Source organism: Thalassophryne amazonica, chromosome 4, assembly GCF_902500255.1.
Source record: "Thalassophryne amazonica chromosome 4, fThaAma1.1, whole genome shotgun sequence".
Lineage (NCBI taxonomy): Eukaryota > Metazoa > Chordata > Actinopteri > Batrachoidiformes > Batrachoididae > Thalassophryne > Thalassophryne amazonica.
Window position 1 is genome coordinate 109,190,997 of NC_047106.1, and position 72,089 is coordinate 109,263,085.

The 72,089-nt window shown below is 44.2% G+C and overlaps 1 long non-coding RNA gene across 1 annotated transcript; it reads right to left on the minus strand.

The window, feature by feature from the left end:
• Positions 1-22,846: 22,846 nt before the first annotated feature.
• On the minus strand, positions 22,847-43,670 carry LOC117509249. Its single transcript, XR_004560332.1, has 3 exons — positions 43,509-43,670; positions 23,940-23,946; positions 22,847-22,858 (listed from the first exon to the last, which is right to left on the minus strand). It is a non-coding gene; the product is annotated as an uncharacterized LOC117509249 (long non-coding RNA).
• Positions 43,671-72,089: the final 28,419 nt, after the last annotated feature.

The window sequence follows — 72,089 nt, forward strand, 5'->3', positions numbered from 1 at the left end:
CAGCTGTCACCGAGGCTCCCGTGAGGCGGCGGCGCCCTCTGGTGCCTGGAGCCCGCACTCCAGGCAGGGCGCCCTCTGGTGGTGGTGGGCCAGCAGTACCTCCTCTTCAGCGGCCCACACAACAGGACCCCCCCCTCAACGGGCGCCTCCTGGCGCCCGACCGGGCTTGTCCGGGTGGCGACGGTAGAAGTCGGCCAGGAGGGCCGGGTCCAGGATAAAGCTCTTCTTCACCCAGGAGCGTTCTTCGGGACCGTACCCCTCCCAGTCCACCAGATATTGAAAGCCCCGGCCCATCCGTCGGACGTCCAACAACCGGCGCACTGTCCAAGCCGGCTCGCCATCGATGATCCGGGCAGGAGGTGGTGCCGGACCGGGTGTACAGAGGGGCGAAGTGTGATGGGGCTTGATTTTTGACACATGAAATACTGGATGGATCCGCAGTGAGGCTGGAAGCCGAAGCCTCACTGCGGCGGGATTGATGACCTTGAGAATTTTAAACGGACCTATGTACCTGTCTTGCAGTTTTGGGGAGGCCACTTGCAGTGGAATGTCCTTAGTGGACAACCACACTTCCTGCCCGGGGCGATACGTAGGGGCCGGGGTCCGCCGCCGGTCTGCATGGGTCTTCGCCCTCATCCGGGCCTTCAGCAAAGCAGAACGGGTGGCACGCCACACCCGACGGCACTTCCGCAGGTGGGCCTGGACCGAGGGCACACCGACCTCTCCCTCAACCACCGGGAATAATGGGGGCTGATACCCCAAACACACCTCAAAGGGGGAGAGGCCGGTGGCTGATGACACTTGACTGTTGTGGGCGTACTCGATCCAGGCCAAATGAGTACTCCAGGCCGCCGGATGCGCGGCTGTCACACAACGTAGCATTTGCTCCATTTCTTGATTGGCCCGCTCTGCTTGCCCGTTGGTCTGGGGGTGATACCCGGATGAGAGACTGACCGTGGCCCCCAGTTCCCGGCAAAAGCTCCTCCAGACATGCGAGGAGAACTGGGGACCGCGATCGGAGATGATGTCTGATGGTATTCCATGCAGGCGGACGACGTGGTGGACCAGGAGGTCCGCTGTCTCCTGGGCCGTTGGGAGCTTCGGGAGGGCCACGAAGTGGGCCGCCTTGGAGAATCGGTCCACTATCGTGAGGAAGACGGTGTTTCCCTGGGACGGCGGGAGGCCCGTGACAAAATCCAGGCCGATGTGGGACCAGGGGCGATGAGGCACGGGCAGTGGCTGTAGCAGTCCCGGAGCCTTGCGATGGTCGGCCTTGCCCCTGGCGCAGGTGGTACAGGCCTGGATATAGTCCCGGACGTCGGCCTCCAGGGACGCCCACCAGAAGCGCTGCCGGACGACTGCCACGGTTCTTCGCACCCCTGGATGACAGGAGAGCTTAGAGCCGTGACAGAAGTCCAGGACTGCAGCCCTTGCCTCTGGTGGGACGTAAAGTCTGTTCTTTGGTCCAGTCCCGGGGTCCGGGCTTCGTGCCAGGGCCTCCCGGACGGTTCTCTCTACGTCCCAGGTGAGGGTAGCCACGATAGTGGACTCCGGGATGATGGGTTCCGGTGGATCCGACAACTCCGTTTTGACCTCGTCTTCGTGTACCCGGGACAAGGCATCCGATTTCTGGTTCTTGTTCCCGGGCCGGTAGGTGATGCGGAAGTCAAAACGGCCGAAGAACAGTGACCAGCGGGCTTGCCTGGGATTCAGCCGCTTGGCGGTCCTGATATACTCCAGGTTCTGGTGGTCAGTGAAAACCGTGAATGGCACGGACGTTCCCTCCAACAGATGTCTCCACTCTTCAAGAGCCTCTTTCACCGCAAGGAGTTCTCGGTTGCCGACGTCATAGTTCCGTTCAGCCGGGGTCAACCTGCGGGCAAAATAGGCACACGGATGAAGGACCTTATCGGTCTTCCCACTCTGGGACAGCACAGCTCCTATCCCTGAGTCCGAGGCGTCCACTTCAACCACTAACTGGCGACTAGGATCGGGCTGCACCAGAACGGGTGCAGACGAGAAGCGCCGTTTCAACTCCTTGAACGCGGCATCGCAACGATCCGACCAGGTGAAGGGGACTTTTGGTGAGATCAGGGCTGTCAGGGGGCTAACAACCTGACTGTAGCCCTTAATGAACCTCCTGTAGAAATTCGCAAAGCCGAGGAACTGTTGCAGCTTCCTACGGCTTGTGGGTTGGGGCCAGTCTCTCACCGCCGCAACCTTGGCCGGATCAGGAGCGACGGAGTTGGGGGAGATGATGAACCCCAGCAAGGACAAAGAGGTGCGGTGAAACTCACACTTCTCGCCCTTAACAAACAGCCGGTTCTCCAATAACCGCTGCAGGACCTGACGTACATGTCGGACATGGGTCTCAGGATCCGGAGAAAAGATGAGTATGTCGTCTAGATATACGAAGACGAATCGGTGCAGGAAGTCCCGCAAGACGTCATTAACTAATGCTTGGAACGTCGCGGGAGCGTTTGTAAGACCGAAAGGTATGACCAGGTACTCAAAATGACCTAACGGGGTGTTAAATGCCGTCTTCCACTCGTCTCCCTTCCGGATCCGAACCAGGTGATACGCATTCCTAAGATCAAGCTTGGTGAATATCTTGGCTCCATGCAGGGGCGTGAACACCGAATCCAACAAGGGTAAGGGGTATTGGTTATGAACCGTGATTTCGTTCAGCCCCCTGTAATCAATGCATGGACGTAATCCGCCATCCTTTTTCCCCACAAAAAAGAAACCCGCACCCATCGGGGAGGTGGAATTCCGGATCAACCCGGCAGCCAAAGAGTCCCGGATGTAGGTCTCCATTGATTCGCGTTCAGGTCGTGAGAGGTTGTACAGCCTACTGGACGGGAACTCAACGCCTGGAACCAAATCAATGGCACAATCATACGGGCGGTGCGGGGGAAGGGTGAGCGCCAGATCCTTGCTAAACACCTCCGCAAGGTCATGGTACTGCACCGGTACCGTCCCTAGATTGGGCGGGGCTCTGACCTCCTCTCTGGCCTGGGAACCGGGAGGAACCGAGGAACCTAAACATACCCGATGGCAGGTCTCGCTCCACTGAACCACTACCCCGGACGGCCAATCGATCCGGGGATTGTGTTTCAACATCCAGGGAAAACCTAAAATCACACGGGAGGTGGCCGGAGTCACGAAAAACTCGATCTCCTCCCGGTGATTCCCCGACACCACCAGAGTTACTGGTGGTGTCTTGTGAGTGATTGGAGGGAGTAGGGAGCCATCTAGCGCCCGTACCTGCACAGGCGAGGTAAGCGCCACCAGAGGGAACCCTATCTCCCTGGCCCATTTGCTGTCTAGCAAATTCCCTTCTGAGCCCGTGTCCACCAGTGCTGGGGCCTTCAGGGTTAAATCCTCATAAAGGATTGTAACTGGGAGTCGTGTGGCGATGTGGGTGTGTCCCACGTGAACGTCTCGGCCCCCCCCTAGCCCAGTTTCTAGGGGCGGGCGTTGGTGTTTAACCGCTCGGGGCAGTCTCTTACCTGATGCTCAATCGAGCCACAAACAAAACACGCCCCGCGGGCCAGCCTCCTTTGTGTGACCGGTGCCCTAAATGTTGCCCTACTCGTGTCCATAGCTTCGTCAGCAGGGGGGGCTGTAACCGCACGGAGCGCAGGGGCCGTGGAGCGTGGGGAGGGCGGAACGCGGTCGGAACCGGAAGGGAGAGGGACGACGCGTGCCTGGCCACGCCCTTCATCTCGTTCCCGACGGCGCTCATTTAACCGATTGTCTAATCGTATGACAAGATCGATAAGCCCATCTAAATCCCGCGGTTCGTCCTTAGCCACCAGGTGCTCCTTGAGGACCAACGACAGTCCGTTTACGAAGGCGGCGCGGAGGGCAGTGCTATTCCAGCCGGACCTCGCAGCCGCGATGCGGAAGTCGACTGCATAGGCAGCTGCGCTCCGGCGCCCCTGTCTCATTGACAGCAGCACGGCTGAAGCGGTCTCTCCTCTATTAGGGTGATCGAACACCGTTCTGAGCTCCCTCACAAACCCATCATATGTCAGAAGGAGCCGTGAACTTTGCTCCCAGAGCGCTGTAGCCCAAGCGCGTGCCTCACCACGAAGCAGATTTATCACATAAGCTACTTTGCTAGCGTCGGTCGCGTACATGACGGGACGCTGTGCGAAGACGAGCGAACACTGCATAAGAAAATCCGCGCACGTCTCCACACAGCCTCCGTACGGCTCTGGGGGGCTTATGTATGCTTCAGGGGAAGGTGGGAGGGGTCGTTGGACAACCAGTGGAACGTCGCTGTCACGCACAGGGTCGACGGGAGGGAGAGCCGCAGCGGCGCCCGGAGGGCGCGCTTCCACCTGCGCGGCGAGAGCCTCCACCCTGCGGTTCAGGAGGACGTTCTGCTCGGTCATCAAGTCCAACCGAGTCGTGAAAGCGGTGAGGATCCGCTGCAACTCACCGATTACCCCTCCTGCGGACGCCTGTGCGCCTTGTTCTTCCATTGGCCGTTCAACAGCCGGTTGACGCCCCTCGGGATCCATGACGCTGGCCGAGATATCCTGTTGGGAAAGTGTAGGAACACGGACCCACAACAGGGGGCGCAAATGAACGGACAATGGAGTAAGTCAAAATAACAACGCTTTACTGTTGTGAATGTGCACAACGAATACAACCAATCACAGCAATGGACAACAATTCACAAAGTGTCGTGTGGGCAGGCTCGAAGATAGGAGACGCCTCTCCAAGGTAAGACCGGAAACCACACGGCTTCCTCCGCCACAGGACCCCGGGAATACTGGAGCCGCCAAGTCCCGAACTCCCAGGTGGCCACTGCCTCCGCGTGTCGGACCTGGTACTGCTGACGAGGAGCAAAGAACAGTTAGATGGGGGCGCGTATGCACCCAGGACTCCGAACAGCAGAAAAGGTACCTCCACCTCTCGTTGGAACAGTAATCCAAAAAACTAGCTCAATCCAAAAGATGCACTCTATTTGCTTTGATACGTTACCTCTCTGGTAGAAACGATATCTCGGCAATGAGGTGGAGATGCCGTCCTGCTGATATACCCCACTGATGATTGCCGTCAGCTGTCTCAGGTGATGGGTGACAGCTGTCACCGAGGCTGCTCCCGTGAGGCGGCGGCGCCCTCTGGTGCCTGGAGCCCGCACTCCAGGCAGGGCGCCCTCTGGTGGTGGTGGGCCAGCAGTACCTCCTCTTCAGCGGCCCACACAACATTTACTCAGTGTCATGGGCAAGTCAGAGCTGGCTCACACCTGCACACATGATTGGAACTTTGTGCTGCGGTCTTGGCCACTGATTACAGACAACGTGGACATAGACATCCACAAGATGACATTCTACACAGACAGTCAGATTGTTTTGGGCTACATCCACAACACAAGCAGAGGGTTTTATGTGTGTGTAGCTGTGAGAAAACGTACTAACCACTAAGTCACCTTGCTTCATCTATTTTATTATAAAACCTCTGAACATGTTCAAAGTCATACAATGTGGTCTGAGTCATATTTTATCATAAGGCACATGATAAGGTGTTATACACATGTAATATCCTGCACATACACTGGGGCACACGCACAGACAAGTACACAGACACAACACAATGGCATTTGACCATCGATTTCTATTTAATACACTAGATGGCTGTTGCCAGGCAGCCGCAACCTTGCTAAGCATTACTGCACGTCGTCAGGCATTACATTAAATAAAAATCGATGATGCGCTGATTTCAACTTGGGTTAAAGTGATCTGAAAATGCCATTTTGTGCAGCATTCAGGTGCAGCAACAAGCTGACAAAGGATTGTGGAGTGGGGTTTCATAAGTGAGTATTATATATAATATTAATAATGTGGGGATATTACTAAAATGACTGCAAAAAGATTAGAAAATTATTTTTGTGTCGATCTGTATTCTGTAAAGTAGCGACTTTAGTTTTATTACCTGAATGCTTTGTTGTGTGAAATATTGCACCATTCATTTAACGATTCAATAAGAAATCTCACTTTCACATCAGGTTTTTCATCCTGAGATATTCTGTAAGAGCAAATTCATGGAATGGCATTTTTTTCTCTCAGTTTGGTAGGTGACATGACAGTCGCTAACCATCTTTGACATTATATATTCTGATATAAGAATATACACGAGTGAGATTAACTAAGCCAGAACGCAGCAGTACAGTGTACAGGGACGAGATGTAGAGTCCTCTACAGGTGGTACACAGGAGTACACCCCTGCAGCATCAAGTGCTGTGTTTGACTGTGACACAAAACAAGTTAAAAAGAAAAAAATAAATAAATAAAAGATGACAGGTTGAATTTGCACCCCACTGAGGAAGAGGAGACTTGAGGGTGAAAAGGGGGCCATGTGTGCTCTAGACTCTGTTTCAAAATTTTTGAAAACATTTCAAAATGCTGACACACACACAGATTGGCTCCCGCTGGAGTGGTGCACACACAATCAGAGTTAACGCGCACTTAAATACCGACAAAACTGGCCGGTGTGGCTTTTTATTTATTTTATTTGAAATTTGCAGAGAAAAGCTGTATGAAAGCAGCGCCGCAGGTGGGTTAAGAGCAGTCTTTAATATTAAAATCTTTAATATGATGTGAGCATGTGAAGCTCTTACTTTCACCCCTGATTATTTCCCATCTTTAACTTAACTTCATAATGAAATTAATTTAGGATCAGACGAGTATCTCATGTGGTGGCGGACATAATGTATGTGTGTGTGTACAAATGTGGGACTGAGCTTGAATAAAATATAAATGTAACAGCACAGTAATAGAACAAAAAATGCAGATCGTGAAACTTTCTTAAAAATATTGATCATGCCCATTGATTTCTATTTATGCCTGGTTGTTGGACACTAACCAAGATGACGGCACTCTGGCAACAACCAGCGAACGAGTGGCTCGCCCCGGTCCTCCATTGAGTGATTCAATAGAAATCGATGTATTTGACTCAGACCTGCACACATGACACACTCCCACATCAACAAATACCACAGTTTGTAAGAGCGCTCTCTAGAATATGGGCATCATAAAGTCATAGGTCCTATAGGTCTATAACAAATTCAGGTGAGGTGGAGATAGTTGCTCCATCTCAAAAAGCAGACAAAACTCAAGCAAAACACAAGTATGTTCACACTGCAGCACCAGTAATTACTACCTGCAGCATTACTGCAATAACATTGCAGTCATGTTTATTAAATGCAAACCACTGTCACATGTCAAGGCATGTGTGAATATGATGGAGTTGAGGCTTACTTTTTGTCTGACAGCTGATCTGGTGCAGATCCACTTTTGGGATTTGGCACAAGTTTTAAACCAGATCCCCTTTCTGATGCAGCTCCAGTGCTACAAGGAGAAACATGCTTATGGTGCAATAACTATTTCCACACAACACATTTGGACCAGCAGTGTGCCTGATCACGCCACATTTTCACATGGCTGACAGATAAGCAAACTAATCATATTGTGTAAACAAATTCTATCTTGTGCACAAGCAGTAGCATTTCAAGCACTCACAGTGGAGTAAACTGTTGCAGTGTTAGATTTTTTTCTCTCAGTCACACTGGAACTACATGGACAACAGATGGGGCCAAACTGTTAGCCCATGGGTAAAGCAGGGTTTTGATGTCACTTAATAGTAAGTCCCTTCGACTGCTCCCTTGTTTGTACTCGGGGTCGCCACAGCAAATCCAAGGTGGATCTGCATGTTGAATTGGCACAGGTTTTACACCGGATGCCCTTCCTGACGCAGCTCCACATTACATGGAGAAATGTGGCAGGGGTGGGATTTGAACCCAGAGCCTTCTGAACTGAAACCAAGTGTATTAACCACTTGGCCACCACCCTGATTTGATGTTACTTAATACCCCTTACAATTCAATCTCTGCGTATCACGGCCTGCACAAAATTGTATGATACTCATCCTAGGGTGGCAGCAACACCCACCATGGGATTAAAAAAAGGAATAGTTTGGGCCCTCTTGTCATGCTTAGTTGTCACTTTAAGGGGGGACATATGTCATATGTGAGTGAATCCAATGGATGTTTTCATCATTACATTTTCGACCAAGCAGTCAACACAGTCAGAACTATTCCATGTATTAATCCTATTAGGTCAACCAGTAATGTGCAACTTGGAGCAACTTTAATTGTTGACCAATGAACAATCTGAACTTGATCTTTTACAACACGTTTACCCCAAACTCTATAAATGCAGTCATGCCCAAAAGTTTTCGCAATGACTCAAATTTTGTGTTTCTCAAACTTTGCTCCTTTATTTATTTTGTTCATGTTTTGTATGGTGTAAAGAACAAAAATTCTAAGCATTTGATAAGTTTTAAATATTTTTATTGGCTAATTAATGAAATTTCTGAAAAGAGTCAATATTTTCAGTGTTGACCTTCTTCTACAAGACGTGCAGTTTGTTCAGCCATGCTGGATATCAGCTTCTGCGCCAAATCCTGGCTGATGGCTGTCCATTCTTGCCTTATCAATATTCAAAGCTGATCACAGTTTGTGGTCTTTTACCTGTTTGCTCAGGTTTTTTGAGGATCAACCATATGTTCTCAATACGATTAAGATCTGGGGAGTTTCCTGACCATTCGATATGAAATTTCAATATGACAATCTCTGAGCCACTTTGCTATCACTTTTGCCTTGTGGCATGGTGTAAATGCACAGATCTTAATAAATTCTTCCTGAATTATTACGGAACATCAAGTGAGGTGGAATGCTTATAATGGCGGGGTGGGTGTGAAGCTCCCCAGAAACTGAAGGATTTTAGCCATGCTAATCCTCCCCAGAACCATTTTACTGAAAAAATCTTGAGGACCTAAAGGACATTGTGGGGAGCTTTGCTCATTAAATGTCGACGACATACAAGGTCTGTGAGAAAAGTATCCGACCTTTTTATTTTATGCAAAAAATATATGGATTTGATTCATATGTTTTTATGTCAGCCAAGCTTGAACCTTTGTGTGCATGCGTGAGTTTTTTCACGCCTGTCGGTTGCATCATTCGCCTGTGGGCAGGCTTTGAGTGAGCACTGGTCCACCCCTCTTGTCGTTTTTTCATTGCGAGGAAATGGCGGAATGATTTGGGCTTTGTTCCATCATGAGGGGGAGGTGATGGTCTAGTGGTTAAGGTGTTGGGCTTGAGTCCAGAAGATCATGGGTTCAAATCCTCGCCTGACTGGAAAATCACTAAGGGCCCTTGGGCAAGGCCTTTAATCCCCTATTGCTCCCGGTGTGTAGTGAGCACCTTGTATGGCAGCACCCTGACATCGGGGTGAATGTGAGGCATTATTGCAAAGCACTTTGAGCGTCTGATGCAGATGGAAAAGTGCTATATATATGCAGTCCATTCACCATTTACCATCAGAATTTTTTCAGAAACTGTTAGAGACAGGCAGCTGGAAACCATTCGGAAAATTCACATGGCTTTCGGTGAAAATTTTATGGGCTTCACGGAGATTAAGGCAGTGATTCTCAACCGGGGTGCCGCGGCACCCTAGGGTGCCGTGATTGATCGTCAGGGGTGCCGTGGGTATTTTTCATATTCGCGATTATTTTTCATATTCGCGATTACCGTGAATTATTTATTTTATCCACAAAGCATAAAACGACTCAGAATCTGACGTCATTGTGCTGCAGCCTCGCTCTCGTCTTAAGGCGGGACAATAACAAGGAGGCTGACGGCTGATTAAAACAGTGCCATCTTCTTCAAAAGCCGTCTAAAATGCGGAGCTGTTGGTGTGTGTGTGTGTGCCTGTGTGTGCGCATGCGGAGTTAACAGGCTGCAGACTGCGAGGGAGGGAGTGGGTGAGGGAGATTCCTGAATGCAGGCGCGACACGTTCAGTGCGCAGCGAGCGCGGAGCAGAGAGAGGATTTTAACCCGAGTGAACATTAACAAAACGGAAACGTGAAGCTGCCTTTACTTCTCTCTGAACTTTCTCTAAAGGTGTGATTCTGCTGTTACCGTCCTGTTCACACCATGTGCGCGTCGTATGCTGAATTTATCATGAGATGAAATAAACGGTCAAATATCTTTAAAAACATATTTAAAAAATGAGAATATATGAATGAACTGAGCCACAAAAAAAAAAAAAAAAAAAACAATGTTCAGATGCACAGATCACAAAAAGCAGGTGAGAACTCTGAACTTTAACGGCTGTTATTTTCCAAAGGTATTTATTTGTTCATTCTTGAGCTTAATGCAGTGTTTAAGCACAAAACGTGACTGATGAGGAGAAACAATTTCAGAAATGCAACAGAAACAACCACAAATCAGAAAAAGTTGGGACTGTATGTAAATGAAGATAAAAATAAAAATGTTGCACTATTCCCAGTTTCTCCACTCACAGAAGCCAAACATTCTTCCAGAGTTGTGTAATTATACTACAATAGTAGAATATAAAGAAGGGGAAAAAAAGAAAAAAAAATAGACAATATATTCGTCAATCGCAATTATTTGTCTGACAATTAATTGTCTCCAGAAATTCCTAATCGTGACAGCCCTACTTGAGATCAGAGCGCAAAATGCTTGAGGATTTTCGAAATGCGGTGTTTTCTGTATCGATTTTCTATTAATAATAATAATAATAATAATGATATTTGGGTTTTGTGCAAAACCAGAGGTAATAGTATTATAATATTATTTTGGTTGGTGGTGTGCTGCAGGATTTTGTAAATATAAAAAGGGTGCCGCGGCTCAAAAAAGGTTGAAAATCACTGGATTAAGGAGTGTTACTACCGCTTTAAGGACGGCCCACAATGGTGCACGGAGAAGTTGCCAGTGTTATGTTAGTACTAGTCTTTATTCATGGCAGTGTTTTGGGGGCACAATAGTGAGTGAGCTCGTTCAGATTCGGTGCTAGGTGCATATGCAGGCTTTTTTCTTCACACAATGGAGCCACTCATGGTCCACCTCATTATCCATTTGTAAATTCGTAGTGATGTAGGCAGAGTTAGCGCTGCCAACACTGTCATCACAGTGACAACCAAATATAGGCTTCATATCAACTCTTACAGGTCTGTGTAAGAACAAAAACTTATGGCTGACATCACACAGGTCACACATATACAGTCTATGTGTGGCACAAGTGTCCCTGTCATCAACATGCGTTTCTGTCCTAATTATTCTGACACAAGTAGAAAGAGCCATTACTGCAGCACAGTCACTGTGCATGCACCCTTGTATCGCTATGCAGTGCACATATTCGTTTTACCTTTTAAATTGCTGGAGTGGTAAAAGTCCAAAGTGGAGTTACGTACGTGAGCTCACTTGGCGGTTTTAGAAGGTGGGCTGGGACGCAACACGCCTCCCTGGGTTTTAGAATTTAGAATCAATAAATGAGAGCATAAACACATTACTTGCTTTGAAAAAAGCAAAGTAATTGAGAGCCACTGGTGGTGGCTCTCACTGTGGTATTGTATCACTTCCTGTTCTGGAGCACAGCGGTGTTTTGCTGTATCTGTTAGCTGTTTAATCTGCGCAGTTAGATTGATCTAGTTACCGAGATAACGATTTGTTATCACAGTGTAATCTTCACGTGCCTTATCTAAAGCACTCCCTCTGCTGAATCACCTCTAAATTATTTACACATTATTCACTTTGTGTGTTTTTAGGAATCGGCTAGCTTAGCGCAGCTACTAGCTCTTAGCCAGTTTAGCATGGCAGCTTCTCCTGTCTCTCCTGCACTTTTCTGCTCTGGGTGTGAAATGTTTAGTTATTCCTCAGCCTCCTTTAGCAATAATGGTACTTGTAATAAGTGTAGCTTATTCGTAGCTTTGGAGGCCAGGCTGGGCGAATTGGAGACTCGGCTCCGCACCGTGGAAAATTCTACAGCTAGCCAGGTCCCTGTAGTCGGTGCGGACCAAGGTAGCTTAGCCGCCGTTAGTTTCCCTCTGGCAGATCCCGAGCAGCCGGGAAAGCAGGCCGACTGGGTGACTGTGAGGAGGAAGCGTAGTTCTAAACAGAAGCTCCGTGTACACCGCCAACCCGTTCACATTTCTAACCATTTTTCCCCACTCGATGACACACCCGCCGAGGATCAAACTCTGGTTATTGGCGACTCTGTTTTGAGAAATGTGAAGTTAGCGACACCAGCAACCATAGTCAGTTGTCTTCCGGGGGCCAGAGCAGGCGACATTGAAGGAAATTTGAAACTAAGGCTAAGCGTAAATTTGGTAAGATTGTAATTCACGTTGGCAGTAATGACACCCGGTTACGCCAATCGGAGGTCACTAAAATTAACATTGAATCGGTGTGTAACTTTGCCAAAACAATATCGGACTCTGTAGTTTTCTCTGGGCCCCTCCCCAATCGGACCGGGAGTGACATGTTTAGCCGCATGTTCTCCTTGAATTGCTGGCTGTCTGAGTGGTGTCCAAAAAATGAAGTGGGCTTCATAGATAATTGGCAAAGCTTCTGGGGAAAACCTGGTCTTGTTAGGAGAGACGGAATCCATCCCACTTTGGATGGAGCAGCTCTCATTTCTAGAAATCTGGCCAATTTTCTTAAATCCTCCAAACCGTGACTATCCAGGGTTGACCCCCTGCCATCCCCTCATTACCCCATCCCCGTAGAGACGGTGCCTGCTCCCAGACCACCAATAACCAGCAAAAATCTTCTTTAAGCATAAAAATTCAATAAGAAAAAAATAATATAGCATCTTCAACTGCACCACAGACTAAAACAGTTAAATGTGGTCTATTAAACATTAGATCTCTCTCTTCTAAGTCCCTGTTAGTAAATGATATAATAATTGATCAACATATTGATTTATTCTGCCTTACAGAAACCTGGTTACAGCAGGATGAATATGTTAGTTTAAATGAGTCAACACCCCCGAGTCACACTAACTGCTAGAACGCTCATAGCACGGGCCGAGGCGGAGGATTAGCAGCAATCTTCCACTCCATCTTATTAATTAATCCAAAACCCAGACAGAAGTCCCAAAAACCAGTTTTATTTGTTATTATCTATCGTCCACCTGGTCGTTACTGTGAGTTTCTCTGTGAATTTTCAGACCTTTTGTCTGACTTAGTGCTTAGCTCAGATAAGATAATTATAGTGGACGATTTTAACATCCACACAGATGCTGAGAATGACAGCCTCAACACTGCATTTAATCTATTATTAGACTCAACTGGCTTTGCTCAAAATGTAAATGAGTCCACCCACCACTTTAATCATATCTTAGAATCTGTTCTGACTTATGGTATGGAAATTGAAGACTTAACAGTATTCCCTGAAAACTCCCTTCTGTCTGATCATTTCTTAATTACATTTACATTTACTCTGATGGACTACCCAGCAGTGGGGAATAAGTTTCATTACACTAGAAGTCTTTCAGAAAGCGCTGTAACTAGGTTTAAGGATATGATTCCTTCTTTATGTTCTCTAATGCCATATACCAACACAGTGCAGAGTAGCTACCTAAACTCTGTAAGTGAGATAGAGTATCTCGTCAATAGTTTTACATCCTCATTGAAGACAACTTTGGATGCTGTAGCTCCTCTGAAAAAGAGAGCTTTAAATCAGAAGTGCCTGACTCCGTGGTATAACTCACAAACTTGCAGCTTAAAGCAGATAACCCGTAAGTTGGAGAGGAAATGGCGTCTGACTAATTTAGAAGATCTTCACTTAGCCTGGAAAAAGAGTCTGTTGCTCTATAAAAAAGCCCTCCGTAAAGCTAGGACATCTTACTACTCATCACTAATTGAAGAAAATAAGAACAACCCCAGGTTTCTTTTCAGCACTGTAGCCAGGCTGACAAAGAGTCAGAGCTCTATTGAGCCGAGTATTCCTTTAACTTTAACTAGTAATGACTTCATGACTTTCTTTGCTAATAAAATTTTAACTATTAGAGAAAAAATTACTCATAACCATCCCAAAGACATTATCGTTATCTTTGGCTGCTTTCAGTGATGCCGGTATTTGGTTAGACTCTTTCTCTCCGATTGTTCTGTCTGAGTTATTTTCATTAGTTACTTCCTCCAAACCATCAACATGTCTATTTGACCCCATTTCTACCAGGCTGCTCAAGGAAGCCCTACCATTAATTAATGCTTCGATCTTAAATATGATCAATCTATCTTTATTAGTTGGCTATGTACCACAGGCTTTTAAGGTGGCAGTAATTAAACCATTACTTAAAAAGCCATCACTTGACCCAGCTATCTTAGCTAATTATAGGCCAATCTCCAACCTTCCTTTTCTCTCAAAAATTCTTGAAAGGGTAGTTGTAAAACAGCTAACTGATCATCTGCAGAGGAATGGTCTATTTGAAGAGTTTCAGTCAGGTTTTAGAATTCATCATAGTACAGAAACAGTATTAGTGAAGGTTACAAATGATCTTCTTATGGCCTCAGACAGTGGACTCATCTCTGTGCTTGTTCTGTTAGACCTCAGTGCTGCTTCTGATACTGTTGACCATAAAATTTTATTACAGAGATTAGAGCATGCCATAGGTATTAAAGGCACTGCGCTGCGGTGGTTTGAATCATATTTGTCTAATAGATTACAATTTGTTCATGTAAATGGGGAATCTTCTTCACAGACTAAGGTTAATTATGGAGTTCCACAAGGTTCTGTGCTAGGACCAATTTTATTCACTTTATACATGCTTCCCTTAGGCAGTATTATTAGACGGCATTGCTTAAATTTCATTGTTATGTAGATGATACCCAGCTTTATCTATCCATGAAGCCAGAGGACACACACCAATTAGCTAATTGCAGGATTGTCTTACAGACATAAAGACATGGATGACCTCTAATTTCCTGCTGTTAAACTCAGATAAAACTGAAGTTATTGTACTTGGCCCCACAAATCTTAGAAACATGGTGTCTAACCAGATCCTTACTCTGGATGGCATTACCCTGACCTTTAGTAATACTGTGAGAAATCTTGGAGTCATTTTTGATCAGGATATGTCATTCAAAGCGCATATAAACAAATATGTAGGACTGCTTTTTTGCATTTACGCAATATCTCTAAAATCAGAAAGGTCTTGTCTCAGAGTGATGCTGAAAACTAATTCCTGCATTTATTTCCTCTAGGCTGGACTATTGTAATTCATTATTATCAGGTTGTCCTAAAAGTTCCCTGAAAGCCTTCAGTTAATTCAAAATGCTGCAGCTAGAGTACTGACAGGGACTAGAAGGAGAGAGCCTAGTTCACCCATATTGGCCTCTCTTCATTGGCTTCCTGTTAATTCTAGAATAGAATTTAAAATTCTTCTTCTTACTTATAAGGTTTTGAATAATCAGGTCCCATCTTATCTTATGGACCTCATAGTACCATATCACCCCAATAGAGCGCTTCGCTCTCAGACTGCAGGCTTACTTGTAGTTCCTAGGGTTTGTAAGAGTAGAATGGGAGGCAGAGCCTTCAGCTTTCAGGCTCCTCTCCTGTGGAACCAGCTCCCAATTCAGATCAGGGAGACAGACACCCTCTCTACTTTTAAGATTAGGCTTAAAACTTTCCTTTTTGCTAAAGCTATAGTTAGGGCTGGATCAGGTGACCCTGAACCATCCCTTAGTTATGCTGCTATAGACTTAGACTGCTGGGGGGTTCCCATGATGCACTGAGTGTTTCTTTCTCTTTTTGCTCTGTATACACCACTCTGCATTTAATCATTAGTGATCGATCTCTGCTCCCCTCCACAGCATGTCTTTTTCCTGGTTCTTTCCCTCAGCCCCAACCAGTCCCAGCAGAAGACTGCCCCTCCCTGAGCCTGGTTCTGCTGGAGGTTTCTTCCTGTTAAAAGGGAGTTTTTCCTTCCCACTGTCGCCAAGTGCTTGCTCACAGCGGGTCGTTTTGACCGTTGGGGTTTTTACGTAATTATTGTATGGCCTTGCCTTACAATATAAAGCGCCTTGGGGCAACTGTTTGTTGTGATTTGGCGCTATATAAATAAAATTGATTTGATTTGATTTGAAAAAAGAAATCCTGCATAGAAAAAAGATGCATCAAGATGCATTGTTAATCATTTTATAGTAGGAATCACAGCCCTCTAATTGAATTGTAATGTGCCCACAGATTCTCACCTCCAGATATTTTACATGTAATTAGAGGGGCTCATGTTAATAAATATAAGTGTTGTGTTTATTATTAGTTTCTTGCTATGCTGTTACATAGGACAACTGTGTTCATTCTTACTGAAATAACAAATATTAGAGCTAAACCTTCAGTCATTAGATATCCCACATTAGACATGAACTTACAGTTTAAGCAGAAAGGTGTTTTCTGTTTTCTTTAGAGGGATCTGTGTGTGTGTGTGTGTGTGGGGGGGGGCAATGAAGGGGTTGTTTGCTCGGGGCATCATACAACCTAGAATCAAAATGAGGCAATAATCTGCGAAGCTTTGAAATGACCTATACGCAGTGAATGCAGCAGCTAGCAGCTCGTGCTGCTGTGGTGCTCTGATCGCTTCCTCCATCTTTTATTCCGATGCACAGAAATGATGCATGCAGTGAAGGCAGGCCGGACTGATTTTTAGGAGGGACTGTCGGTCCTGCGACACCGGACCAATTATCATTGGTAAGAGGCTGAGATGGGAAATCATCATACCAGAAATCAGCCAATCAGAGTGCACATAGTATTGTAGCTATATAATAAAATGTTTTATTATATGGCTGCAACACTAAGCGCGCTCTGATTGGCTGATTACCGGTCATATATTTTCCCATATCGGACCGGTTTCCATGACAATCAGTCCAAAACCCGTATTTTCTTTACAAACCAGAAGCTGAAAATGTGATTAGAAAAGCAGTCGGACATGAACGTACTCCATAAATATCATAAACAGCATCTGAAAAAAACACACAGACTGAAAGCTTTTACCAGCTAACAAGTGGACCATGTGTTAGCAAGTTCTTCATGGAGGTGACGCGGACAAGTCGGACTACGAGCCATCAGCAGCTTTCATATTCGGGCGATACTGTAAGTTTGCATGTTTATATATAATAGCCATATAATAAAGGAATCCACTAACCTCACTTGCTCGGTCTGTATGGGATATCAGACCTCTGTGTTTTTCGCAACACATAATAATCCTTTATTATTACATTTGGATTTACTAAAGGCTTTTGTATGTAAAAAGATGACACTGTCAAAATAACAAAAAAAAAAAGAAGAAAACAGTGTAAATTAGTAACAGAGTGTGAAGGGAGACCAGCAGGAGTCGCTGTGCATGTGGTAGTCAACAGGGCCTTGCTCCACTGGCAGCCAAAGGATACTTGGCCACTCAGGCCAGAGCCTGGATTAGCTGACTGCACAGAGCATCCGCCTCCCATGCTGGATATCGTGAGTTTGTGTCCCGAGAGGGTGAGCGAGTGAAAGGAGTCATAACAGAAAGCACAAAGCAAAGCAGAGAGAGTACTAGCTGTTACATTGGCACCCTATTTTTTGTATCTTACAATGTGCGACATATAATACAACCCCAATTCCAATGAAGTTGGATGTGTAAAATGTAAATAAACAGAATACAATGATTTGCCAATCCTGTTCAACTGATATCATTGAATACACCACAAAGACAAGATATTTAATGTTCAAACCGATAGACTTTATTGTTTTTGTCCAAATATTTGCTCATTTTGAAATGGATGCCTGCAATACATTTCAAAAAAGCTGGGACAGTGGTATGTTGCCACTGTGTACATCACCTTTCCTTCTAACAACACTCACTAAGCGTTTGGGACACTGAGGGACACTAATTGTTGAAGCTTTGTAGGTGAATTCTTTCCCATTCTGCTTGATGTACTACTTCAGTTGTTCAACGTCCGGGGTCTCCGTTGTCATATTTTGCGCTTCTAATGCGCCACACATTTTCACTGGGCAACAGGTCTGGATGCAGGCAGGCCAGTTCGTATCCGCACTCTTTTATTATGAAGCCACGCTGTTGTAACGTGCAGAATGTGGCTTGGCATTGTCTTGCTGAAATAAGCAGGGACAATCCTGAAAAAGACGCTTGGATGGCAGCATGTGTTGCTGCAAACCTGGATGCACCTTTCAGCATTGATGGTGCCTCACAGATGTGTAAGTTGCCCATTCCATGGGCACTAACACACCCCCATACCATCACAGATGCTGGCTTTTGAACTTAGCGCTGGTAACAATCTGGATTGGATCTGGTCTTTTGTCCAAGGACATGACGTCCATGATTTCCAAAAATAATTTGAAATGTGGACTCATCAGACCACAGCACACAAAATAGATTGAAGAGGATGGCTCGCGCATCTTTTCCGGATGCCCCCTGGACACCTCGCCGGAGAGGTGTTCTGGGCACGTCCCATTGGGAGGAGGCCCCGGGGAAGAACCAGGATAAGCTGGAGGGACTACGTCTCTCGGCTCCTCCCCCAGCTCCTCCGGGGGATCGGGAGGTCTGGGCAGCTTTGTTGAGCTGCTGCCCCTGTGACACAACTCCGGATGAAGCGGAAGAAAATGGATGGATGGATGTATTCTGTTTTACATTTTACACAACGTCCCAACCTCATTGGAATTGGGGTTGTAAGTGCCACACGACTGTGGAGTTGTAAAAAGCCACACACATGTGGTGCATGTGTCTCACACGTGTGCGCATGTGTCGCCCTCCCTGCTTGCCCAAACACATTTGGTATGCCAGGGGAGGGGGGCACACCTGCATAAAATGCTTATATGTATGTACAGATCTGATCACAGGCAGGTCTGACTGCACACCGCACGGGGAGGGGCCTGTCAGCTGATCACAGCACACATTACAAACACAGAAACCACCACCAGGACAGGTATATAAATAATTACGACAATACCTATATACGCAATTACATAACAAATAACGAAAATGAATGGGCACATAAAACAGAGTGACATGTTGGTCTAGGGCGCTGCCCGGACAGGGGGAGTGTCCGCTCACAGCCGCAGCTGTAAAGATCTCTGCTCCTGGACGTCCCAGCTGGAGGACACATTCCGTGTTTGGAAGGACATGAACTTACAATATTCGTCTGTGAGGTGTGTGTCTCTGCCTCCTGTCCTCACATGGAAATATGTAAAACATCATTCGCCTTTGCACCGGGCTGCAGTGATCAGACACAGTGCACCTCGTCCATGTCTTTGTTGGTTTCAGGCATTTTTCTGCACTGATTACAGGCCAGCGATGGTAGCGCAGTGGTAAAGCTTCCGTCTGGTAATCAGAGCTTACGGGTTTCAATCCTGTGAATGTTGTGTTCTGTATTGCATCCTCTTTTATGTATTATTTATAGTAACCCAGTGATATTCACTAATTACACAGCTGCTTTTTATTTTATTGTTCTCCACATCAGCAGTGTGATGTCATGCAGCTGCTCGCACTGTGTTCCTGCTCGAAAGACACCGTCGCATGCACAAACCATCGCACCGGGATTGTGCACGCCTGCCTGTTGGCAAGATGTTTTCGTGGTTTGCTTATACGAGCTGTTTCACCGTGAGTTGCCCTGAGTTGTACTTACTTGTACTATTTGGGAAGGTGCCCAAAATCTTGGATGTTATGATTGCGTCCGTGTATTGGACTTTCAAACCTGGGTGTTAACTTTCAGTGCTTGACGGACTACTATTTCAGCAGCTGATATGCTGCCACGAATTCAGTAAAAAAAAAAAACAAAACAAAAAAAAAAACCCGAAATCATTCATTGTAAACGTTGGGCATATTTAAAGAGTTTAAAGAGATTTACATTGTGCTTGTTTCATTGAGAACAAATGTCTCCATGCATAACATATGTTTGCAGTTTTCTCCACTCAGCACAAAGTACATTTTAGTGTAACTTGATCATTACTGTTATTGGTGTATTTCAAAGTCATGTTCACATGAAAGGGTGCATGAATTTCATGAAAAACTGGTATAAAAACATGTTTGTGAACAGTGTTATAGTTTTATTGCGCATTGAACAAAAAGAAAGCCACAACAAATTTCAAACTATTTAATTATGTACTGTCTCACAGTCTATCCGCAACACAAACAGAACAAAACAATCGCAGACACACATCTGTCTGTCTCATGATTTTGTATGGTTTGAGCCCAGCTGATATGATGTTCTCTGAGCTTGAAGGGCACAGGAAAAACAGTTCTGTGAGCCAACTGTCTGTACATTCCACCAGCAGAGCACAATCAATTATTTAGGAGTTTGTTTAAATAACCTCCGCGGACAATAATTAAATGTCTGAATAGCAGAATGTTCTTTTTCGTGGAATTGCCAGTGCACAAACATGCACAAACATGCTCAGTTATGTGGTAGAGTTTGTGCAAAACTGACCACAGGCACACTGCTGCAAGTGGTTGATGGAATTCACTTGTGCACATGGTAGTTAAGATATGCAAAACCTTTATTTACATACTACTGTATGTCATGTTCCCACCAGCTGGCTGTTATGTGCCCAGTTATTCTTATGCAGTTTGTATAAAGTACCCTCAAAGTGATGCGTGAGTGAAAGTACAAGTATATTACCACAAAATTACTTTGGTAAAAGTTAAAGTCCTCCTTTAAAAATATTACTTGTGTAAAAGTCTTAAAGTATCTGACATTTACTGTACTTAAGTATCAAAAGTAAATTTCTCATGTAAATGTACTTTAACTAAGCTATACAGATTCTTGCAAGCTAGAACAGCTTCGTAGCTCAGTGGAGATAAATGTTACGGGCACTCCAGATGAGTTTAGTGTTGGGCTGGCTAGCGTGTCCATTAGCATCAGCCCAGAAACGCCGGCTGTGGATGACTTTCGGACCGTGGTGAGGCAGAGGAAGTCACGTAGCGCTTGGTGCCTGGTTGCGGTACCCTGATCACACTCACCACTGTGAACTGTGAACCAATTTTCTCCCTTGGATATGCCTGTTGTTAGTTCTTTGAGCCCACGGATGACTTCCATTACTATCTCCAGGCTTTAGTGATAGGGGATTCCATCACTCACAAAGTTAGGTTACAGACACTGGCTGACGTTAAATGTATTCTGGGGCCATAGCTCTAACATTGCCTCTCATCTTAGGGGCTGACACCAGAAGAGTAGACAGACAAGGAACATGACAGTAGATACAGCCACATACTGTAGTTAGTCATGTCAGCACCAATGATGTCAGAATGAAGCACTCTGAGGTCACAAAAATGGACATAGAGGGGACTTGACCTTGTCAGAAAGATGTGTCGGCATCAATTAATAGTCTCTGGTTGCCTCCTCTCCATGGGTAATGATGAGGCATTGAATAGGCTGACATTGTTAAATAGGTGGCTGCCACAATTTTGTAGACAGCAAGACTTTATTTTTATTGATAACTGGATTTTGTTTTGGGGCCGCCAAGGCTTGCTGATGCCAGTGGCCTTCACCCTACTGGGGAAGCACCGCCATCATCTACCTACAACCCACTTGGTATGTCTCAAACCTAAACCTACTTCTGGGCATCTTATATTGCTACTCTGGAACCACCCCTAAATCCAAACAGTCCAACTGTCAACCCCACTGAGGTCCTTATTCTGGGTCTCATTAACATAAGATCATTGTCCTCAAAATCATTGCTGATTAATGATCTAATTATGGATCATCACTTAGATATCATTAGGGTTATGTGAAACATGGCTTAACCTATAGCTGTCCTCCCCCTTAAATGAGGCCTTCCCACCGGTGTACACATTTAATCACGTCCGTCCTGATGCGATGCAGGCAGGGGTGTTGCTGTTATGTATAAATCCAGGTTGAGTCTATCAGCTCTATCAGCTCTTAGGGGTCATAACCTATAATTCATTTGGAACATCTGATTCTCCTCTCTACCCACAGTGCTATGTACTGCCAAGGTCAGAAGAATAAAAATCAGCCGTATTACTTTGTCACTATATATTAGGCCCCCTGGTCCATACTCTGAATTCTTAGATGAATTTGGTGAGTTCATCTCTAACGTCAACTAGTGCAGATAACATTCTGATTATTGATGACTTCAACAATTCATATAAATAACCCTTCTGATCCCCTCTGCAAATCACACACACACACCCACACACACACACACACACACACACACACACACACACACACACACACACACACACACACACAACACACAACACACACACACACACACACCACACACACACACACACTCTTCTTCAAACCGTGTAGCGCAATTAAGGTTCGGGGGGTCTGGAGCCTATCCCAGCAGTCAGGATTCAAGTACATTAGTGGAAAATACCCTGGATTTGGTTCTCGCACGTGGTATGCTGTCACAATATTGACATCATGCCTCTTGCATCAATGGTCTCTGATCACTCGCTTATTAGGTTTACAGTTTCGCTGCCATGTTTAGAGGAACAACAACCTTATGTATCATTGCAGTGAGACATGAACTCCTCAAATATAACTGAACTCAAAGCTAGACTGGCCTGATATCTTAGCTTCATGTTTGAAAAAATGCCAGTCAGTAGACAGTCTTGTGGATAGTTTACTCTCAGCTCCTCAAAACTACAACCCCAATTCCAGTGAAGTTGGGACGTTGTGTAAAATGTAAATAAAAACAGAAATTGTTGTGTGGGCCGCTGAAGAGGAGGTACTGCTGGCCCACTACCAAAGGGCGGCCCTGTCTGAAGTGCGGGCTTCAGGCACGAGAGGGTGCTGCCGCCTCACAGGAAACAGCCGGGGTGACAGCTGTCACTCATCAACTTTGACAGCTGTCACCAATCACCAGGTCTTCAACCACGCACACAAAAGCCGGACGACATCTCCACCTCATCGCCGAGATATCGTCTACCTCTATGGTAAATTCTCAGCCGTTTTGACTGTGCCGTTACGCACGTGATTCCTTTTTTGAGTGTTTGCAGGAGTTGCTGTAGCTGCTGTCTGCTGGATGCAGCGTTTTGTGGTTCCGTGAAAGTGACGTTCTTCACCCTCACGCCAAAACGCTAAGTAGCTCTTTGGCTCTGCTTGCCTGTGTTCTGTGTTAAAGGTGGAGGTGTTGTTTCCCACCTGGAATAACGAATTGCTGACTGTTTACTGAGTGTATTGTCACACACTCATCACATCGGTTCTTCTGCCAGCAGTACCAGATCCGACAGTTGGAGATGGTGACCACCTGGGGACTCGGGACTTGGCGGCTCTGGTATCCTTCAGGTTCGGTGGCAGCGGTAATCGTGTGGGATCCGGTTCTTCTCGGGACAGACGTCTTCTATCCTCGAGCCTAACCACACATCACCTTGTACAGTTTGATTGTGATCCAAATTCTGCATTTGTCTGTATTCTCGTTGTGCGTTTTTCACAACAGTAAAGTGTTGTATTTTTGGCTCATCTATTGTCCGCTCATTTACGCCCCCTGTTGTGGGTCCGTGTCACTACACTTTCCCAACAGGATATCTCGGCCATCGTTACGGATCCCGAGGGCGTCAACCATCTGTTGAACGGCCAATGGGAAGAGCAAGGTGCACAGGCGTCTGCAGGAGGCGTGTTAGGTGAGTTGCAGCAAATCCTCACCGCCTTTACTGCTCGGTTGGATCTAATGACCGAGCAGAACGTCATCCTCAATCGCTGGATGGAGACTCTCACCGCGCAGGTGGAAGCGCGCGCTCGGGGCGCTGCTGCAGCTCCTCCTGCTGACCTGGTGCCAAATATAGACATTCCACTGGTCATTCAGCGAACCCCCCCACCATCCCCTGAAGCATACATAAGTCCCCCAGAGCCATACGGAGGTGTGTGGAGACATGCGCAGACTTTTTAATGCAGTGTTCACTCGTCTTTTCACAGCGTCCCGTGATGTACGCGTCCGAAGCCAGTAGGGGTTCTTATGTGATTAATCTGCTTCGAGGTGAGGCACGCGCCTGTGCTAATGCGCTCTGGAGCAGAATTCACGGCTCCTTACCTCTTATACTGGGTTTGTGAGGGAGTTCAGAACAGTATTTGATCACCCAAACAGAGGCGAGACTGCTTCAACAGCACTGCTGTCAATGAGAGAGGGGCGTCGGAGTGCAGCAGAGTATGCGGTTGACTTCCGCATTGCGGCTGCGAGGTCCGGCTGGAATACCGCTGCACTCCACGCCGCCTTCGTAAACGGACTGTCGTCAGTCCTGAAGGAGCATCTGGTGGCTAAGGATGAGCCGCGGGATTTAGATCGGCTTATTCATCTAGTTATACGATTAGACAGTCGGTTAGAGGAACTCCGTTGGGAGCGAGATGAAGGGCGTGGTCGGGTACGCGCCGTCCCTCTCCCTTCCGGATCCGAAAAGGTACCGCCCTCCCCACGCTCCACTGCCTCAGCGCTCCGTTTGGCGACAGCTCCCCCTGCTGACGATGCTATGGACACGAGCAGGGCTAAAGTCAGAGCCACTAACAGACAAAGGAGACTGGTCCGCGGAGAGTGCTTTATCTGCGGCTCAAACGAGCATCAGTAGAGAGACTGCCCCAAACGGTTAAACACCAACGCCCGCTCTTAGAAACTGGGCTAAGGGTGGGCCAAGAAATACACGTGGGACAAACCCGTCTTTCTGCACGACTCCCAGTTATGATCCTGAGTGGGGATCTAACCCTTCAGGCCCCCGCACTGGTGGACACGGGGTCAGAAGGGAATCTGCTGGACAGCAGATGGGCAAGGGAGGTAGGGCTCCCTCTGGTGGCGCTTCCTTCGCCATTGAAGGTGCGGGCACTAGATGGCACCCTTCTCCCTTTAATCACACACAAGACACTGCCAGTAACTTTAGGAGTGTCTGGGAATCATCGGGAGGAGATTGAGTTCTATGTGACTCCTTGGGCTTCCCTTGGATGATCAAACACAACCCCCGGATTGATTGGCCGTCTGGGGTTGTGGCTCAGTGGAGCGAAACCTGTCACCGGGAATGTCTAGGATCCTCAGTTCCGCCCGGTTTGACCGCTAACGAGGAGGTTAAAGTCCCCCCCAATCTTGCGGCGGTGCCTGAGGAGTACTACGATCCCGCTGACGTCTTCAGCAAAGATCTGGCACTCACTTTTCCCCCACACCGTCCTTACGATTGCGCCATTGATTTATCCCGGGCACTGAGTATCCGTCCAGCAGGCTGTACAACCTCTCACGTCCTGAGCGCGAATCAAAGGAGACCTACATCCGGGACTCATTAGCTGCCGGGTTGATCCGGAACTCCACCTCCCCGATGGGTGCAGGTTTCTTTTTTGTGGGCAAGAAAGATGGCGGTCTCCGTCCATGCATTGACTATAGGGGACTGAACGAGATCACGGTGCGCAACCTGTACCCTCTACCCCTGTTAGATTCGGTGTTCACGCCCCTGCATGGAGCCCAAATATTCACAAAACTCGATCTTAGGAATGCGTACCACCTGGTTCGGATCCGGAAGGGAGACGAGTGGAAGACGGCATTCAACACCCCATTAGGTCACTTTGAGTACCTGGTCATGCCGTTCCGCCTCACCAATGCCCCCGTGACGTTTCAGGCTTTGGTAAATGACATCTTGCGGGACTTCCTGCATGATTAATCTTCGTATACCTAGACGATATTCTCATTTTTTCCCCGGATCCTGAGACCCATGTCCAGCATGTACATCAGGTCCTGCAGCGGTTGTTGGAGAACCGGCTGTTTGTGAAGGGCGAGAAGTGTGAGTTCCACCGCACTTCTTTGTCCTTCCTGGGGTTCATAATCTCCTCCAACTCCGTCGCCCCTGATCCGGCCAAGGTCGCGGCGGTGAGAGACTGGCCCCAACTGACAAGCCGTGGGAAGCTGCAACAGTTCCTCGGCTTTGCAAATTTCTACAGGAGGTTCATAAAGGGCTACAGTCAGGTAGTTAGCCCCCTGACAGCTCTGACATCCTCCAAAGTACCATTTACTTGGTCGGATTGGTGCAAGGCCGCGTTTAGGGAGTTGAAACGCCGGTTTTCAACTGCACCAGTTCTCGTGCAGCCCAATCCTAGCCGCCAGTTTGTGGTTGAAGTGGATGCCTCGGACTCAGAGATAGGAGCCGTGCTGTCCCAGAGTGGGGAGTCCGATCAGATTCTCCATCCTTGTGCCTATTTCTCACGCAGGTTGACCCCAGCTGAGCGGAACTATGACGTGAACAATCGGCAACTCCTCGCGGTGAAGGAGGCTCTTGAGGAGTGGAGACATCTGTTAGAGGGAGCCACGGTACCATTTGCGGTTTTCACGGACCAACGGAACCTGGAGTATATCAGGACCGCCAAGCGACTGAACCCCAGGCAAGCCCGCTGGTCATTGTTCTTCGGGCGTTTTGACTTCCGGATCACCTACCGCCCCGGGACCAAGAACCAAAGATCGGATGCTCTGTCCCGGGTTCACGAAGTCGAAGTCAAAACCGAGCTGTCGGATCCGCCGGAATCCATTCTACCTGAGTCCACTATCGTGGCCACCCTCACCTGGGACGTGGAGAAGACCGTCCGGGAGGCCCTGGCACGGAAACCGGACCTAGGTAAAGGACCGAAGAACCGCCTGTACGTCCCACCAGAGGCCAGAGCTGCTGTCCTGGACTTCTGTCACGGTTCCACGGTTCCTGCACCACCCCTGCGCCAGGGGGAAAAGCTGACCACCAACGGGCACAGGGACTCCTCCAAACCGTTACCTGTATACCCCATCGCCCCTGGTCCCACATCGGCCTGGACTTCGTCACGGGCTCCCGCCGTCCCGGGACATGACTACCATCCTCACGATAGTGGACCCGATTCTCCAAGGCGGCCCACTTCGTGGCCCTCCCGAAGCTCCCTACGGCCCAGGAGACAGCAGACCTCTTGGTCCAATACGTCGTGCGTCTGCATGGGATACCAACAGACATTGTCTCAGATCGTGGTCCCCAGTTCTCCTCTCAAGTCTGGAGGAGTTTCTGCAGAGAACTGGGGGCCACCGTGAGCCTCTCATCCGGGTATCACCCGCAGACCAACGGACAGGCAGAACGGGCCAACCAAGAACTGGAGCAAGCCCTGCGCTGTGTGACGTCTACACACCCGATGGCCTGGAGTGAACATCTGGCCTGGATCGAGTATCAAATCAAATCAAATCAATTTTATTTATATAGTGAGCTGCGATTGCTTCCTGTTCATGTCATTCTGGTGGAAAGTGAAGTTTTCTCTTTAACGTCCTTATTATTGTCCTTTACAGCACTGTCTGCATTGTTTGTTCCAGAGTAATATATATAAGATGTCTGAACTTCGGCTTGTGTTTATTAAATTCCACAAAGGTTGAAGATAGCAAATCAAATCAAATCAAATCAATTTTATTTATATAGCGCCAAATCACAACAAACAGTTGCCCCAAGGCGCTTTATATTGTAAGGCAAAAGCCATACAATAATTACGGAAAAACCCCAACGGTCAAAACGACCCCCTGTGAGCAAGCACTTGGCAACAGTGGGAAGGAAAAACTCCCTTTTAACAGGAAGAAACCTCCAGCAGAACCAGGCTCAGGGAGGGGCAGTCTTCTGCTGGGACTGGTTGGGGCTGAGGGAGAGAATCAGGAAAAAGACATGCTGTGGAGGGGAGCAGAGATCAATCACTATGATTAAATGTAGAGTGGTGCAAACAGAGCAAAAAGAGAAAGAAACATTCAGTGCATCATGGGAACCCCCCAGCAGTCTAAGTCTATAGCAGCATAACTAAGGGATGGTTCAGGGTCACCTGATCCAGCCCTAACTATAAGCTTTAGTAAAAAGGAACGTTTTAAGCCTAGTCTTAAAAGTAGAGAGGGTGTCTGTCTCCCTGATCTGAATTGGGAGCTGGTTCCACAGGAGAGGAGCCTGAAAGCTGAAGGCTCTGCCTCCCATTCTACTCTTACAAACCCTAGGAACTACAAGTAAGCCTGCAGTCTGAGAGCGAAGCGCTCTATTGGGGTGATATGGTACTATGAGGTCCCGAAGTTAAGATGGGACCTGATTATTCAAACCTTATAAGTAAGAAGAAGAATTTTTAATTCTATTCTAGAATTAACAGGAAGCCATTGAAGAGAGGCCAATATGGGTGAGATACACTCTCTCCTTCTAGTCCCTGTCAGCACTCTAGCTGCAGCATTTTGAATTAACTGAAGGCTTTTCAGGGAACTTTTAGGACAACCTGATAATAATGAATTATTACCTGATAAATGCATGAATTAGTTTTTCAGCATCACTCTGAGACAAGACCTTTCTAATTTTAGAGATATTGCGCAAATGCAAAAAAAGCAGTCCTACATATTTGTTTAATATGCGCATTGAATGACATATCCTGATCAAAAATGACTCCAGGATTTCTCACAGTATTACTAGAGGTCAGGGTAATGCCATCCAGAGTAAGCATCTGGTTAGACACCATGTTTATAAGATTTGTGGGGCCAAGTACAATAACTTCAGTTTTATCTGAATTTAAAAGCAGGAAATTAGAGGTCATCCATGTCTTTATGTCTATAAGACAATCCTGCAGTTTAGCTAATTGGTGTGTGTCCTCTGGCTTCATGGATAGATAAAGCTGGGTATCATCTGCGTAACAATGAAAATTTAAGCAATGCCGTCTAATAATACTGCCTAAGGGAAACGTATAAAGTGAATAAAATTGGTCCTAGCACAGAACCTTGTGGAACTCCATAATTAACCTTAGTCTGTGAAGAAGATTCCCCATTTACATGAACAAATTGTAATCTATTAGATAAATATGATTCAAACCACCGCAGTGCAGTGCCTTTAATACCTATGGCATGCTCTAATCTCTGTAATAAAATTTTATGGTCAACAGTATGAAAAGCAGCACTGAGGTCTAACAGAACAAGCACAGAGATGAGTCCACTGTCTGAGGCCATAAGAAGATCATTTGTAACCTTCACTAACGCTGTTTCTGTACTATGATGAATTCTAAAACCTGACTGAAACTCTTCAAATAGACCATTCCTCTGCAGATGATCGGTTAGCTGTTTTACAACTACCCTTTCAAGAATTTTTGAGAGAAAAGGAAGGTTGGAGATTGGCCTATAATTAGCTAAGATAGCTAGGTCAAGTGATGGCTTTTTAAGTAATGGTTTAATTACTGCCACCCTAAAAGCCTGTGGTACATAGCCAACTAATAAAGATAGATTGATCATATTTAAGATTGAACCATTAAATAATGGTAGGGCTTCCTTGAGCAGCCTGGTAGGAATGGGGTCTAATAGACATGTTGATGGTTTGGATGAAGTAACTAATGAAAATAACTCAGACAGAACAATCTGAGAGAAAGAGTCTAACCAAATACCGGCATCACTGAAAGCAGCCAAAGATAACGATACATCTTTGGGATGGTTATGAGTAATTTTTCTCTAATATTTAAAATTTTATTAGCAAAGAAAGTCATGAAGTCATTACTAGTTAAAGTTAAAGGAATACTTGGCTCAATAGAGCTCTGACTCTTTGTCAGCCTGGCTACAGTGCTGAAAAGAAACCTGGGGTTGTTCTTATTTTCTTCAATTAGTGATGAGTAGTAAGATGTCCTAGCTTTACGGAGGGCTTTTTTATAGAGCAACAGACTCTTTTTCCAGGCTAAGTGAAGATCTTCTAAATTAGTGAGACGCCATTTCCTCTCCAACTTACGGGTTATCTGCTTTAAGCTGCGAGTTTGTCAGTTATACCACGGAGTCAGGCACTTCTGATTTAAAGCTCTCTTTTTCAGAGGAGCTACAGCATCCAAAGTTGTCTTCAATGAGGATGTAAAACTATTGACGAGATACTCTATCTCACTCAAAGAGTTAGGTAGCTACTCTGCACTGTGTTGGTATATGGCATTAGGGAACATAAAGAAGGAAACATATCCTTAAACCTAGTTACAGCACTTTCTGAAAGGCTTGTAGTGTAATGAAACTTATTCCCCACTGCTGGGTAGTCCATCAGAGTAAATGTAAATGTTATTAAGAAATGATCAGACAGAAGGGAGTTTTCAGGGAATACTGTTAAGTCTTCAATTTCCATACCATAAGTCAGAACAAGGTCTAAGATATGATTAAAGTGGTGGGTGGACTCATTTACATTTTGAGCAAAGCCAATTGAGTCTAGTAATAGATTAAATGCAGTGTTGAGGCTGTCATTCTCAGCATCTGTGTGGATGTTAAAATCGCCCACTATAATTATCTTATCTGAGCTAAGCACTAAGTCAGACAAAAGGTCTGAAAATTCACAGAGAAACTCACAGTAACGACCAGGTGGACGATAGATGATAACAAATAAAACTGGTTTTTGGGACTACCAATTTGGATGGACAAGACTAAGAGTCAAGCTTTCAAATGAATTAAAGCTCTGTCTGGGTTTTTAATTAATTAATAAGCTGGAATGGAAGATTGCTGCTAATCCTCCGCCTCGGCCCGTGCTACGAGCATTCTGGCAGTTAGTGTGACTCGGGCGTGTTGACTCATTTAAACTAACATATTCATCCTGCTGTAACCAGGTTTCTTTAAGGCAGAATAAATCAATATGTTGATCAATTATTATATCATTTACTAACAGGGACTTAGAAGAGAGAGACCTAATGTTTAATAGACCACATTTAACTGTTTTAGTCTGTGGTGCAGTTGAAGGTGCTATATTATTTTTTCTTTTTGAATTTTTATGCTTACACAGCAGACATAGCAGACACAGAATATTTAGTATATTTGGTTTCGCAGGTTTTCAGGATCTCATGCATGTAGTTCTAGAAGTTCATGCCTCATGTCGTGGGGCACCAGTGTAATGGCTCACATCGGGAGTGCCAATGTGGAAGTTGTGGATTGCCAGTGAGGAGCTCTGGAGCCAGGCCCCTGGTAGCCGGCAGCGTGCCGTTGAGCAAGACCTCTACATTACAGATTAAACATAGCAGACACGGATTAATTGGAATATTTGTTTTAGCAGGTTTTCAGGGTCTGGTGCATGCAGCCTCTTATTAATGTGATGAAAATAATAAAAATGTACATCTTAGTAGTATAATGTTCCTCTACAATTGTCATCTAGATTCAACTCTCTCACGCGCAAAGGATTATGGCATATCTCAATAGGGCAAATTCGCTAAAAGTGCTGAATCCACTTAGCAAACACAATTTGCAGTTTTCAAATTGCCTTTTTATACAAATGAAAAAATTACACATTTTTAAATACAGATTTATTTGTTAAACCCACCACACATTTCAGTAAGTTGTCTGTGTTATACCGACCAACCAACCACTTATGTCTGTCAGGAAACTAATTTACCCATAATGCACTGTGGCATGTGTGTCTAAATGCTAAAACCTTCAAAATTAGTACATTATTATATTATTATATTTTCATTTTATAAAATGACAGAAGTGCCATTAATATTGCAGCCTATGTGTACATTTGTGTACATTTACATTCTTATTTTTTTCTTTTGAAAACAAAATGTTAATTCATGTACATTGTCCCTGATTTAAAAAAATAAAAAAATAAATAAAAAACTTGTCTGGAATTAGTTTGTTCAAAATTTTAACCGTAAGTTAAAATTGTCTGGCTGTGCATGACTTGGGTGATATGCTGGCCAGTCTGTATGGTGTGAGAAATTGTCTTTATTCTCCCTCTCTCTCTTTCACTACTCTTTCTCTCTGGTCACCAGGGCTCTTTTTCTAAGAGAAGGCTGATCTGATACAGAAGCACTGGCTCGTTGTTGTGTCAGTAGCTGCAAGTGTACTGAAGTCAATACTAAAAGTTATTGGTTTAGCTTTTATCTGTAACTTCCGCTAAATTTTTTTGGGGTTTATGGTTTAGCTTTATAAAAGTTAACTTTTCAGTTAGCGAATTAACAGTTATTGAAGCTAACTTTTTGGTTAGCTGTGCCCACCACTGGATTTGGTCAACAAAAACAAGCATAACTCAAAGTTCTTGTTCGACACGGTGACAACCACCTATAAGTTGCTCTCCTTTTACAGCACAAGATTGCTTGGATTCCTTTGAGAAGAAAATAGACAACATTAGGTTAAACATATCCCAGCATCCCTTACCAAAAAATAGTACTGATAAGTATATAAAAAGTAAACTAGAAGTATACTTGAAACATACTTGCATATACTACTTTTTGGTAAGGGATGCCTTAACCCAGCCACTACACCCTGCTATTGAGGTGGGTGCCATTACTGAGGTATTACCTAGATTTACAGAATTTGATATTATCTCACTTGGCGTGCTGACAAAACTCGTAACGTCACAACCTGCTTATTTGATCCCATACCACCAAAACTGTTTAAGGACCTGCGGCCCACTCTTGGGCAGACTGTGCTGGAAATGATTAATCTTTCATGAACCTCTGGACCTGTTTCTAAATGTTCTGCAGTGATTAAACCATTACTTAAGAAAGCTAATCTTGACCCTAGTATATTGAAAAACTATAGGCCGATATCAAATCTATCATTTTACTCAAAAATTCTGGAAAAGGTGGTTTCATGGCAGCTTGTGGACCACCTTATTGAGAAGAATCTTTTTGAGCCAGTGCAGTCTGCTTTTAGAAAATATTATTCCACAGAGACAGCTTTCACTAAAGTGGTGAATGATCTTCTGCTTGCAATGGATTCAGACACACTACAGTTTGGTTGGTTAGTTCTGTTAGATCTTAGTGCTGCATTTGATACCGTGGATCATATTCTGTTCGACAAGATGGAGAATCATTTTAGGATTACTGGGAATGCCCTTGCATGGTTGACATCATACCTGACCAGTCGTTCTCACTGTGTTTTGTACAGTAACACTACCTCTAACCTTACTGACATGAACTTTGGGGTTCCACATGGGTCCGTCTTAGGCCCCCTGCTTTTCTCCCTTTATACAGCAACCCATGGGCACATATTGCAGCATTTTGGGATTACCTTTTATTGCTATGCTGATGATACTCAGTTATACATGCCGGTAACTGTTAGTAATCTCATCCACATAAAATCCTTAGAATATTGCCTTGCATCAGTGAAAAGCTGGATGTTTAGCAGTTTACTACTTTTAAACTCTGATAAGACTGAAATGATGGTTCTTGGTCCAGTGAGGCATCGGCATCATTTTGACCAGCTAACACTTAGCCTAGGCTCGTGTGTCATACATCACACTGACAAAATGAGGAACCTTGGGGTAATTTTTGATCCTATGTTGTCCTTTGACCTCCACATTAGAGATATTACAAGGACTGCTTTCTTCCACCTGCGAAATACAGCGAAGATTCATCCCATCCTGTCTATGGCTGATGCTGATACCCTGATTCATGCATTTGTCTCTTCTAGATTGGACTACTGCAATGTTCTATTTTTTGGTTTACTGCAGTCCAGCATTAGGGGTCTCCAATTGGTTCAAAATGCTCCTGCCAGACTTTTGACACGAAGCAGAAAGTTTGACCACATTACACCCATTTGGCATCTCTTCACTGGCTTCCTGTCCCAGTGAGATCAGATTTTAAAGTTCTGCTACTAACCTATAAAACTGTTCACGGACGAACACCTCCCTACTTAGCAGACCTACTTAAACCCTACGTACCGGCCTGGGCTCTGCATTCTCAGGGTGCAGGACTACTTTGTGTCCCTTGGGTGAATAAAAAGGCTGCGGGTCACAGAGCTTTCTCTTATCGTGCCCCCGCTTTGTGGAATGATCTCCCTGCATCAATAAAACAGTCAAATTCTGTAGAGACTTTCGTCCAGACCTAACACGCACTTATTTTACTATTCTTTTAACCCTTTTAAATTCATTTTATTAGTAAACAGAGTGGGCCGTGGCCTCTACTTTGTCTAAAGTCTTGGTATGTTAGTGAAGCTTAGGGCTGGTGGACGGCGATCACTTTAGCATTTCTTCTGTTTTCTTGTTGCTTAATGCTGACAAATTATACTCTGTTTGTTGTCTTTTTGCCACCTGATTCTGTTTTTTTTCCCCCTATGTTTGAGGTGCGGCTCCATCCAGAGATGGGAGAGAGTGTCTTCTTCTGCGGGCTTCCCATCCTGTGCATCAGCATGGACTCCCAAAACTTTGCAAAATTTCCTGTGTATTCATATTGTCAATTGTGTTGGTAGCATGGTGCAAGCAGAGGGTCACCCCTTTGAGTCTGGTCTGCTTGAGGTTTCGTCTTCAAATCATCAGAGGGAATTTTTCCTTACCACTGTCACCTGTGTGCTTGCTCTGGGGGTTGGTAAGGTTAGATCTTACTTGTGTGACACACCTTGAGGAAACTTTGTTGTGATTTGGCGCAATGTAAATGAAGTGAACGGAAATAAATTAAGTAAAAGTATTGAGTAAAAGTAAAATCCAAAATGAGTGGAGAGTGAAATGGTGACAGAAACGGTGTCTGGATAAACGAGGAGGGGGCCTCAGCTCCTTTAAAAGGCCGTATCTGCCTCTGGCAGAGCAGTTGGTGTTGGTGACAGGATGAGTGAGCAATAGGTGGATGGAAATGGCTGTAAATAAAGTTGCCGTTCTTTTTCTGAAGACGCACAATATTTTTCCTCGAAGACCCACACACACTTTTCTGTTAAACGCCTTCTAGTCTCCTCTTCATCAGTGGGGGGTGCAGATTCAACCAGTCCTCTTTTTTTTTTTTTTTTTTTTTTGTCTTTTAAACTTGCTTTATATATCAAACACGGCACTGATGCTGCAGGGTGCATACCCCTGTGCTGCGGCTGAAGAGGACGTCTCTTCCCAGTATGGTGCACCGCTGCTTTCACCTCTGCAAACAGGCATTGCCCAATCAAATTTCTTCTACTTTTATATTGTAGTAACGAGTAACAAATATGATTCAGGGAAATTTATCGGAGTAAAAGTATACATTTTATTGAGGAAATGTAGTGCAGAAAAAGTGAAAGTCGCTAGAAATGCAACTCATGAAGTAAAGTACCACTATATCAAAATTCTACTTAAGTACAGTAATGAAGCATTTCTACTTCATTACAACACTGTTCTTATGCTGTGTTTACACATACTGATGACACATTACAATTCCACAAAGTATACATTATTGGCCGCTGATCACGAATGTGGTGATTTGGGGCAGAGGCATCAGGTGTCCTCAGGAACTTTTGCAACCTGTTACCATGCGTTACAATTAATGGCACGTATCGCTGGAGAATTACCACGAATCATTACGCATGGCCAATAATAATGTTCTGTGCTGTTGCGCACTATTGCATGTAACAGCGGATCGTTACGTTCTGTCATGTTGTGAATCAGGCAAATTGTCTCCACACACACCCCATATTCATCCTACCGTCAGCTGCTGAATAGTTCACATAGTTCCTGATTGCTCCTCAACATGAATCCACAGCAGAAGAACTTTGTGACTGCATGTTTAGTTGGGTTCTATGCCATGGATTTGTGCAGAAAGGAGGAGGAGGAGATGGAGAGAGCCAGATGTCTGGCTGCATGTGGCTCTCTGGCTCAGACTCGTTCTCCCGAACATAAGGCACGACAGCGGGTGGAACATCTGCAGGAGAGCACTGAGGATTGGAACAAGACTTAAGGGCCTTTCACACCGGAGGCGTTAGCACGACGCATCAACGCCTCCCAACGCATCAGTGATGTCAGGTCGGACAAAGCAAGGGGGTGGAGATTTTCACTGTGATTTTTTCCAAAGCCCAAGAAAGCTGAGCATTTCCCATCTTGAATATGCATCTGCCAAACCACAAAAAAGCTTAAAAAACAGCAGTAGAATGATTCTCCCATCACCCTGCTGGGAGAAGCTTTTTTTAGCTACTTTTTGGAGTGACGTCGAGCTGAGGGACTTGGTGGAGTATTGATCGAACCACGACAGCAGGCAGACCCGCACGGAGCAGCCGGGGTTCAGGCCTCATCCCTGGGCAGAGTGAGGCAGGCAGCTGGGATGATGGAGCAGACACACTCAGTCCAAAATTCCTCACTTTTGGATATATAAAAACACCCAGTTTAAGCAACGGGGCTTACTTATGCAAATTTGTCTGAGGTGAGAATAATTTAAAAATAAATTGTGACGTGCACTTCTGAAGGTTTAATGTTCAGCTAACGTTAGCTTAGCCTTTTAGCTGCAGAATCACAGAAAGTAAATAATTAACTAATAATTAACTTGTAAATAATTCTATTTTTTTACCAAATAAAGCTGCATCATTTTTGTTAATTCTGAGACCATAAAAAACTCAACTTTAAATAACTTTTTTTCATGTTTTTAATAATTGATCAACATATTGATTTATTCTGCCTTACAGAAACCTGGTTACAGCAGGATGAATATGTTAGTTTAAATGAGTCAACACCCCCAAGTCACACTAACTGCCAGAATGCTCGTAGCACGGGCCGAGGTGGAGGATTAGCAGCAATCTTCCATTCCAGCTTATTAATTAATCAAAAACCCAGACAGAGCTTTAATTCATTTGAAAGCTTGACTCTTAGTCTTGTCCATCCAAATTGGAAGTCCCAAAAACCAGTTTTATTTGTTATTATCTATCGTCCACCTGGTCGTTACTGTGAGTTTCTCTGTAAATTTTCAGACCTTTTGTCTGACTTAGTGTTTAGCTCAGATAAGATAATTATAGTGGGCGATTTTAACATCCACACAGATGCTGAGAATGACAGCCTCAACACTGCATTTAATCTATTATTAGACTCAACTGGCTTTGCTCAAAATGTAAATGAGTCCACCCACCACTTTAATCTTATCTTAGATCTTGTTCTGACTTATGGTATGGAAATTGAAGACTTAACAGTATTCCCTGAAAACTCCCTTCTGTCTGATCATTTCTTAATAACATTTACATTTACTCTGATGGACTACCCAGCAGTGGGGAATAACTTTCATTACACTAGAAGTCTTTCAGAAAGCGCTGTAACTAGGTTTAAGGATATGATTCCTTCTTTATGTTCTCTAATGCCATATACCAACACAGTGCAGAGTAGCTACCTAAACTCTGTAAGGGAGATAGAGTATCTCGTCAATAGTTTTACATCCTCATTGAAGACAACTTTGGATGCTGTAGCTCCTCTGAAAAAGAGAGCTTTAAATCAGAAGTGCCTGACTCCATGGTATAACTCACAAACTTGCAGCTTAAAGCAGATAACCCGTAAGTTGGAGAGGAAATGGCGTCTCACTAATTTAGAAGATCTTCACTTACCCTGGAAAAAGAGTCTGTTGCTCTATAAAAAAAGCCCTCCGTAAAGCTAGGACATCTTACTACTCATCACTAATTGAAGAAAATAAGAACAACCCCAGGTTTCTTTTCAGCACTGTAGCCAGGCTGACAAAGAGTCAGAGCTCTATTGAGCCGAGTATTCCTTTAACTTTAACTAGTAATGACTTCATGACTTTCTTTGCTAATAAAATTTTAACTATTAGAGAAAAATTACTCATAACCATCCCAAAGACGTATCGTTATCTTTGGCTGCTTTCAGTGATGCCGGTATTTGGTTAGACTCTTTCTCTCAGATTGTTCTGTCTGAGTTATTTTCATTAGTTACTTCATCCAAACCATCAACATGTCTATTAGACCCCATTCCTACCAGGCTGCCCAAGGAAGCCCTACCATTATTTAATGCTTCGATCTTAAATATGATCAATCTATCTTTATTAGTTGGCTATGTACCACAGGCTTTTAAGGTGGCAGTAATTAAACCATTACTTAAAAAGCCATCACTTGACCCAACTATCTTAGCTAATTAAAGGCCAATCTCCAACCTTCCTTTTCTCTCAAAAATTCTTGAAAGGGTAGTTGTAAAACAGCTAACCGATCATCTGCAGAGGAATGGTCTATTTGAAGAGTTTCAGTCAGGTTTTAGAATTCATCATAGTACAGAAACAGCGTTAGTGAAGGTTACAAATGATCTTCTTATGGCCTCAGACAGTGGACTCATCTCTGTGCTTGTTCTGTTAGACCTCAGTGCTGCTTTTCATACTGTTGACCATAAAATTTTATTACAGAGATTAGAGCATGCCATAGGTATTAAAGGCACTGCACTGCGGTGGTTTGAATCATATTTATCTAATAGATTACAATTTGTTCATGTAAATGGGGAATCTTCTTTACAGACTAAGGTTAATTATGGAGTTCCACAAGGTTCTGTGCTAGGACCAATTTTATTCACTTTATACATGCTTCCCTTAGGCAGTATTATTAGATGGCATTGCTTAAATTTTCATTGTTATGCAGATGATACCCAGCTTTATCTATCCATGAAGCCAGAGGACATACACCAACGGGGACTAGAAGGAGAGAGCATATCTCACCCATATTGGCCTCTCTTCATTGGCTTCCTGTTAATTCTAGAATAGAATTTAAAATTCTTCTTCTTACTTATAAGGTTTTGAATAATCAGGTCCCATCTTATCTTAGGGACCTCATAGTACCATATCACCCCAATAGAACGCTTCGCTCTCAGACTGCAGGCTTACTTGTAGTTCCTAGGGTTTGTATGAGTAGAATGGGAGGCAGAGCCTTCAGCTTTCAGGCTCCTCTCCTGTGGAACCAGCTCACAATTCAGATCAGGGAGACAGACACCGTCTCTACTTTTAAGATTAGGCTTAAAACTTTCCTTTTTGCTAAAGCTTATAGTTAGGGCTGGATCAGGTGACCCTGAACCATCCCTTAGTTATGCTGCTATAGAGTTAGACTGCTGGGGGGTTCCCATGATGCACTGAGTGTTTCTTTTTCTTTTTGCTCTGTATGCACCACTTTGCATTTAATCATTAGTGATTAATCTCTGCTCCCCTCCACAGCATGTCTTTTTCCTGGTTCTCTCCCTCAGCCCCAACCAGTCCCAGCAGAAGACTGCCCCTCCCTGAGCCTGGTTCTGCTGGAGGTTTCTTCCTGTTAAAAGGGAGTTTTTCCTTCCCACTGTCGCCAAGTGCTTGCTCACAGCGGGTCGTTTTGACCATTGGGGTTTTTACGTAATTATTGTATGGCCTTGCCTTACAATATGAAGCGCCTTGGGACAAGTGTTTGTTGTGATTTGGTGCTATATAAATAAAATTGATTGAATTGATTGATTGATTGATGTTTTTTAAAATTTCTTTTCATTATTTTTCACTGTTTAGTGTTTCTTTATGCAGCCGGTCTGCTCTGTGTCAGCCTGATCCCGTCAGATCTCAGAAGCTTGCACTGTGCACAATTTCTCTAATCACAGCCACATAAGCCCATAAGTTATCCTGGGTTGTCTGGGTGTCTTGGTGGCTTTCCTCACTCTTCTACTTCTTGCACAGTCACTCAGTTTTTGAAAGCTGTCTACTCCATGCAGATTTACCATAAAGTACCATATTGTTTGTATTTATTTGTAACTGATGTAAATAAAGTCCAAAACATAGTCAGTGGCAGCTTTACCATCAGAGAGCCTGGTCCACAACTACCACAAAAGACTCCAAGCTGTCATTGATGTTAAAGGGAGCAACACACGGTATTAAGAAAAGGAGTATGTAAACTTTTGATCAGGGTCATTTGGGTAGTTTGTCTTGTCATTATGATTTCAAAAGAGTAAACACAGTTGTTTGACAATAAATGGCTTCACCCAACCACTAACCATGAGTGAAAAAAGTCAAAAGTGTTATCATTCATATTTTCTGAAAAATGGCCAAAAAAAAAATAAATAAATAAAAAAAAATCTAAACTTCTGCCAGGGTATGTAAACTTTTGGCCCCAACTGGGTGTGATCCCCCACTGATTTTGAAAGTTTGCACACTGACAAATAATTAAACAGTCTATTATTTTATGGTAGCTTTATTTTAACAGTGATAGAAAGAATATCAAAAAAGAGAAAATTACATAAAAAAATGAAAAATAAAAATCAATTTGCATTTCATTGAGGGAAATAAGTAGTTGATCCCCTACCAACCATGAGCAATGTTGGCTCCCACAGACCATTGACATACTCCTAATCTCAGTGAAGTCGTTACCTGCATGAGATTGTTACCTGTATAAAAAGCCAACTGCCCACAGACTCAGTGACACTCCGACATCTCCACCATGGGCAAAACCAAAGAGCTGTCTAAAGATGTCAGGGACAAAAGTGTTGACCTACACAAGGCTGGGATGGGCTACAAAACCATAAGTAAGAAGCTGAATGAGAAGGTGACAACTGTTGGTGCAATTATTCGGAAGTGGAAGAAATACAACATGACTGTCAGTCGACCTAGGCTGGGGGCTCCATGCAAGATATCAACTTGTGGGGTCTCAATGATCATGAGAAAGGTTAGAGATCAGCCTAGAACTACACGGGGGGAGCCGGTTAATGATGTCAAGGCAACTGAGACCACAGTCACCAATAAAGCCTTTGGTAATACACTGAGACACAATGGTTTAAAATCCTGCAGTGCATGCAAGGTCCCTCTGCTCAAGAAGGCTCACATCCAGGACCACCTCAAGTTTGCCATTGAACATATTAATGACTCCGAGAGAGTGGGAGAAGGTGCTGCCATCAGATGAAACCAAAATCGAGCTCTTTGGCCTCAACTCAACTCGACATGTTTGGAGGAAGAGAAATGTTGAATATGACCCCAAGAACACCTTCCCCTCCATCAAGCATGGCGGTGGAACCATTATGCTTTGGGTGTGTTTCTCTTCTAAGGGGACAGGTCGACTTCAGCGCATCAATAGGAAGATGAATGGGGTCATGTATTGCAAAATCCTGGGTGACAACATCCTTGCCTCCGCCAGGACAATGAAAATGGGCTGTGGATGGGTCTTCCAGCACGACAACGACCCAAAACATACAGCCAAGGTAACAAAGGAGTGGCTCCATAAGAAGCACATCAAGGTCATGGAATGGCCTAGCCAGTCTCCTGACCTTAATCCTATAGAAAATCTATTGAGAGAGCTGAAGCTTTGAGTTTCCAAACGCCAGCCTCAAAACCTCCATGATTTGGAGATGATCTGCAGAGAGGAGTGGACTAAAATTACTCCTGATATATGTGCCAACCTAGAAAGCAACTACAAGAAACGTCTGACTGCTGTGCTTGCCAACAAGGGTTTTGCCACCAAATATTAAATCATGGGGGTGTCAAATACTCATTTCCATTAATGAAATGCAAATTAATTTTTATTTTTCATTTCATGTAATTTTCTCTATTTTTTTTAAATATTTTTTTCTATTTCAATTTTCAGTTTCAATTTATTTTCATTCATATAGCACCAATTCACAACAAGGTTGCCGCAAGGCACTTCACACAGGTAAGGTCTAACCTTACCAACTCCCAGCAATAGTGGTAAGGAAAAACTCCCTCTGAGGAAGAAACCTCAAGAAGACCAGACTCACAGGGGTGAACCTCTGCTTGGGCCATGATACAGACACAAATTACAAAACAATTCACAAAACGAACATACAGGAAATGTTGCCGGTGCACAGGACGTTTTCTGGAACAGATACCACACCCATCTCTGGATGAAGCCACACCTCAGACAGAGAGAAAAGAAAAAAGCAGAATCAAGCATCAGAAAGACAAAACACAGTGCAACATGTCAGCATTAAGCAACAAGAAAAACAGAAAGAAATACTAAGGTGATCGCCAGCCACTAGCCCTAATGTTGCACACTTGAACAAAATAAACGGGACTTTTCAAGCGTGCGTTGGTTTTTAAAAACAACACAACTTTATTTCTTTGTAACACTTGCTGCTGCGCTCTCAGCTGCCCTACAGGTGCCTGTCTCATTAACTTATGGCAACTACCGTGCCTACCCAAAAATACATCAGAAAGCTGCTGCCACTGTGCACCAACAGACAATAAGTGACAGTAAATATTACATCATCACAATAAAAATAAATGAGAAATGAGGGTGACAAAATAACAAATGAAAATGAGGGGTATGAAAATGAGGGGTGTCCTCTATTCACACATCTGTTCACATATTCACATCTACTGTGGTTCCCACACTCTCCCCTCCAAGATAAATGTTGTCCCGACATTACGGATTTCCCCGACAGTTCATGTCTTCAACCTGTGACTTAAAGGTGCAAGGTGTTTGGGAGTCAGTCTTTGAGATACTTCCTGTGTACCAACAGTTTTTGACATGACATCCATCTCCCTCTTTATGTCATGTGCCCACAACAGACACCACTGGCCAGGCGATATCTGAGGTGCTACTCCGCTCCTTTAGTGGGGTAGCTAAACGAGTAGTAGCGGGGTAGTTCTAAGTGTCTCAGACTGAAAGGTTTGACCCTAATTCTGCCCCTTAACTCTATCTACAGACCCACAAATAATACTGCATGTGTCACATGTGTCCCAGTACAATTCAATGTGTCAGTGGTCTGAATTCTGGTACTCTCCTCATTAACAAACAAAAAAATCAAAGCATTTGTCATGCTTAACTTTGCCTTTTAAAACAAATCTAAGATGTTATGAACTATGAACTCATTTTTTCCCTTCGTTAAAGTCACAACAATACATTCAACATGCGACTATGAACTCATATCTTCTACTTTAGCTGTAACCATTACTTGTGTCTGTACGTGAATGATGGTTGACATAAGGTGTTATATGTGAGTGTTTTGGGTGGATTTCTTTGTCGGAAAGGATACATTCTTGTGTCAGATGACTGCGCCTCAGGCTGCCTCTTGTCTGCTTCATCAGATGACGTCTCCTGCTCATCCTCTGCTGTTTTGTCATCCTCCACTTCTGGTTCTATTCCGCCTTGCTCTGGACACTCCTCTTTGTCACTTCCTTGCTCCAGGTGTCTGTCAGGTGCTTGGGGTCTGAATTCCTCTGCTTCCACTCTCAGCCACCTGTTGACCTGGTTGAATGACTCTGCTGGTCGTGTGGTGATGAACCTCCAATCACTTTCATCCTCTGAACTACTGTCAGAGTCTCTTTCTTTGTGTTTTTCCTGCCTTCTCCTCTTCCTGTCTGTGGCAGGTTTTCTCATTACAGTTGTCTTTGTCGCCTGTATTTCCTCTTCCATAGGCAAGAAGTCACAGGGCAGTAACAGGTTCCTGTGCAGGACTCTGTTCTTTCCTGGGCCCGTCTCAGGTCGTACCACATAGACAGGACCGTCTTTGTATTTTCTCTCAGTTATAATGTGAATTTGCTCCTCCCAGTAGGACCTGAGCTTCCCTGGTCCTCCCTTGTCCCTGACATTTCGTACCAACACTCTGCACCCTGGCTGTAGTTCAGCTCCATAGGTCTTTCGGTCATAGTGCTTCTTTGCCCTCTTTTGCTCTCTTTGAGCAGTCTCTGATGCCAACCTGTATGCCTCTTGCATACACTTTCTCCACTTGCTTGCGTACTCACTATGTGAAGTACTGTCATCACTTGGTGTCAGGCTGAACATAAGATCTACAGGTAGTCGGGGATTTCTGCCATAGAGAAGGTAGTATGGGGCATAACCGGTCGCTTCACTGCACGTACAGTTGTATGCATGCACAACTTTGGCTAAAGAGCTCTTCCAATCTGACTTGGCTTCCTGTGTCAGGTTTCTCAGCATTGACAGGAGGGTCCGATTAAATCTCTCAACCTGACTGTTTCCAGCTGCATGATAGGGTGTTGTATATGTGACCCCTGGATCCCAGAATACTGTTCCAGCCTGGAAAACAGCTTGTTTTCGAACTTTTTGCCCTGGTCATGATGCAACTTAGCAAGAAAGCCAAACCTTAGCACAAAGTCTCCAAAGATCTTTTCAGCAGCTGTTTTTGCTGACTTGTTGGTACATGCATACGCCTGAGCAAAGCGAGTGAAGTGATCCATGACCACTAGAATATACTCATATCCTCCTTTGCAACTTTCTAGGTGTAGGAAGTCGATCGACACCATCTCAAATGGGTATGTAGTGACTATATTAACTAGTGGTGCCTTGGTCGGCTTGTTTGGTCGCTTTCGTTTCAGACAGCTGCACTCTTTTGTTACATAGTGGTCCACATCCCTTTGCATATGAGGCCAATAGAATCGATCACGAATCAAGCTGAGTGTCCGCTCAACTCCAAGATGTCCCATCTCATCATGTAACTCCCTGAAGATGAGCTAATGGAATGTTTTTGGTAACACTAACTGATCCCGAACTGCTGTTTTCCTGTACAGGACACCCTCTTTATTGACATATAGCTTGTTTTTCTCCCTTGCTAGGAGAGACATATCATCACGACGATCTTTTCCTCTTATTTGGGGCCACTGTCCTGACATGACATATTCACAAACTTTGCCAATGACTGGATCATCTTTTTGTGCTTTCTTTAACTTGTCTGTGGAGATTTGTGGCACTGGGGATGTCACTCGTTCTTGTTCTACATCAGCACAAGCTGCAGCGATAGTGATTGGACACATCCAGGGCTCATGTTCCTGAGATTGAAGTTGGAGTGTCTGTGTGACAGCTGTGATTACCTCTGGATCCATTTCCTGTGAGCATGTGTGCATGTACTGTTCCATGTCGAGCAGCATCCGTGAGAGGCCATCTGCATCTCCATTGACTTTTCCAGGCCGATACTTGATAGAGAAGTTGAAGTCTGCTAACAGCAATCCACCTGTGTGTCATTGCATTTAGTTTGGCTGTGGTCAAACCATAGGTTAAAGGGTTATTGTCCGTGTAGACTGTGAATGCAGGTGCATAATACAAATACTCACGAAACATCTCACAGATTGCCCACTTCATTGCCAAGAACTCCAACTTCCCAGAATGAAGGTGGTAGTTCTAATTTCCTGCTTTTAAACTCAGATAAAACTGAAGTTATTGTACTTGGCCCCACAAATCTTAGAAACATGGTGTCTAACCAGATCCTTACTCTGGATGGCATTACCCTGACCTCTAGTAATACTGTGAGAAATCTTGGAGTCATTTTTGATCAGGATATGTCATTCAAAGCGCATATTAAACAAATATGTAGGACTGCTTTTTTGCATTTACGCAATATCTCTAAAATCAGAAAGGTCTTGTCTCAGAGTGATGCTGAAAAACTAATTCATGCATTTATTTCCTCTAGGCTGGACTATTGTAATTCATTATTATCAGGTTGTCCTAAAAGTTCCCTAAAAAGCCTTCAGTTAATTCAAAATGCTGCAGCTAGAGTACTGACGGGGACTAGAAGGAGAGAGCATATCTCACCCATATTGGCCTCTCTTCATTGGCTTCCTGTTAATTCTAGAATAGAATTTAAAATTTTTCTTCTTACTTATAAGGTTTTGAATAATCAGGTCCCATCTTATCTTAGGGACCTCATAGTACCATATCACCCCAATAGAGCGCTTCGCTCTCAGACTGCAGGCTTACTTGTAGTTCCTACGGTTTGTAAGAGTAGAATGGGAGGCAGAGCCTTCAGCTTTCAGGCTCCTCTCCTGTGGAACCAGCTCCCAATTCAGATCAGGGAGACAGACACCCTCTCTACTTTTAAGATTAGGCTTAAAACTTTCCTTTTTGCTAAAGCTTATAGTTAGGGCTGGATCAGGTGACCCTGAACCATCCCTTAGTTATGCTGCTATAGACGTAGACTGCTGGGGGGTTCCCATGATGCACTGTTTCTTTCTCTTTTTGCTCTGTATGCACCACTCTGCATTTAATCATTAGTGATCGATCTCTGCTCCCCTCCACAGCATGTCTTTTTCCTGGTTCTCTCCCTCAGCCCCAACCAGTCCCAGCAGAAGACTGCCCCTCCCTGAGCCTGGTTCGGCTGGATGTTTCTTCCTGTTAAAAGGGAGTTTTTCCTTCCCACTGTAGCCAAGTGCTTGCTCACAGGGGGTCGTTTTGACCGTTGGGGTTTTACATAATTATTGTATGGCCTTGCCTTACAATATAAAGCGCCTTGGGGCAACTGTTTGTTGTGATTTGGCGCTATATAAAAAAATTGATTGATTGATTGATTGATTGATTCGCTCCACCAATTTCAACATTGTCCTCAGATGATGTGATGCAATGTCCTGCTCTTCATCACTAATCACACTGTCAATAGATTCAGTAATTATTCTGATTAATGCTCGTCTTGTTGTGACATTTCCCAGTTGGATCTTAGGTTCAACACACACCTCCTTCAGTTGAGCCAGTTGCAGAAGCCAAAGTCTCTGAAATACAGTCTCTGCCAACTCCTCTAAATCCATTGTGTGTGATGTAGCTGCGCCCCCGACACTGCGTGTCCCCACTGTCAATCAAAAGCAGTGCCCGTCTGCACTGAAGTCACACAGAGCCCGACGTTAATCATCCCAGTGGTGCCTCCAAGTTTGTTGCACACTTGAACAAAATAAACGGGACTTTTCAAGCGTGCGTTGATTTTTAAAAACAACAAAACTTTATTTCTTCATAACACTTGCTGCTGCGCTTCTCGCTTCTCTCCGCAGGATCCCTCTGCAACTATCGTGCCTACCCAAAAATACATCAGAAAGGTGCTGCCAACGTGCACCAACAGACAATAAGTGACAGTAAATATTACATCATCACAATAAAAATAAATGAGAAATGAGGGTGACAAAACAACAAATGAAAATGAGGGGTATGAAAATGAGGGGTGTTCTCTATTCACGGTATGAAAATGAGGTGTGTTCCCACACTAAGCTTCACTAAAAGACCCAGAATTTAGATTAAGTTGAGGCTGCAGCCCATACTGTTTCCTAATAAAATGAATTAAAAGAGTAAAAAGCATAGAAACATACTATGCCAGTATGCTAGTCATACGAAAGGGAAAATATGTCTGGACTTGAAAATCTCCACAGAATCTGACTGTTTTATTGATGCAGGGAGATCATTCCACAGAACAGGTGCATGATAAGAGAAAGCTCTATGACCCGCAGACTTTTTATTCACCCTAGGGACACAAAGTAGTCCTGCACCCTGAGAATGCAAAGCCTGGGCTGGTACGTAAGGTTTAATTAGGTCAGCTAGGTAGGGAGGTGGCAGTCCGTGAAGAATTTTATGGGCTAGTAGTAGAACCTTAAAACCTGATCTCACTGGGACAGGAAGCCAGTGAAGAGATTCCAAAATGGGTTTAATGTGGTCAAACTTCCTGATTCATGTCAAAACTCTGGCAGCAGCATTTTGAACCAATTAGAGACCCCGAATGCTGGACTGTGGTAAAACAGAAAATAGAACATTGTAGTAGTCCAATCTAGAAGAGACAAATGTATGAATCAGGGTCTCAGAAATCAGCCATAGACAGGATGGGACAAATCTTCCTTATATTTTGCAGGTGGAAGAAAACAGTCCTCATATTATCTCTAATGTGGAGGTCAAAGGACAACGTAGGATCAAAAATTACCCCAAGGTTGCTCACTTTGTCATTGTCATGAATGACACACAAGCCTAGGCCAAGCGTTAGGTGGTCAAATTGATGCTGATGTCACACTGGACCAAGACCCATCATTTCAGTCTTATCAGAGTTTAAAAGTAGGAAGTTGCCAGACATCCAGCTTCTCATTGATGCAAGGTAGTCTTCTAAGGATTTTATGTAGATGAGATTACCAGCAGTTATTGGCATGTATAACTGAGTACCATCAGCATAGCAGTGAAAGGTAACCCGGGGCCAGAAGCACAGAAGGCCCCCCCAAGTCCCAAGACTCCCCCAGGACAATTTTTTTTAAAATTTATTTTCATTTATATAGCGCCAAATCACAACAGAGTTGCCTCAAAGCACTTCACACAGGTAAGGTCTAACCTTACCAACCCCCAGAGCAACAGTGGTAAGGAAAAACTCCCTCTGAGGAAGAAACCTCAAGCAGACCAGACTCAAAGGGGTGACCCTCTGCTTGGGCCATGCTACAAACATAAATTATAGAACACTTCACAGAACAATTCACGGACGAATATACAAGAAATGCTATTGGTGCACAGGACAGGAGGATTGCCAACACGAATACAATTCCCATCTCTGGATGGAGCTGCACCTTAAACAGAGAAAAAACATAATCAGGCATTAGAAAGACAAAAAATACTGTATAATTTGCCAGCATTAAACAACAAGAAAAACAGAAATACTAAGGTGATCGCCGGCCACTAGCCCTAAACTTCACTAAAAGACCCAGAATTTAGGTAAAGTTGAGGCCGCAGCCTGCTCCAATTACTAATAAATGAATTAAAAGAGTAAAAAGCATAAAACAAAACTGTACCAGTATGCTAGCCATATGAAAGGGAAAATAAGTGCGTCTTAAGTCTGGACTTGAAAATCTCCACAGAATCTGACTGTTTTATTGACACGGAGATCATTCCACAGAACAGGGGCACGATAAGAGAAAGCTCTGTGACCCGCAGACTTCTTATTCACCCTAGGGACACAAAGTAGTTCTGCACCCTGATAACGTAAAGCCCGGGCCGGTACGTAAGGTTTAATTAGGTCAGCTAGGTATGGAGGTGCCAGTCCATGAATAATTTTATAGGTTAGTAGCAGAACCTTAAAATCTGATCTCAATGGGACAGGAAACCAGTGAAGGGATGCCAAAATGGGTGTAATATGGTTGTACTTTCTGCTTCCTGTCAAAAGTCTGGCTGCAGCATTTTGAACCAATTGGAGACCCCTAATGCTAGACTGCTGTAGGGAAAAAACCACAGGATGAATATATTAATGTTTTGGAATATTGAAAATGATCACTTATGGATAATTTTACACCGGGGGCACCACCTAGTTCAAAGGATAGGTCCTTCTGAGTTTAAACATTCATTAATTGATTAGCCTCAATTTAATTAATCAGTCTCAGTTTAATTAATCAGTCTCAGTTTCCAAAGGATAAGCCCCGCAGGTCAGATCCGACACCCTCTGTAAAACCATACAAAAATCACAGACAACTTCACACGTTTAAGATATTTATTTAACTCTAGCAGGAGTTAAACAACAGGACATATCATGGTGATCAATTTATGACAACCTTCGAGGAGTAATGATTATGTGATGTTCAGATAATTTGGTTTCGTAGCGTGAGCTTTAGGAGTAAGATTCATCCTAATTTAACAGGTAATTTACTTTGGTATTGTTAACCTGAGAGAAGATTAATGATTTTGAATAGAGTTAAATAAAGCCACTCTGTTTATCTGACAACATAGCCCGGTCTTACTTGCACAGTGCAGCGAGTCTCTGTGAGGTCCGATGCTGGAATCGTCTGGTTCAGTTGACGCTCTGTCTGCCACACAGCTTCGCCAGGGACCTTGAAAAATAGGCTCTGCCGGTCCGACCCGCTTGGTCTCGTCAGTGGTGGGAATGATTTCTGTTATTACGGTGCTGTGATTTTGCGGTGGCAGTTCAAGTCGCTGTGGACGTCTCAGCTGACCTGGATGTTTTTCCTCTGCAGCGCTCGGGAGTATGGCTCGTCAGAATAAAGGATTGAGCATCTTTATTCTCTATCAAAAATCAAAAATTTGTCTTTCATCATCATCTTTTTGGAAGCTTGGTTGATTCAGAATTCAATGCAAAATTAGCTGACTTTAGAAGAAAAATGTTCGTGAAAGTAATTTGGAGTTTGAAAAAGAAAAAAGGTTTTAATTTGAAAATTCCAAAAAGGAAGTTAAATGCGCTGGCGCATTTACTTGACAAAGGTTGCAAAAGTTATCTGTCGGAAAAATGAAGTTCTTGTTGGTACGCCGAACAAGAATGAGTCTTAAGTAGCACGTGGCTTTAGACAAACAGTCATAAATCTTGACGGCTTTCTGCGCGTCTTTAGACTCAAGGAAAAGAAGAGAGAGGAGAAGAGTAAAGAGGTAAGCGAAGCAGGAGAAGCAAGCAAATGTAAAAAGCATAATATTTAGTCAATTTCAACCAGCAAAACTTTGCCATAATCGGTGAATCAAGAGTACTCCTTCAGTGAGCTGTTTTCCTTTGAGTTTAGTGTGAAAAACATCTTTTCAGGACTTTTGCTGAAGAAGGTGTCTTTCTGTGGAGGTTTTTTTTATGTGAGAGGGGAGTTGAGTTGCATCTGGTTTGGGGAGCTGATAAGAATTCACAGCTCGTGTGGAATGCTTTTTGGGCAATCTTAAATCTTGAAAGTGTTGGGTTTTGTTGACAGATCCAAGCCGTGTATTGCTTAAAATGTCTCCTCTTTGACACCTGGAGATATACCAGGCCTTGCTGTATGGGGTTTATCTTTTCTTTGAAGGAATCCAATGGCCCCATCTTAATGCAAGTTTAAGATGTTGGCTGTTTGATCACAGCTTTAAGCGGTAAACCAGAAAATACAACATTGCAGTAGTCCAATCTAGAAGAGATAAATGCATGGATCAGGGTGTCAGCATCAGCCATAGACAGGATGGGATGAATCTTCGCTATATTTTGCAGGTGGAAGAAAGCAGTCCTAGTAATATTTCTAATGTGGAGGCCAAAGGACAATGAAGGATCAATAATTACCCCAAGGTTCCTCACTCTGTCAGTGTGATGTATGACACACGAGCCGAGGCTGAGCGTTAACTGCTCAAATTGATGCTGATGTCTCACTGGACCAAGAACCATCATTTCAGTCTTATCAGAGTTTAAAAGAAGGAAGTTTCGAGACATCCAACTTCTCACTCCTGCAAGGCAATCTTCTAAGGATTTTATGTGAACGAAATTACCAGCAGTTATTGGCATGTATAACTGAGTATCATCTGCATAGCAGTGAAAGGTAATCCCTAAACGCCACAGTATGTGCCCAAGGGGTGCAATATAAAGGGAGTAAAGCAGAGGGCCTAAGACAGACCCCTGTGGAACCCCAAATTTCATGTCACTAAGGTTAGAGGTAGTGTTACTGTACAAAACACACTGAGAACGACTGGTCAAGTATGACGTCAGCCATGCAAGGGCACTCCCAGTAATCCCAAAATGATTTTCCAGCCTATCAAATAGAATATGATGATCCACAGTATCAAATGCAGCACTGAGATCTAACAGTAACAGAACTGTAGTGGTGTCCAAATCCATTGTAAGCAGAAGGTCATTCACCACTTTAGTGAGAGCCGTCTCTGTGGAATGATATTTTCTAAAAGCAGACTGCAGTGGTTCAAGAATAATTGATCAACAATGATTTTGCGGACAGTGATCTTATGTTAATGAGACCCAGTCTAAGGACCTCAGTGGTGTTGACAGTTGAACTGTTTGGGTTTAGGGGTGGTTCCAGAGTAGCATATATAAGATGCCTAGAAGTAGGTTTAGGTTTGGGACATTCCACGCGCGTTGTAGGTAGAAGACACGAAATCTTTGCTATTGCTGGAACAACCACTGGGCCATCCTCAATTTCAACATCATCCAATATAGTAATGGGTATTAACTTTGGAAAGCATATCCCACTATGATTTTTATGGACACAACTACGGAAGCAGGCCACAGTCTCAACTTGTTGAAACTCCCTCCCTGGCAAATAAACTGCACTATCACCATGGTGGATTTTCTGCACTAAATTCCCCGCTAAGCTAATGGATTCCATACGCACATTTGTCATAAGCCTTGCAGGGTCTCTAATCACCTGCTGCGTGGCCTGCTGTAGATTCCTAATGTTACCCTCCCTGTAGAGCTCTATCTATGTTCACAGATAAGATGGTGGCGCCTTCCCCAGTAGGGTGGAGGCCATCCGGCATCAGCAAGCCACGGCGGCCCCAGAACGAAGGCCAGTTATCAATAAAGCTAAAGCCTTGCTGTCTACAAAACTGTGCCAGGGACCTATTTAACAATGTCAGCCTGCTAAACACCTCATCAGTACCCCGGGAGGGGAGGGGACAAGAGACTATTAATCACAGCCAGCAAGACTCCCCCAAACTCCCCCCAGCCCCCAATCCACCCCCACACCCCGGACCCCACCACAAACACCAAAGCCCAAGATTGGGAGACCACCCAAATGAGAGCGGTGCAACACCTCACCCCACGGAGACCATGGCCACATCAACCCAGCAGCCCTCCACCCCCTAGCATCAACACCCGCACTCCCCACAACCACCCACCCCCCCAACAGGCCACGGGACCCTGGGCCCCACATGCCCCAGAGTATGACCCTGAGACCACGGCAGAAATGGTGAGGCAGACCACCCCCCCAGCCCAGAGTCCCCGACATCCCCAGCTACCTGGGGCCAGCCCCACGTACCATACTCACCCCTCCTACCAACCCCACCATAGTTGTTATAACTCATCTCCCTTGATGTGTACAACCCCCTAAGTGAGCAAGATAAAGAGTTGCATTAAAGGCAGGGCAGATAACGGCAGACTGCCAGGGGAGGACATGAGACACTGCTGCACCACAGCCTGCCCTGCAAACCCACTGCCGCCTAGTGACCTTACTCTAAATTAGTGAATGTGTTTGCTAAGTGTGTAGAAATAAAGTGTGCGCATTAAAATAGCAGGGCAGGAGTGGCGGAAGGAGATCACTGTGGGAGGCTGCAGTGCACAGCTGTGCCACAGACTGCCCTGCAAACCCATCTTCAACACCTGTCTGCAAATCTATATTAACCCTATAATATGCTAGTTAAAACCCAATATGATGTGCGTGCATGTACTAAGCTGGTGAAGTGCATTAAAAGGGTGTGACATGTGAGTCCCAACCTCAAGCAGCCGGCGGAAGGGAGAGGCGCTGTGCATGGAGCGGGCCACATTTCCACTGATGTGCATCGAGTCCTGAATGCATTGCTGAAATCCTAATGCATCCACAATTTCCATAAATGATTTGCAGAAGGGATCAGAAGGGTTATTTATATGAATGTTAAAGTCAACAATAATCAGAATGTTATCTGCACTCGTTGACAAGTTAGAGATGAATGCACCAAATTCATCTAAGAATTCAGAGTATGGGCCAGGTGGCCTATATACAGTGACAAAATAATACGGCTGATTTTTATTCTTCTGACCTTGGCAACACGTAGCATCATGGGCAGAGCAGAGAATCGGATGCTCAAATGAGTTATATTTGTGACCCCAAACAGCTAAGAAGCTAAACCTAGATTTATAAATAAGAGCAACACCTCTGCCTTGCTTTGCATCACGAGGTGACTAAATGTGTATGCCGGTGGGCAGGCCTCATTTAAGGGGAGGACAGCTCTAGGTTTAAGCCAGATTTCACATAACCCAATCATATCTAAGTGATGATCCATAATTAGATCATTAATCAGCAATAATTTTGAGGACAGTGATCTGTTTTAGTGATCTGTTTTAAAACCTCTGTGGGGTTGACGGATGGACAGTTTGAGTTTAGGGGTGGTTCCAGAGTAGCATATATAAGATGCCTAGAAGTAGGTTGAGCTTTGAGACATTCCACATGGGTTGTAGGTTGCAGACATGAAATCTTTGATATTGTTTGAACAGCCAACAGGCCATCCTCAATTTCAACATCATCCAATGTAGTAATGGTATTAAGTTTGCAAAGCATATCCCTTTATGATATTTTGGACACATCTACGGAAGCAGGCCACAGTCTCAACTTGTTTCTATCACTGTTACAAGCTATCATAAAAATCATAGACTGTTTATTTGTCAGTGTGCAAATTTTTAAAAGCAGCGGGGGTTCACATACTTATTTCCTCCACTGTATTTCTGTGATCCTTGTTAAGATTGTCACGTTAACTTTGGTTCGAAGAGACCCACTACATAATTCTAATTCTATAACTTTAACATTGTTTATCTTTTTTATTCTTTTGTTGTTTATCCTGTGTTATATTTTGGACTTTGATTGCATCGTGTTTTGTGGTTGCACCACAAGGTGGCACATTTACCCAGGTAATTTAACAAGTCACTGAAGAAGACATAATGTGTTGCGTGGTTGGTTACCCAGGTAATGTAAGGAAAACAGTAACAGAAGAAGATGTAGTGAATGGAGAGGCATGGTGAGGAGGGATTTGAAGCACCAGATCAGTAAATACCACAGCCAGAGAAGTACACTGCAGTAAAAGTTGGAGAAGCTAATGGAACAGCTGTTTGTGAGTGTCAAAATAAAAACAAGTAAAACATTTTGCAGTGTCTGCCTGAGTTCGTGGGTGCAACATATCTTGGTGAGCCAGAGCCAGGGGGACAGTTCAAATAAAAGAGTGCCGCCAGGCATTACCGTGGAGGTAAAGAACTTTTCTCCTACAACGAACCTACAACAAACTGAATAAAGCTGAAATGGATGATTTAGAGACTCTTCTTGACCGCACCAGCACAACCCTTTGTCAGCTAAGCAGGGACCGGATAATGGAGGTGTTTAAAATACCTTAAATACATTAAGGATGATGAAACTATTGCCACCAAAAGACTATCGAAAAGCCACTTGGATGTTGTTGAACGTAAAGCAGAGCTTGACGAAGCATTGCGCATTGTTAAAGGACTGTTAATGTTCACGGAAGACAAAATGTCGGACGGCAGCACTAGGGGAGAGCGTGAAGTGAGTGACGCAGCTGAGATGAGGTTAAAATATTTGGAGCTTCAGCAGTCCTGCAAAGCCCTGAATGCGGAAATAAGGTGCACTGAGGAAAAGCTGAACATTTTGGACATGCCCACAGTCAGTCCCATCTTAGAACTGGCATTAGCTAAGCTTCCAGAAGTGACTATCTGCCGAAAGTTTTGGATCTGGGGTCAGGTCGGTGAGGGAGGGCAGGGTGATAAGCTGTCCTTCACAAATCTCATGCACCAGATAGAGAGTGGACTCCACAAGGGCCATGGTGAGTCTGAGGTCATCGAAGCAGTAATTAAAGTCATAAGTCCAGGCTTGAAGCTGCGTGATATGCTGGAAATAAAGAGTGATCTGACACTGTCACAGCTAAAAATAATATTAAAGGGACATTACATTACAAGATGATCCATCAAATCTGTACCAAAAGCTAATCAGCATCGCTCAAGAACCAAAAGAGCCAGCACAAGACTTTCTGTTCAGAGCTATTGAACTAAATGACAGACTCTTTTTTGCATCCAAGGACAGAGTCTGAGGAATATTACAGTCTTGACCTTGTGAAAAAGAAATTTCTTAGATCAGTTGGAACATGACTACTCATTGACAATATCAAATACCAGATAGACTGTTAGACAACCCAGATATAACTAATGAAACCTTGATTAAAAAAAAACAAAAAACAGAAGCAGCTAACCTTGAGGCAGAAAGGCTCAATAAGTTAAAGAGGATCAGCACAAAAACTCCAAGGGTGAGTGATTTACAGACAGCCAACAACAGTTGGGACACTCCATCAGACCCCAAGTAGGGCAAAAGTTCAAAACCTGAGAAGAACAGCACAGAACTTCTCGCAGGGCAGCTCACCTCCCCCCTGACCTAACCGCAAATGAAAAACCTAATTTACCTACGGGTACGAATAAAGGAACCTGACCTGACCTGACCTGAGCCTGAAGTGCAGTCTTTGGTGAAGGAGCTTCAATCAGAAGTGGCTGAAATCAAACACTTGATCTTTACTTCCTTGACCACTGGAAAGCCACAGTACACCAAGCAAATGAGAGAGACTAAGGACAGCCACAAAAGAGGCTGCCGAACCTGTCAGAAAAAAGGAGAAGGAGAAAACTGCAGCCACCGCTTTAAGTGTGATCAGCTAGGCCATGTTTCCAGGGGATGCAGAGCTCTGCGGCTGTTGCAGGGAAACTCCAGAGGGCCACTGCCATGGGACCAGCAGTGACCCAGTCTACACCAACAGAGTCCCACCACTGTCACTACTGTCTAAAGAAGGAGTGCACAGGAGGAAAGCTCCAAACATGCGCAGGTTGTTCAGTCACAACATACTGCTCCAAAACATGTCAGAAGTGCCAGTGGAAGGAACACATACCCCTTTGCAAGGCAGTCAGAGTAGTTGAGCAACACTTTGTAGAGGGGGGAATGCAAAAGCAAAAGCTGCCCTAAATATCCCAAGTTGATTATCTCACAGCAAAACAAGGTAGAAGACTGATCAAGCTGATAGTCCAAAGGAAAATGGTGAAATGTATATTTAATGGGGTGCCAGTTACAGCACTCTGGGACACAGGTGCTCAAGCAACAGTAATAAATGACAAGTGGCGAGCAGAGCACTTACCTGACAGCTCCATAAGACCCATACAAGAACTATGAGGGCCAGAGCCATTATATGGACATACAACCATTCAGACCAAGATAACCTTTGTGGGATGGGATGGGTACCAATGGGTCATAGGCCTCCAGTGTTAATCTGCTAGTCCCAGTGCTTGTTTCCAGTGATCCTAATGTGGCAAAAGATGCTATCATAGACTTTAACATCATAGAAGACGTGATCAATGAACAGCTTAAACAACAGAAAGGTGTTGCATCCGGTGATAGTGCTACAGAAATGATTAGTGTGGCTTTTGATATTGACCCTGGTGCTGCCAAGACTTTTGTTCAGCTGATACACACCCACCAATCAACACGTGAGGAAGTAACAGTAAGAAAAGGCAAGAAAACAGCTGTCATACACCCAGGTGAAGTCGCCACAGTTAAATGTCACAAGGTCAAAATGACACAAGAAATCTGGACTTTCATTGACTTTCATTGGCATTGTGTAACCTACGCACAACCTTTGTTCCTGCAGCTGGCGCTGCGTCAGGATTTTTAAACTGCTGAAAAATTTGAATGAATGCCGCCAAAAACCTCAATTCGTTCGTATTTCCTTTTGCTGTCGTTCTTGGCAGTTATTTATCGTTTGCTTAGTTTTTGTAACATTAGCGTTTAGTTTGACTTCGTTCGACCTGCTGAATGTTTTCACACAGTACAGAAGGCGGTTTGTGAGTGTTGTTGTGGAGGAGAGATGCAGCTGCTTCCTCCAGGGCGGAGCTGGTGTACGGTGTGGGGCTTCTGCCGCTGTGTGTGTGAGTGGGGCTGCTGTCATGCCATGATGCTGGTCGGCCAGGAAGAATTTGTCAGCCTCCTCCTCCAGTGCGCAGCAGTCCATGGTGTTGTTCCAGTGCTGCACGCACCTGAGGAGAGAGTTGCTGCACAAAAAGTCTGACTGGCGTCCTGTCAGGAGCTGCACCACTCTGTCCATGAACTCTGAATGGCGTGCTGTCCTGCAGCCTGTGCAGAGAGAAGAGACTGCTGGCCCTTTCAGTCTGACAGTTCAAACGTTTTGAGGAAGTGATCCTTGATCACTGCGTATTTGTTTGCAGCAGGGTGGGGGGAGCTTTGCAGGAGCGTGATTAGCCTTGTTTCTGTTGCACTGCTGAGTGCCGACACGATCCTTGGTCGCTGTGTATTTGTTCGCAGCAGGGAGGCTTTGCAGGAGCATGATCAGCCTCGTTTCCATGTAGCTGAGTGCCGACATGACGTAATAATATTTTGTGTCATCTGCGGTGATCAGAGCGAACTGCAGCTCAGGTTGTGCAAGCCAAGCAGCAGTTTACAGAAGCATCACTTTAAGCATCAAGTGTGGAAAAAGTTTCAGCTCGTTGCCTTGGAGCTGAGGGCCATGACAATGTAATAATATTTTGTGTCATCTGCGGTGATCTCTCAGTGCGAACTGCGCGGCGGTTTGTGCAATCCTGGTGGCGGTTTACAGAAGCATGACTTTGAGCATTAAGTGTGGAAGAAGTTCCAGCAGCAGCAGACATTCTCATGTGAACAGCTTTGATCCACAAAGATGTGACATATAAAAAACAGAAAACCCAGTGTGATTGCAAATGGCTGCTTTTCAGTCGCTGAATCATGTACGAGGCAGTCCTTTTGTGCGCGCACGTGTGCACTACAACACATCCAAACACTGGATGCATTCATCCAGAGTGAATCACCTGGAGAGAAGGTGAACCGCGTGTATGTGTGTGTGTCTGGTCCACGTACACAGCGTCTGTGCGTGCGTGATCGGAACAGGTAATCCAACCTTCTCATGCGTGTGACTGACTGCTTGATCACACAGCTGTAGCGCTGGTGATCAGAAACACCAGGGTTTTGAAAAAAAGCAGAGAGAGAGACAGCACGATCCCCCCCCCCCACCACTCTGTCTCACTTACAGTGCTGAAACAAGAAACGGTAAGTTTTAAGTTTGCTTGTGACTTTAAATGGCAATATTTTCTACTTTTTTTAGAGATGACACAGAAGGACTCTGAACTTTCCGATCTGATGTTCCCAGCCCTGACAAGGAAGCAGTCTGTCCCGCTGTACATCTGGAAACCTGACTGCCGCTTGCTTTAGGGCCCCTTCACACATACTGCAAATTTGGTCGAATTGTGCATTAAGTGCGGATGAAGCAGGAATCGTATACAAACCGTGTAATTTTGTAGCTGCCTCTAATGCCTCGTACACCTGTTGCTACAACTATTTGCACACATCAGCAGATGAAAGACAGAGTGTGTGTTGTGCGAGCCCATCAAACCCTCTCGCGGCAGGTGTCGGCCAAATTCCAGCTGACACGCACGAACATCTAATACCACTCGCATGGCACTTAGAAAATGTGTGGCCATTCACACTCTTGGCACGACAACAGAAAGCAGACAATCACTGTCATACTCGCAGTGAAATTTGTCTAAGTGCCCCACGAGTTTGGCTTTGGTGTGTGCGCTGAACTGACAGGAGGTGTGGCTATAACAGAAGCGGCTGTGGAGATTTGTCATTCTGGACATCCCAGCTGAACAGTACTGTGTTTGGACAGACATGGACTAACAACTGACCACTGTGACGTGCGTGTGTCTGTTTGCTGTCATCAAGTGGACATAAATAAAAACATATATCACTGTGGTGACGGGCTGCAGCAAGCAAGTGAGCGTGCGCACGGCGCGCACATGAACAGGCTGCCCCCAGGTTGAAATGGGCCGTCAGCTCATAACACGCAACAGACAATCTTACTGTCACATCACCCACATGAGCTCTGTTTCACATGATGCGGTGTCCTGCTGAGCACCATCCACAAGACACGCATGTCAGCAAGACATGCGCGGGCTGGCAGGACACGTGCCAGCAGATGTGGACATGAATGAGACAAGCGAACTGCTTCTCATTCATGTCATTTTATGACTGTACGTCAGTGACAATGGGTCATCTACAGAGGAACAGATGGATCATATTTGTATTGCCCGCTTGATGAGAGGGATTTATGCAATGTTTTTAAATATTGCGCTGTTTTTATTTTTTTAAATACATCCATGTGCTTCCTGATATGACACAGTATTCAGCACCTTTTACAGGACAGTGATGGTAGCTCACTTGGTAAAGTTTCTGACTGCAATCAGAGCTTTTGGAAGGCGGGGGTTCAAATCCCATGGGTGACATGTATTTTTTTTTCCAGCTGCACTAGCTGCTGGGGAAAAGCTGCTGTGTTTCCATGTGCACAGAACCGTCATAGCATGTATTTTTTTTCTTTGTTATTTATTTTTTACTTCACACCAGCTGCATGATGTGGTTACACTGGTGGTGCTGTATTCCTGCATGCATGAACCGTCACACCAGCATGGTGCAAGCCTGGAGTTGTACATATTCACACTATGTGTGAAGGGGCCTTTACTGTTTTGAGAATGGAGGGCATTTCTGCAATGCAAAAAAAAAAAAAAAAAAAAACCCGAAGGCAGAAGTGCGGCAAGCGCTACACACAACTGTACACATACATTAAAAGCAAACATACGTAGTTGCAAGCAACAACACGTGAAAAATGCTGACTATGTGCGCATTTCAGGTGTACAGACAGCAATTAGAGGTTTGGTATTTCAGAGATTTGAGAAATATTTGGCATGTATGGAGTGTGCATTTTTTGTTGGAGTATTTAGCGTGTGTGGTTAGTGTGGTGGTGTTTTTGTTTTGTAAAAAATGAGGCGACTTATGAATGTTGAGCAAGTGCTTCAGTTTTTTTATTTTAATTAGAGCAAAACAGAGTGTGCAGTGCATTGTTAGAGTCTGAACCAGACAATGAGGATTCTGATGATGAAGGAGATGATCCCTCTGTTGTTCTGGACAAGGAACCACAGCAGGTGGATCCACCGACATGTGCACAGATCTCCACAGTGGATCGGCTGGGGCGTCTCTCCTTCCAGCTTCTCTAGGACTCAGGTGCTACAGAGCTCCATCCCAGCGCCAAGTCCTGGAAGGCAGAGAAGGATGCAGATACACACACTGCTCCAGCAGTGGCTCCAGGTGCGTTTCGTTTAAAGCGTGGAGATTAACGTTAGCGTTGGATTTGTTTTGTTCCTCTTTCATTCCTTTTGCGCTCTTGATTCGCAGGCTCTTCAGTGATGGGAAAAGTCAAAAGCTTATTCGTCCAACTTTTCTCAACGGTTTCTGAATTTTTTTACTTTTTATCTTCATTCAGGAATGGCCGTATGCCGTGTGACCGGGCCATTAATTCACCTAACCCTCACATGTATGGAGGAAGCCAGAGTGAACCCACAGAAACAGGAGGAGAACATGCAAACTCCACACATCCCAGGACCTTCTTGCTGTGACAGATGCAGTTCATACAGATGTGATATTTAGTCTGTAATTTCTGGACCTTGAAAAGTAAGTCCCTTGTTTTCACTCAGGGTCACCACAGCAGATCCAATGTGGATCTGCAAGTTGTTTTAGCACAACTTTCATGCCAGATTGCCTTCCTGCCGCAACACGACATTACTGAGAGGGGTGGGGTTTGAGCCAGGAACCTTCCCAAGCACACTAACCTTTTTTTCACCACCCCTGGACTTTCTTGTGACAGAAGAATTCAAGCTTTTGTGTCTCAGTGTGATCAACTGACATGCTGCACTGTCTGACTTATTAATTTTAAACACTATGTGTGCTGCAGCCAAAGTGGACAGAAAACAAAGTGAAGCTGAAAAAGTGCAGCTTCACTGCTCTGACAGCATATGTCTTGCTTGCATAGTTTCACTGAAGGATGAGCAGACTGCTGTCTGTTGTTGGGGAATTACTGAAACTGCCAAAGCAAATGAAATTTGAATCTGCTGTTGGAGATATATCAGCAGTCTCGTAAATGACTTAATTTATTTGGCTATCGTGGCCGAGCACAGTGTGGAAAATCCCAAAACAAATGGAAAAGCAAAGGATCCAGCAGCAACTGGTTTCTCAGGTCTCACCGAATGTTGTAATTGTGTCAAATACTCTTACTGCTGAATGAATTCACTTTTTGTGACAATATTTGTATGTTATTTCTTCACTTTTTCAGATGGAAAATGTAACATTAAATAAGATATGTAATGTCAGACAACTACACATCACTGAATCAATTCTTTATGCCTTTCGTCAAAGAAAATTAAATTCATGAATCCACGTAGAATATGATTCTGAAGAAAATATAGTAAAGCAAAAGTTGAATCATTTGTTCTTATGGCCACGGTGAAATAATTATCAACCTAAAACAAAAGAATACAAACCAAATATTCTCATAATGTAGCGATTTGCAGTGCGTCCAAAAAGTATTCACAGCGCTTCACTTTATCCATATTTTATGTTACAGCCTTATACCAAAATGGAGTAAATTCATTTTTTTTCCCCCTCAAAATTATATGTGCGAAGCGTCGCGTAGCGGCGTGAAGCTCACTCATGGTACAGGAAGTCCCAGACAGGAAGTGACAAAATTTGAGTCCACAGTGAGACAGGAAATATCAAACACTTCCTTGATCGACACTTCTGAGACTGACAGATGAGATCCCATGGAATCTCGCGGGAACTCAGTGGCAAGTTCACACTCAAACAGAAAGTGCCAAATTTTGAGCCCACAGCGAAACAGAAAATGTCAGATGTTGAACACTTACTGGCATGGGTGGAGCTAGATCAGAGGCCAGGGTTGCACTGGAATCTCATGAAATCTGATTGGACACAGATGATTGATATGTCATGGCACCGTATGTCTAGTTGAAAAGAGCTGCATTTTGAAATCAGTGAGTCATTTTGACTACTAGGTTCATCCTGTCCAATAGTTGGTGCTGTGTTCTGAAAGAGGAACTGCCAAATTTTGAGCCCACAGTGAAACAGGAAATGTCAAATATTGAACCCTTCCTGGCATGAGCTGAGCTAGGGTGGCACTGGACACCCTGAAATCTGATTGGACACCCCAGGTGCCACCCCAGATAATTGACATATCACGGCACTGGACATCTGGTTGAAAAAAGCCAGCTGCTTTTTGAAATCGGTGACACATATTGACTACTAGGTCCCTCTTGGATAGTAGTTGGTGCAGTGTACCACAAAAAGTTTTAATCAACCTTAGTAGAAGAAAAATCTTTGAGCCAGAGCTATATTTTTATTTAATTTATATCATGGTGTAGAGATTTGCTTTCAGTTTGAGTTTAAGGAAGATCATTTTAGAAATTTTTATTTTTTATATTTTTTGTATTTGAAATGGCATAATTAAAATGTGTGAAATACCACGTGTTCCAATACTTTCGGAAAGCACTGTATCCTAACCTTATGATGAGTGCAAAATGGGTGTGGTATTATTACTGTTTTGTTTAAGAATGTTTAATTTTCCTTGTTGCTGCACATTGTGTGAAATCACAGTCATGTAGATCATATCAAGAGAGATATAATATTTGGCTTCAGTATTGAGATAGGATCATTTGGCTATATTGTGCAGCCCTGTTGCCAACTAGCTGAAAAGTCTGAATATTAATTTACATTTTTTAGGCTGGAAGTGGGGATTTAATAACATTGTATCATTGTACGTCATGCTGGGAGTACAAACACTGGCTTATTTTTTCATAGTGTCAGTTGAGAATGAAAAGACAGGGCGATAAGATATATGACTTCTTTGGAAAGAGAAGCAAATCAGGCACAGATCAGGCAAAGACAGAACTCAGAGATGGTGAGAACTTTCCAGGCATGTGAGATGCAAATCAAGAAAAATGCTTGAAATGGCAGGGGGATAAGAGGGCTGTAGTTGGGGGGTCTTGGAGCTGAATGTTTTTAGCCATGCTAATGCTCCACAGAAGTATTTACTGAAAATAAAGTGTGAAGGACCTAAATGAGATGGTGAGGACTTTCCAGGCATGTGAGATGCAAAAAAAGAAAAATACTTAAAATGGCGGGGGTTTAAGAGGGCTGTAGTTGGGAGGTCTGGGAGTTGAAGGTTTTTAGCCATGCTAATGCTACCCAGAAACATTTCCTGAAGAAAAGTTTCGCCAGGCACTCATTGATCTCAAACTTTCTCACGAACTGATTCTACGGAACAGTTTTGGGGACCAAACATCCAGACTCCCTCCTCCCTTGAGCTCTGTACCTGCTTACCTGCTGCACTCACCTGTCTTCACACGGAGGAAGTGACCCAGAAAGCGCGGGAAACGCGGAGGTGTCCTTGTAAAAATTAAGGCTCACTGGAGGTCCAACCGTGGAATTGTCCCTCTCTTCAGGACTCCTGGATTCCCAGTAATTAGAAGATCGTAGGGTTACGATGGATCCAGCCCGTGTTCCCTGCACGTTTGGACACTGGCCTGCGTCATCTACCGCTTGCAGCACCTCAGCTCAAACGTTGGGCGAAGCGCCGCAGGGTGGATTTTGGCGCCCTCCGGCCGCTGTGCCGCTGCTCCTCGCGGGTCTGTGAAACTGTGTCATTACGCCTTGGCCTGTTGAATGCTAGATCGCTAGCTAACAAAACGTTTTTATTGAAAGACTTCTTTACATCGCGCAAACTGGATATAATGCTGCTCACAGAGACCTGGCTCCAAGTAGGTGAGTCTTCACCTTTCTCCGAGCTTTTACCCCCTCTTTACTTTAGTATGCCTCGGATGACTGGCAGAGCCGGTGGGCTCGCTACTGTATATAAAGAAAGCTACACCTGTCGGAAGGTACCGGCAGATCTGTTTTCCAGCTTTGAACTGCAGACTTTTGTGATAAGCTCTGATACTCCAGTCCTGTGCGCACTGGTGTATCGCCCTCCATAACCAAATAAAGACTTCATTCAGGACTTTACTGCCTTTGTGGCCAGCTTATCATTGAATTCCGATCACTTTCTGATTGTTGGGGATTTTAATATCCACGTCTGTTGCGAATCCAAGCCGATGGTTAAAGACTTCTTGGATTTGATTGACTCTTTTAATTTGACTCAGTCTGTGTCAAGCTGTACGCACGAGAAGGGGCATATTTTGGATATTGTGCTCTCTTTTGGTCTTAATCCTAATATAATTGAGATTTGTGAACCCCACTTCTCTGATCACTTTACTGTTTTATTCTCTGTAGCGTTGTCTCGGAGCGTGGTCAGTCCGTGTGCCACGGCGTGCCGGGTGCGCACATTCAATAGTGAATCAGCCACCCTGTTTTCTGATGCTTTTCATGAAACGTATAGAAATGACTCAGATAACGCAACTCCCGATGAACTCCTTTCTTAGTTTAATGGTGCATGCACAAAGGCTTTGGACTCTGTGGCTCCTTTACGGCTGAAGCACTTAAAGCCCACGGCACAGCCTTGGCGAAACGAGCGCACTCGTGAACTGAGGCGCTCTTGTAGGCGTGCTGAGCGACAATGGAAAAAAGATCATCTTCACATTTCCTTGCAAATACTGAGGGACAGACTGTCTGAGTATCAGAGTGCAGCTAAAGTGCAGCTGGTATTTGAATTTGAAAAGTTGGAAGGGCCTAAATGACATGGTGAGATGCTGAAGAGCTTTGCTTGTTCATGTCTGCGACATACATACAGTATTATACAAGGAAACTCATATGTCTAGAATTTTTAAAAAATTGTTATTGTGTCCTACTTCCTCTGTAAGTTCCATCTTTATGTTCAATTTTAATTTAATTTTTTCAAATTATTTTAATTTATATAGCGCAAACTCACAAGAGGGTTACCTCAAGGCGCTTCACACAAGTAAAGTCTAACCTTACTAACCCCCAGAGCAGCAGTGGTAAAGAAAAACACCCTCTGAGGAAGAAACCTCAAGCAGACCAGACTCAAAAGGGGTGACCCTCTGCTTGGGCCATGCTACAGACATAAATTACAGAACTATTCACAAAACTAATATATAGGAAATGCTGTTGGTGCACAAGACAGGAGGGTCTCCAGCACAAATACCACACCCATCTGTGGATGGAGCTGCACCTTAAACAGAGAGAATAAACAGATCAGGCATCAGAAAGACACAAAATACAGTATAATTTGTCAGCATTAAACGACAAGAAAACCAGGAATGACTAAGGTGATCACCGGCCACTAGCCCTAAGCTTCACTAAAAGACCCAGAATTTAGGTACAGCTGAGACCGCGGCATGCTCCATTTCCTAATAAAATGAATTAAAAGAGTAAAAAGCGTAGAACTATACTATGCCAGTAAGCTAGCCATAAGAAAGGGAAAAGAAGTGCATCTTAAGTCTTGACTTGAAAGTCTCCACAGAATCTGACTGTTTTATTGACGCAGGGAGATCATTCCAGAGAACAGCGGTATGATAAGAGAAAGCTCTATTAGTGTTGCGGTTCAGGGACCTTCATTTTGGGGTACCTTGCATAAATTTAGAACAAGACAAAATGGGTATCAATTTGTTCCTTGAGATGTGCACTAATAGAATATTGAGGTTGTACTCGTGGAATATACTTTTTACATGATGAATTAACCCCTTGTTTGCGGCTCCCGTGAAAAACATGGTAATTACCAGAAAACACTGGGGCTGACATTTTCTGCTTTCATTTGGTGGATAAACATTCTTTTATCAATATATGGATTTATTTATAACCATTTTGTTGTGTGGGCCGCCGGAAGAGGAGGTACTGCTGGCCCACCACCAGAGGGCGCCCTGCCTGAAGTGCGGGCTTCAGGCACGAGAGGGCGCAGTCGCAGCACAGGAGCAGCCAGGGTGACAGCTGTCACGCATCACCTGCAACAGCTGTTACCACTCATCTGATCAGCAGGGGAATATCAGCAGGACGACGTCTCCACCTCTTTGCCGAGATATCGTTCTACCTGGAAGGTAACGTACTCAGCTAACTGTGTGACAGTAAACCTTCTTGTGACTTTGTGCGTTGTAACAGACTTCTTTTCCAACGAGAGGTGGAGGTAGTTTTCCCTGCCGTGCGGATTGCTGGGTGCAAACGCGCCCTCGTTTAATTGTCTCTTTGTTCCTCGCCAGCAGTATCAGGTCCGACACGCGGAGGCAGTGGCCACCTGGGAATTCGGGACTTGGCGGCTCCAGTATTCCCGGGGTCTGGTGGCGGAGGAAATCGTGTGGTTCCGGTTCTACTTTGGACGGACGTCTCCTATCTTCGAGCCTGCCCACACGACACCTTTTGTGATTTGGCTTTTTGTCCATTATTGTAATCTGTTGTATTTGTTGTGCCCATTCACAACAGTAAAGTGTTGTTATTTGACTTCCTCCATTGTCCGTTCATTTGCGCCCCCTGTTGTGGGTCCGTGTACCGACACTTTCCCAACACATTTGCCGTTTTTTTACTCATATTTATGATTTTATGATGTACTCTGGCATCATCTGCACCATTTTTTTTTATCCCTTTTTGGTTATAAAGGGACTCATAACAAATATTGCCATTTTAGTTCTGAAAATGGCAACTTACTGATAGACTGTTATGATATTTTATTCCTTGGGATATCTACCTGAAAGAAATGAAATGTTTTGATAAATGTGATTATTCTTTAAAATGGTGCATTAACCCCTTATTTATTGTAGCCACATACATAGTGAAAATCCGGAGCAATGGCCCTGCAAACTAAAATCAGAAAATTGAAGAACAACTGGATATATTGTTCAATTTACCTTCTTTAATTATCAAAAATTATCAAAAAGATTTTGATGTTGTGGAATGCACATTGGTACTGACGTGATCATTAACCCTTTCACTGCTGTAGTTGCTTATATATGGTCAACAAAATGCTTTACTAAATATCATCAATGTAAGCAAATATGACATTTTTAAAATTCAAGACCCCATCCAGAAAAATGCCAATAGCCATTTACCTTTTCGAATCTGGCACCAAATGTAAGTTTTAGTGCTACACTGATATGGTAGTTAGAGAGGGCTAGATTTGAGACGTTACCTATAAATGCGGATTTCTCTGTAAAGGAGTAAATATCAATACTAAGTATCTTGATTAAATCTGACTGTGTTTTGGGTTACCTGTCACCTTCCTTCCTCATCAAATATTACAAAAAACTTATAGTGCTCAATTATATCATCGTAGATGAAGAGTCTTTATCACTGATTTACATCAAGTTAGTATCTGTTACTTCATCCCCATCATCCACCTCATGCAAATTCTTTCTATTATTTGGATTTTGGCATTCTGAGCTACAGGAGCAGATCTCAATGCATTGAAGACCAGCCTGCAAGCATTGCCACTTCTGACCATTGCAACTTTTGTCTGTGCAGTACAAATGTGTAACATCCCTAACTTCGACTGGAGCCGACTCATTTTTGTACATAGTTGGTTGAAGTATATTGACATGGTTAGTATGCCATCCATGATCAATTGGGCTGACAGTCTCTGGTTTAGCAATGTGACTTTGACACCATATTCTGACCTAGTACAGGGAACGTAGAGCATGTTGTTCATAGGCATCTTCTGTTGGTGGAAGTTGAGAGGCTGGTTTGTCAGTTGTAGATGCAAGCTGAAACCTCAACTCATTCAATGTTGTAACGGTTCTGGCTTTTTTCCCATGCATTAAAAGGACAAACTCCCCTGCAGATTTAAGGAACAATTTTTCATCCTGAAGCGCACCTAGACCTATCAATGTCCCTGCATATTTCCTAAGGACAGTGAAGGCAGTCCGTTTTCCCAAACAAAACATTGCACTAGTACTGTCACATCCTGACAGTGCACGGACAGCTGGAAGGATTTTGCATACATCTTGGCCAAGATTGCTTGCTATCTCATGGACAGGGATGAAGCGTTCTCTGGTGATGTCCTGCCCTGAATGTCCACAATGCATGTAAACCTCAGATGTCAGCATATTCTGGCTCCAATAGTGCAGAAGTAATACCAATACATCGGTGTCATCACATCTCACAATGATTCTTGAATGCTGGTCAGACTGATGGACTGCATGCAGCAGAAGGCGGGTGTCTGCTTCTTCGTGTGTACATCTTAGCTCACTGACATCTGACACACCATTTCCACTCACAATTCTCACTTGCTCTCCATCTTTGAAACCTCTTGCAAGAATAATAGATTTCTCAGCTGGCAACAGTTCGCTTCCGTTTGAGCAAATATAATTAGAAATAAATTCAGCAAGGCTTGCCTTATTTGCTGATGATTTTAAGAAGCATCAATAGTTTGGTACATTCCTGTTTCCTTGAATGAGAACAGCAATGCCAGCATCTGTGTTTCCACGGCGGTCTCTCTCACATGATTTGATGCTCAGCTCCTTGTCATACTTGTGAAAAACTACTGTAACGACAGAAACCTCCATTTAATTTTAAGACGTAAGACCTACAAACTGTCATCTATTTCATGAATTTTCCTGTTTGTAGCACTTGAAATTCACCTGATATGACCACTACAAATTCCACTTTTAGGTCAAATTCTGTCAAATGTTACTTTAAATTGAGACTTCAAGGTCATCATGGCTTCACCTCATTGAATAAGAAACAAAAGACAGACAGTACAGCCATCTATATTTAATTGGTTACTCTATAATCATTATCCATTGAAGGCCATTTCAAGAAGAGCTGAAACTAGCTCTTGATGTGTACTTTGTCCTGTGAAATAAAGGGTTAATATTGAGTAGAAACCTATGAAAATGTTTCAAATCAGCAGGAAGGGGTGTACATGTCTGAAACTAAAGCAGAGGAAACATTAGATATGATTTATTTCCACCTGTTGGTGCAAAGTAGCAAACACAAACAAATGACATAAATTTTCAGAGTTTTCATGGTTGCCACATGTAAGGGGTTAATAAACATTGTAGAAAGTAGATTTGATGAGTACAACCTCAATTTCCTTATAGTAAACATCCCAACGAACAAAATGATACCTAATTTGTTTTGTTCTAAAGTTGTGCAAGCTAAATCCATTTTTAAGGCTCTTTTTGGGTCATAGCCGCAGCACTATATGACCCGCAGACTTCTTATTCACCCTAGGGACACAAAGTAGTCCTGCACCCTGAGAATGCAAAGCCTGGGTCGGTATGTAAAGTTTAATTAGGTCAGCTAGGTAGGGAGGTGCCAGTCCGTGAACAATTTTATAGACTAGTAGCACAACCTTAAAATCTGATCTCACTGGGACAGGAAGCCAGTGAAGAGATGCCAAAATGGGTGTAATGTGGTCAAACTTTCTGCTTTGTGTCAAAATTCTGGCTGCAGCATTTTGAACCAATTGGAAACCCCTAATGCTGGACTGCGGTAAACCAGAAAATGGAACATTGCAGTAGTCCAACCTAGAAGAGATAAATGCATGGATCAGAGTCTCAGCATCAGCCATAGACAGGATGGGACGAATCTTCATGATATTTTGCAGGTGGAAGAAAGCAGTCCTCGTAATATTTCTAATGTGAAGGTCAAAGGACAATGTCGGATCAAAAATTACCCCAAGGTTCCTCACTTTGTCAGTGTGATGTATGACACATGAGCCTAGGTTAAGCGTTAATTGGTGAAATTGGTGCCAATGTCTGACTGGACCAAGAACCATCATTTCAGTCTTATCAGAGTTTAAAAGTAGGAAGTTTATAGACATCCAACTTCTCACTGTTATAAGGCATTCTTCTAAGGATTTTATGTTAATGAGATAATCTAACATGGTTTTCTATGGATTAATTTATTGTGACCAGTTCAAGGCACATCTGTGCAATAATCATGCTTTTTATTCAGCATCTTGATGTTCCACATAATGGATGATCCTGGTAAAGGTAAAATGCTTGCTAACATGGATTTTAACAAATCTGTGAATGAAATTTGTGAGAAATATGTTTTTTGTGGTCAATCCAGTCATTCAGCAATCGTGGGAGAATAGTGGCTTTTAGAGGCAGAATATTCAGCTAACGAGGCTCATCTCTGAGCATGGTGCTAATTTCAAGAAGTTCAATATTTAGCAACAACAGCGTGGGGCAGTTTGTGTACAAGGTACTACTAGGACAAAGATTTTAGAGGCATGTTTGTAGTGAGGACGAGGCTGTTAAAAGCCCATTATCCGAGCACCTAGCAAGTACGAGGACAAGGCAGGCTATTTTGGACAGGCTATTTTGGCTCAGCCCTTTCACGCACTTCATTGTGACAATTCCACCTGCTTTGTGCGCAGGACACTGTGTAAAAAATAATTATTTTGTAGTGGATTCATTATTTTCTATCAGAGCTTGGCAGTTGAAAACATCTCTAATCGCTTCTGGAATCACAGAGGACTGTTTCATCTGGACCTTTTTTCCTCTCTCTTGCGCTGAGCTGGACAATGTATTTGGAATAGCTTAGAAGGCAAGTATTTTTATTGTAATAGCTTGGTAAAACAGTTGCATGTTCATTCCTTCTTTATAAGCAGCTATAAAAGGATTCAAAGGATTCAAAAGCAGTTTATTGTCATATGCACATAGGAACATGTTACCTGCACAATGAAATGTGTTTACTGCATTTTTACCCATTCTAATTGCCAGTTATGAGCAGAGGTTGCCTTTTTTGGTGCCCGGGGACCCAGCTCCAGATGTATATCCCTGCTCTGGGTCACGAGCAGGGATATACAAACCTTGACCGGCCTCATGACACACTTAAACAACAACACACATAAGCCGGTCCGGTACATGAACACATATAAAAGCACACACAAGGAAAGAATTGGGAAAAGAAAAACCTCCATTGCTGCTGTGTTGAACTCAAGCAGCACCACTGGAGAGCAAAAAAAAAAAAACCCATAGCACAGAAAAACAGTCATAACAAAAAACAAATCACAACAGACGACAGCCGACAGCCGAGACTTGGATGTGTCCAGTGTCCAGACAGACAGCCCGGAAGGCTGCACGTGTGGTGCCATCGACAGGCCTTATCTGTCCATCCTGGTGGGGGATCCCAGTCCTGAATCAGTCCACCAGAGTCTCAAGGTCCCACAGTCAACATCTCAGGACTGGGACGGGAGGGAGGGAGGGAGGGGAAGACGAAGAGGCGGGGGAGACGAGGAGCGAGGCTATCAGGAGTGTTCCTCGGGGGGAGGATTTTATCCCAGTGGCCTTGTTATGTGTCGGACGCAGCCTGGAGAACCGACCAGCGTTTGAAGGACCCAGTATAAAATAAGCAGAGCACGGTACAAAGGATAACAGAGTTTAATGAACATAACAGTGCTGTGAAAAAATATAAAAGTGCGCGGTCTGGCGTGGTGGTTTTGCGGTGCGCTCCCAGCAGCGCTAACGGTCCAGAGCCAGAACCAATTCGTACCCAAGGACCCCGCCGACACCCCCCAGGTGGCCGCGACAAACCGAGTCTGTGAAAGAAGGAATCATTATGTGAGTCCACACTCAACACACAGAGAGAACGCTCAAAGGTGCACAAACAGCAAACACTTCCTGGCTTAATTACTAATCAGCTTCCCACCCTGCAGGCATGGAACACCCAGTTCACAAAACTCCACTGCAGTGGAAGCCGATTACATGACCAACATACAGCTCAATATAATAAGGTGTGAGGGACACCACATTTACTGACTGTATAAATGTTAGTCACAAAATCTAACGTACCTCAGGAAGTGTGCTGACGAGCGTGAGACCTCACCCCCTCCTCTTTCACAGACCATGCATCAAACCTGGACGTTCTCTGCATCCACTGATGATGAGATGGCTCCCGAGACGACAATCTCACCCGTCTGGTCACAAGGTTGAGTCTCTGGCAAATACACACTGTGTACTCCAGTCTTAAATGCCACCATGTTCCAATCCATGTAGATGCACCACAGCTGTGAGTCCTGAGGAGCCGCAGGTGATCAGCCTCAGGTGATCAGGGTGAGGTCCTGATAAACTCAGCTACACAGCCACTCAGTCCCAAATGCAAGCCACCTGGAAGGAAAAACAAAAGACAAGACAAAAGACAGAAACAAAAAGGCAGCCAGGCCCCCCCAGCCATACAACAGGCCTTGAAGGACAGCTGGTGTTTGGAAACCAAAAGTATGTTTATCATAGATTTAACATCTTGTTATAATGGATCAGATGAGCTCTGCTGTGTGTACGCACTGAAGCAATGACTTACACCCAAGACGAGCATTTACACAGAACACGAGAACGCAAAAGAGTGATTTTGGAGACAATAACAGAAGAACACAAAGTTAAAAGTTGGTTCACCAGTGTCAAAATGAAATTGAGCATTTACGCAGAACACAAGTGTGCAAAAGAGCGATTTTGCAGACAATGACGGATGAACACAATGTTAAAAGTTGGATCACCAATGAGCCATGGAAGAAATAAAGCCAGTGAGAAGAAGCACATTTATTAACTCTGGAACCAGTGGTGGGCACAGCTAGCCAAAAAGTTAGCTTCAATAACAGTTAACCCGCCAACTGAAAAGTTAACTTTTATAAGGCTAAACTGATAAACCCCTAACAAATTTTGCAGAAGTTACAGTGAAAAGCTAAACCAGTAACTTTTAGTGTTGACTCCAGTAC